Source organism: Micromys minutus (genome assembly GCF_963924665.1).
Source record: "Micromys minutus genome assembly, chromosome: 32".
Classification (NCBI taxonomy): Eukaryota; Metazoa; Chordata; class Mammalia; order Rodentia; family Muridae; genus Micromys; species Micromys minutus.
In genome coordinates this window covers 13,080,313-13,152,401 of record NC_137967.1, presented here as the reverse complement: position 1 = coordinate 13,152,401, position 72,089 = coordinate 13,080,313, and the positions used below count along the sequence as shown (strand labels likewise).

Genomic DNA, 72,089 nt, shown 5'->3' with positions numbered 1-72,089 from the left:
ATAAAATAGGGAGCTAGAGAGATGGCTCTGTGGTTAAGAGCACTGACTGTTCTTCCAGAGGTCCTGAGTTCAATTCCCAGCAACCACATGGTGGCTCACAACCATCTGTAATGGGAGCTGAGGCCCCCTTCTGGTGACAAAAGACATTAAATAATTAATTTTTTAAAGAAAATAATAGAAAGATCTCACAAAGTAGTAAAAAGACAGCTATACCCTATAGATTATAAATCTCAAACTTGGTTAAAAGTATAAAGTTCAAAGACTTAGATTCATGCAGTTTCTTAACTGTAATCCTTTGTAAAATAAAGATTTTAAAAAAAGCAAATCACATATGCCTAACATATAATGACACAAGATATATATTATCCAAAGACCATAGAGAGGAAAAACTGAGCCAAAGCAAAACAGGTAAGCCACTGAAAAAACATCAAACTCTTTGTTCTGATGTTAAAGTATCTTCAGATCTCCAGCTCCTTTCTGCTTTGCTGACTGCAACACAACTCTTTTTTTCTGAGCTGTTGACTCCCAGTTAGCAGCTCTCATTAACTTGCTTCCCACAGCTCTAACATCAACATCTTGGGGTCTCCAAGGCAACCCCAGGCTTCACATTTACAGCTTCATGCAAAGGCCTCTCTTGGCCTCCGAGCAAGGCCACTGCTGACACACAACTGGCCTTGGAGGCTTTCTTTAGTTGAAGAGGGTGATTCCATAACCCTTTTCTTGACCCTAAAGCCAGAACCACATGGCTGAAGCAGCGAAGGTCTTCTGCGTGTGGGGGCCAGAACATGAACCTTTCCTGCAATCACATCTTCACCAGCTTTTTGTTTTCCATAGCATCCTTTGCTGTCTAAGCTTGGCTGTCCCGGAACTTGTTCCATAGACCAGGCTGGCCTTGAACTCAGAGATCTTCCCTCCTGTCTTTAAGGGTTTATGCCGTAATTCTCCGTCCGAAGCTTTTCTTTCATACCTTTTCACAAGTTGGAATCCTAACTTGTCACAAGTGGTGACCTCTGAGGTCACCACTCCCTTTATTCCATTTAACATCAGACTTTCCTTTAATCTGTTTCACTCTCTGAACACAGGATTCAGCTCTATCCCACTTCCAGTTGACTCCCACCCCCCGCATACTGTACACTTTGTAATTTTCCTTTAGTAGCTTTCGTCTTCTTATTTTAAAGTTTTTATAAGAGTAGACACAAATCACCACACAACAGAGACAATTCTGGGCTGTTTTGAGACCCCCTTTGCCAACAGAGTTAATACAAAACCCTTCACTTCACGCTAAGCTTATTTTTTGGACCAGGGTTGAAAACAGCCTGATTCGTCAACAAGCTATCACGATAACTATCTCTAGGCCACATAGTAACATTCTTCTCTGACACCCCTTATCACAGGCCCCTCCTTTCAAATCACCCTAATAGGATAGCCAGTAAGCCCCAATTAAATTGTTCAACTACTTCGCTGATCCAAAATTCCAAAATCTACATTCCTCCAAATAAAAGTTTGCTCAGGCCTATCACAGCAGTACTCCCAGTCCTTGGAAAAACTTCTGTCTTAGTTAGGATTTTATTGCTGTGAAGACACACCATGAGCAAGGCAAAGCTTAGAGCTTTAGGATTGAGCCCATTATCATAATGGTGGGAAGCATGGCAGGGTGCAGGCAGACACGATGCTGGAGAAGGAGGTAAGAGGTCTGTCTTCATGTACAGGCTGCAGAGAGACTGGGTATGACAGGGGCACAACTTGAGCACATATATGATGCCAAAGCCTGCCTCCACAGTGACACATTTTCTCCAGTAAGACCACACCTACTCCAACAAGTCCAAACCTACTAAGAGTGCCACTCACTATGGGTCAAGCATTCAAACACATGTGTCTTTGGAGCCATTCCTATTTAAACCACCACAAACCCCCATTGCCCCCATTGCCCCCACTTTTAGGACAATTCAATCTACATGCACATCTATAGGACAGACAGAGCAGAGGAAGTGAAGGACTGTGGTGTGACTGAAGCCAGTGAAGAGACATCACCTTCAGCCAATGTCAGGGTGACAAGAAAGCAAGTGTCAAGAATGAGTGTGACACTTTTTTTTCCAGTGCCTACTTTTAATGATGGCTCTTAAACGCTTCAGCCTCCCTTCTACCCAACTCAACCAGGAGTAGCGGAAAAGGAAGAATAAAGGGGAAGTGGATCTGTTTTAAAAAATGGTTCTTTGGAGCAAATCTCAGCCCTGTTGTCAGGAAATAAGCAGTGCATTTCCCAGGCCAGCAGAAGCAACTCAGTCCACCAGCAAACACTTCCCGGATATTCCATCAGTCTGGTTCAGAAATCTTGGTTTACCAACAGCAATGGTACAACCTAGCAGTAAATAAAACCTAGGCCTCGGCCAAATCCGCATGAGTCATCAGGATAGCCCAGGGCAACAGAAGTTCACAGCTGTGCCTCCCTCATCAAACTGAAGATCAGCAACTGCTGGAGACCAAGGAGTGTTTAGTAGTGTAAGCAAGCCGAGCTCCTCCCAAAGTCTGGTGGATCCTATTCTTACATCCTGCAAATTTCACAAATCCACCATGGGTCTTGCCTTGCCAGAAGTCCTGCCTCGGCTTCTGAGTCTGACTTAGCTGATGTTACTCTGCCACCGGCCCCAAGTCTTAGGAGGCAGCAAGAAACACCAGCACACCACTTTTCTCTCTGTGGACTCCCAATGAATCAAACTCAACAATATGCAGCGTATGGTGGATGATTACGTGTGTGTCGTTTGCAAACAAACCTCCATCAAGTGTCTTTTCTCATGCTTGCTTTAGTAGAACCCCCTCTCTCCTGTACCTGCTTCAGCGAAGTGTTTTCCATGTGTTTTACCCAGCACAACACCATTTTGTACAACTAACTTTCCAAAGAACCTTGAAGTTTCTACTTCAAATGGGGCTTGAAGGTGCAAAATGTATTTTTGGCCCCAACTATTTTTTGGCATGGAAACGCTGAAGAGGCACTGGGAGGGTTTCTGGAAGCATCACAACACATTCAACTCCTCTTCACTCCAAACACACAGAAGGCAGGGCCTCTGCAAGCCTGTCTTGTGGTTCTCACATCATATCTACTCTTGATCCACTGGCTGTCTACAGAACTCAGGAAGATACATCCATATTCCTAAGGGGTCACAAGGACAAGGGAAGGCGAGTGAGAGCTTGGGGCAAGCCCCATTGATAGAGCAAGGAAAAGGAACTGTGGAATTGTAGACCTTGTTCGGTGGGAAATGGGGCTGGTTCCCAAGTCTCATGACCTCAGTTGGATCCAAAGATGCACAATGTGGCAGTGGAGAAGCTTCTGACTCCAAAGCTTATGCTAGCTCTACTCCAACCCATATACTCTCTCTCTCTCTCTCTCTCTCTCTCTCTCTCTCTCTCTCTCTCTCTATCTATCTATCTATCTATCTGTCAAATCACCAAAAGTTGATTTTAAAAAGTTTTTCATTCTCTGGATTGTATCCTGGGCATTCTGTGCTTTTCTAGCTAATCCACTTATTGGTGAGTACAAACATGCCTTTTTGGGTCTGAGATACCTCACTTAGGATATTTTCTAGTTCCATTCATTTGCCTACAAAACTTATAATGCCTTCACACTTAATAGCTGAAGAGTATCCCATTGTGTAAATGAGCCATATTTTTCTGTATTCATTCTTCAATTGGGGGACACCTAACTCACATCCCTGTGATCTCTCAGACACTGAGCTACCAACCAGACAGCATACCATAGCTGGTCTGAGGCCCTCAACACATACACAGCAGAGGCCTGCCTTGTCCAGCCTTAAGGCAGTAAGACACACCTAACCCCTGAGAGACTAGAAGCCTCAGGGAATACAGAGGTCTGGCAGGGTGTGAAGGTGTGCAGGTATGGAGACATCATCTTGGAGGTAGGTGAAGGAGGAATGGGATTAGGAACCGTTGGAAGGCAGAACAGAGGAATAATGACTGCATTGTAAAAAATATTAAAAATATTTTTTTTAATTTTTAAATCACAGAGATACATATACCAGCTATGAGTATTCTCCAGAGATACTGGACCCATCAGGCTTGAAAAAATTTAAGGAGCAGGAACAAGGGGATTCATCACACCCTAACACCCACAGTGGTTTGAATATGCTTAGCCCATGGAAATTGTTGGGAGGTATGACTTTATTGGAGGAGGTGTGGCCTTGTTGGAGGAAATGTGTCACTGTCTAGGTAGGCTCGGCAGCCTCCAAGTGCTCAAGCTCCACCCAGGGCCAAAGGGACCTGCCTCCTGGACGTGTGGAGTAGCCAAGTCTTCTCCTGGATGCCTTAAGACCAAGAAGTAGCTCCTTCTCCAGCACCATGTCTGCCTGCACACTGCCTTCCTTCCTGCCATGATAACGGACTCAGGCTCTGAAACAGGAACCCAGCCCCAATGAAATGTTTGCCTTCATTAGACTTGCCATGGTCATTGGTGTCTTTTTCCAGCTATAAAACCTTAAGACACACAGCAGGAATAACCCTTGATAACCAGCCCTCAGGAGACAGAGGCAGGTAGATTTCAGAGTTGAAGGCCAGACTAACCCATAGCATTTTAGGACAGCCAGGGCTACCCAGAGAAGCCCTGTCCTGAAAAACCAAAATGAGAAAAAATAAGGAAAAAAAAAAGAAAAAAAGAAAAAGTACCCACCATAGGTCAGGGAGAAATAAAGGATTCTCTGAGGCCACAACAGCAAAGTTCTCAAGAATCATGTCACAGTGCAGAAGTCTCCTTGTCTCATCCAGAAACTCCTAGTATGTCTGGCACAAGTCCAGAGCCACACTGTCAGTGGTCACATCCCCCACCATGAAAAGGAAAGCACTGTCCCTTTCAGCCTGTCCACTGTCCACTTCTACACAATAACTACCATCTCCTACCTCACATCACTAAGGATGGAAGGCCAATTTCACCTAGCTAGTACACACTCCTGCTCCAACTGAAGCCGATGCTACCCACAAACAAAGTCTGTACACAAACAAATGTCATCTCAACTCTGGGCATACTAGGAAGGGCCCTCACACACTCTCTACCTCTTGTGTATACCCACCTGGGCATCTTTTGTTCTTAAGATCTCAGAGTTGGTCAAGTTGCTGGGAACACTTGGGTCACATGCTCACCATAGCCAAAATCTTCACCCTTCCAAATGTTACCTGAGGGCTCCTTCCTCTCAGCTGAATTGAGAAGCAACATTTGAATATTATCCCCAAGGCAATTAGAGTTGCTAGATCTTCGCTCTAGTTTGAAATATGCATGGCTCTCAATTCCCTCCCAATAAAGGCTCAGTTCTCCATTAGCATTTTGGGCCTCAATCTTGAATCCTAGCTCTCTAGTCCCATTAAACATAGAAGGCAACTCATTCTTCCCTCTAAGCACTTGTGTACGCACAGTATTTTTAACACCTTCAACAGGACATTTTATCAATGGGGTGAATCCACACAACCTATCGTCTGAATTCCAGACCGGAAATTCTATAGACCCAGTGGTCCACAGTACGAGGAGTGAAGCCTCATCACACAATTTAGTCATCAGAAGAATTGAACATAGAGTTGAGGAGTGCCATCATCACCCATTGCTCATCAATGCATGGTTCTTCCATGGTTCTGTAGCCATGGAGACCTGTGGAAATCATGTTACTTTAAATAGAGAACATCATGGATACCCGAACTTATGTAACCCTATAACTGCCCTGGAACAAAGTAGCTCTCACATGACTAATTTCTAGGTGTGAAGATTAGGTGTCAGACAGAAGGACACCAGGACACCTGTCTACTAGGCAGGATTCCAGTTACTCACTGGGGAGTCTTGCCTCGATTGTATTTAAATTTTCTTTAATTTTTATGTATTTGTATGTTTTGCCTTCATGTATGTCTGTGAATCGGGTGTGTGCAGGGCTCTTGGAGACCAGAAGAGAGATTTTGATTTCCTTCAGTTGTGAACAGGCATGTGCACGCCTGGAATTGAACCCTTCTCCTCTGGAAAAGCAGTTACTTTTCTTAACCACTGAGCCATCTTTCCAGTCCTGCCACCGGGTTTCATTTTATTTTATTTTATTTTTGAATTTTTTGATTTTTCTTTACAAACTAACTGGACCACTTTCTATGGATGTTGGTCCTGTCCAATGTGTACTCAGATGTTGAGTCCTGTGCCCAATATTGGCATTGCAATGACCAATGTGCTATAAAGACTGCTCCCCGAAATTCTCTGTTTGGGTAACAAAAGGCAAGAGCCCATCCGAGAGAGGAAGGCAGAACTTGAGATCGAGTAGGGCAGTCTCAGGTAGGAACCACAATGAGAGGGAGAAGTAGAAGGTCGCCAGGAGGCAGGATATACAATGATCACGTGGAAGGAACACAGCAAGCCCGAGGACGCGTAAACAGTCATTAACTCTGAAACTATGGTTGTGGTGCAGGTTAGATTAGCTCAGGACCTGCCCAGTGTAGGCTGACAACGTGGTAGTAAAAATATGAGGTTTCTGTGTCTTTGATTTTAGAAATATACTGTCTAATACAGGGCAGAAAACCCTTATAAAAATATTTCTATAACTTGTGATTAAGCAAACTATAGAAAGTTAGTAGCTGCCACAAATGGACACCAGGGGGCGGTATGCGTCAATTTTCCAGAGTCCTGCTTTGCTGGGTGTTTGAATACCTTGCTCAAGGTCTTTGCTCACAGGTGGCTTTCCCAATAAGTCTTTGGAAACACTTCATCATTCTAACAGAAATATAACAGAATTACTTTTCAGGTAGGTCAGCCCAGAGTGGGTGCTCAGGAGTGGTTCACTAGTGCTATGAGGGACTGGATTACTTGATCAGTCTCGGTGGCTGGCCTCCAGGTTTCAGCACTAATTAGTGGAAGACAGACCTGCTTCTTCTTGTCAAGGTTTGTGTCTTAGGGTTTCACTGCTGTGAAGAGATGCCATGACCAAGACAACTCTTATAAAGGCAAATATTAAACTGGGGCTGGCTTATATTTTCAGAGGTTCACCCCATTATCTTCATAGTGAGAAATATGGCTGTGTACAAGCAAACACGATACTGGAGGAGCCAGAGTTCTACAGCTTGACCTGAAGGCAAACAAGGAGACTGTCATCCACACTAGGTAGAGCTTGAGCATAGAAGAACTCAAAGCCCACCCCCACAGTGACACACTTCCTCTAAGAAGGTCACACTTACAGGAACAAGGACACACTTCCTACTAGTGTCACTCTATGTGGGCCAAGCATTCAAATGCAAGGGGCTATGGTGGTCAAACCTACTCATACTACCACAGTTAGGGTGGTTGAGCTCTGTTTTAAATGTGGTCTTGGGTGTGTTAGATGGATACTCTGCTGGAGAGTGTCACGATTCTGAAGCCAGGAACAACAAGCCCTTGCAAATTTGACAAGTGTACTTCACTCTCCTCCAGCTATGGAAGTTTCTCACCCCATTTTTGCAGATCTCTTTAAAATTCTTCCTGAGCCACCTGCTGGCTGCTTTCTTAGATGTGGTCCTGCCACTGGATCTTATAGAGCCAGTTCATTCTGTTTCCTTAGCTCTGGTTGCAAGTCTGGGAGCTAATCAAAAGTTACGATTTTGCCTGATACAGGCTGAGAAAAATATTTTTCTAATAGTCAAGAACAGAATTAGATTGGTAAAAGCAGAGAGCAGCCAAAAGCATTGAACTCCAATAACCTTCATATTAATACTAGTGCAGATTAAAACTATCTCCTAAGTGTTCACATGGAACAGTCCAAATAGGAGTTAGAGAGGTGGTTCGGGGGGGTTGTGGTGATCTAAAAGTCAGTCCACAAACCACATGAACACGAATCTCAGCCAAACAGAAAGGATATATTAAACTTACACCCTAATACTGGTGAGACCAGGAACATAGTTCCCAATTTTCTGAACTATGACCATGGACATCTTTTTCTAGTGGCTTTTAATGGGGAAACAAAAACACAGTAAGTTCATACCCAGGTGCAGGAAGTACTTCCTGGTGGTCAGCTACAACTCAAGACATTTTAGACAGAACAGTTCATATTGACCTTTGATTCGGTGGGTCCTAGATAAAGTTTGGTGGAATTTCTTAAGATTAACAAACCTCAGAACATTCAGAACCTAACAGGGCATGTGGTCAGCATGATCCTGCTATGAGTCAAGTCCCTCTCTCTGTCAGTGACTGCCAGGCATGTTACAGCAACCACAGAAATAGCTCACAGGCATGGAAGAGAATGGATACAGCTGTGCTGGGGATCAGGGAATCAGATCACAACAGGTTATGAATGCAGAGGACCAGGGTTCTGCTCCCAACACCATATCAATCAGATTATCAGCCCCTCCAACTCCAGGATCTTCCTAATTTTAGCAGACAATTTCACACACGTGGTACATACCCACACAGACATGAAAACACACCATGTGATTGACTGAAATTTTGGGATGGTGTTTCTCTGTGACATGGCTGTCCTGGAACTTGCTCTGTAGACTAGAGTGGTTTCGAACTCAAAGATCTGCCTGCCTATGCCTCGCTGGGTATAAAGGATTGTACCACCATAGCCGGGGCAAACATAAAATTTTCAAAAAAACAGTCTTTTGAAAAGCCATAATGAAAATATGCCAGGCAGGCAAAATCATTAACCCAAGCTACAGTCCCCAAGTGAGTGTGCCAGGATCTGTGTCCTGTGTACAATGTCATCATGACCTCGACGTTAAAAAGATTCAGGCAGGGAGTGCTGGTGAACACCCTTAGTCCCAGTGCCAGCAAAGAGAGGCAGGCATATCTCTGTGAGTTTGAGGCCACCAAGATATCTGTCGAGAGTTCCAGGAGAGCCTGGAGTACATAAGGAAACCCTGGTTCGATATAGAAAAAAAGGAATGAAGAAGATGCAGATGCAGTCTGCACCGCAGCTGTTTCTAGACATGGCTGAACAAAGGAGATCATGGTGACTCGGAATTAATTTCTACCTAAGGATGTCTTCAGGACTTAATTTTAGATCGGTTTCCTCCTTAATTTTCAAAAACGCTAGGGACAAGCTCCGTCGTGTAACAAAACACATTTCTTTCTTGGTTGGGTTTAGGTTGTTCAGTCGGCTAAGAGCTTCTCCAGAGAACTCTCGGAGGGCACGGATTTTGAGTTTTCTACTCAAACGAAAGAGACAAACAGCGGGAAGTAACTGAAACAAAACTAAAACTTTTCCTCCTTGCTTCTGTACCTTCTTCTCCCCATGGTCCTCTGCCAACCCCAAGCTGGGAAACCGAAACCCCAGCAGTGTCTCTTCTGCCCAGCTATTGGCTGTTAGCATCTTTATTTACCAATCAGAAATAGCTTCCGGGAAGAACCACGTGTCCATGTGCAGACTCCAGGTTTTGGAAACACGCACTTAGCATTACAACAGACAGCAGAGCCAGAATTCAACAATTCCCCTTTTCTCTTAGATGTAAATTGAATTATGACAATTATGACATAAATTATAAGGTATGAATTACACTTACAAAGTCCAGCCCGTTTTGTTTGGCAATTTAGATAGATTATATTATCGTCTGTGCTACATTAATGAGTTTACAAGTCGCACCTCAATTATCTCCAGTTGTAACTTGTATTATCATCTGAGAAACATCTTTTAAGATCTAGAACACCTTCTTCAGTGCTACACAACTTAGCTTTGATTGTGAGACTACAACTAGTCTTCCAGCCCATCCTAGATTAGAGGAGGAATAATTATTTGAATATGCAGAAAGTGCAGAAATATGCCCCCAAGATTTAAACAATTTGAAGAGAAAGCTGTCTGCCTGGACAGTCCTCAACACTACTTATAACGCTGGAGCATCTGTCTTCAGCCTTCTGGCCCAGAGCACCTGGCCGAACATAAGTAGAGCAGGAATTATAAAGGACTATCTTGGATCAGCTTAGGGGTTGACAGTCTTGTGTCCATTTGTCCTTTCTGAACAACATTCTGTCTTCGGTTCAAATTAGAGCATGTCTTGCCCAGTGGCTAGCATGCCGCAGTCGAAGCAACTGCACATGGATGTGCTGATGCTCATCACCTTCTTTCAAGTGGGATGGGGGTTCTTCAGGAGCAGACGTGTTTCATAGTCAGAAGACTTTTAAATAAGTAAATGACATTAAATGCCATATTCTGTGGATCTCTGATGCTTTTAAAGACCATCAATCTAATCTAGCAGGACTGAGTTCACAACAGTTAATTACTTTTAGCTATTTATTATTTGGGATTTTTAAAGATGTTCTTATTTATTATATATAAGTATATGGTCGCTGTTTTCATACACACCAGAAGAGGGCGTCAGATCTAATTACAGATGGTTGTGAGCCACCATGTGGTTGCTGGGATTTGAACACAGGACCTCTGAAAGAGGAGTCAGTGCTCTTAAACACTGAGCCATCTCTCCAGCCCTCTCTTTACTATTTAAATAAACTCAAAAACATTTTATCATAATTAAATTAATTAGTATCTGTCTATGAGTTTGACTGACTTCTGTCTTGCACTACTTAATTATTTCAAACAGTCTTTAATATCAGCTATTAAAGAACTTCTTCTAAGCCTTCTGTTCTTAAGCATAGGCATAAATCCTATCAAAGTGTAACAGAATTAATTTTAAATGTTGTATTAATGTACAAAGGTTTATACCAATTAAAACCTTAACCCTGTATCAATATCCAAAATTTTGTATCAGTGTAAGAAAATATATTTTCAATCTGGACCAAAATATAAATTCCTCTACAGATAAAAGATTATGGCTATAAAATGCTTTTGTTTACGAGTAGATTTAATAATCTGTTAAGCTTTTGGGACCACATCTAGGAAAGTGGCATTTGTCACTGGGCTCAGACAAGGAAGTAGTCTCAGATCAGAATATTAGAAACAGTGATGATGGAGCTTTGTTTACTGCTTTACTTATTATTTTCTGTGATCCTTTTGCTTACTACTTTGTTTAATTATAACCTTTTTATAAAGATTGATTGATTTATTATATATAAGTACACTGTAGCTGTCTTCAGGCACACCAGCAGAAGAGGGCATCAGATCCCATTACAGAAGTTTGTGAGCCACCATGTGGTTGCTGGGATTTGAACTCAGGACCTTTAGAAGAGCAGTCAGTGCTCTTAACCACTAAGCCATCTCTCCAGCCCCATTTAATTACAATCTTCCATGTTTCCCTTGTTTACTACTTTGCTTGACTACTTTGTCTTTGATCTAAGAACTGACCATGTGTTTTGGATGTACCTAGAATGATATAAAAGCAGCAGACTAGGGAAAAATAAAGCTGCTTCAGCCTCAGTAAAGGCCGGATTCATATTATACTTTTGTCTAATTGTTTCTTTTCTTTTTCAATCCTCACTTTCTCCCCTGAGACCCTGCTGACTGACTGAGCTGGCTTGGTCTGGTGGTGTCTCAATGTAGGAGCTCAAGTAAAGGGGATACAGTGAAGATCACCTCCAGGAGAAGAGTGCTCATAAAGGAAAATGAAAGGTACAGGAAAACAAGAGACTTAGGTCAGCAGTGAATAAACATTTCAATGGTAGAGTGTAAATGAGAGATAAAAAAATAAAGTAGATGTTGAGTAAACCTTGTAATAATGGGGCAAGTTAAGGGTAGAATGCATAGAGAGTATGTGTTTAGGGATATGCTAAAGTCTAAAGAAGCAAAGATGGGCCAAAAACAGCTTACCCAGTTTCTGACTTTTATACAAGAAATCGAGTTCTTGATTTATACAAGTCTTGGTTCCCTGAGGAGAGTACAGTAAGTCTACAGAGGTGGGAAGTAGTGGGAGTAAGGACAAATGAATACTATATAACACATAGTCCTGGAAAAAGATCCCCATAGTTGCTTTTAGCCTCTGGATCTTGGTTATGGATACTTTAGATTCTAAGCATGAAAGTAAAGACAGAATTGTTCCATCCACATCTCCTATTCAGGTTTCAGACAAGACAGGAGAGAATGCTGGGTCTCCTTTTCTATACTCTCTTGAGGGATTCTTGTTTTATTTTGTTTCATTTTGTTTCTCTTTGTTTGTTTGTTTGTTTTTGCAATTGAATAGGCATGAATCTCCCAGAGCAAAAAAAGAAAATGAAACATGAATAATTATCTCAGCTTCTTGAAAGACCTGGGGGCCCTCCTTGTCTCCATCTACACACAGACCTGGGGCAATCCCATGGCCCTCTGGACCCGAAACCTGTGCAAAAAGAGCTGGTCTCACAGAAGCACTCTCTCTCCTTAGCACACTGGTGAGACTCCACTTTCTCTCCACTGACTGTCCAAAGAGAAGACCTGCCAGGAACACACAGGGCACAGGAACTGTGGGGCTGCCTGAGTCTGAGCATTTCTGCTCTCCATCTGTGTACCAAGGCTGTTCCACAACGATCCAGACCCAAAACCTTCCCAGAGAGAGATAGTCTCCCAGTAGCACTCTCACTACTAAGATCACAGGTGCACAGGCCCTCGGGAGGGACAAGCTCCAGTGAGAGACAGCAAGACCAACTAACATCACAGATAACAAGATGGCAAGAGGCAAGGACAAGAACCTAAGTAACAGAAACCAAAACAATGTAGCATCAGCAGAACTCAGTTCTCATACCACAGCAAGTACTGAATATCCCAACACACCAGGAAAGAAAGATTTGGATTTAAATATCATCTCATGGTGATTATAGAGGACTTTAAAAAGAACATGGATAACTCCCTTAAAGAAATACAGGAGAACACAGGTAAACAAATAGAAACACTTAAAGAGGAAACACAAAAATCCCTTAAAGAGTTACAGGAAAAAAACAAACACACAGGTTTTAGGAATTGAACAAAATTATCCTGGATCTAAAAATGAAAATAAAAACAATAAAGAAACCACAAAGAGAGACAACCCTGGAAATGGAAAAGAAATTAAGAATCATAAATGCAAGCATCATTAACAAAATACAAGAGGCTGAAGAGAGAATCTCAAGGGCAGAAGATACCCTAGAAAACATTGACACAATAGTCAAAGAAAATGAAGAAACCCAAAATGTCCTCACCCAAAACATCCAGAATATTTATGACACAATGAGAAGACCAAACTTTAGGATAATAGGCATAGAAGACAGTGAAGATTCCCAAATTAACGTGCCAGTAAATACCTTCAAAGAATTAGAGAAGAAAACTTTCCTAACCTAAAGAAAGAGATGCCCATAAACATACAGTAAGCCTACATAACTCCAAATACTTTGGACCAGCAAAGAAATTTCTCCTGTCACATAATAGTCAAAACACCAAATGCACAAAACAAAGAAAAAATATTAAAAGCAGTAAGGGGAAACGGTCAAATGACAAATAAAGGCTGACCTGTCAGAATTACACCAGACTTACCAACAGAGACTATGAAAGCTAGAAGATCCTGGAAAGATGTCATACAGAACCTAAGAGAACAGAAATGCCAGGCTACTCTCCAGGAAAACTCTCAATTACCACAGATGGAAAAACCAAAATATTCCATGATAAAAACAATTTACACAATATCTTTCCACAAACCCAGCCCTACAAATAATAACAGATGGAAAACTCCAATGCAAGAAAGGATACTACACCCTAGGAAAAGTAAGAAAGTAATCTTCTTCCAATAAAACCAGAAGAAGACAGCAACACAAACAAACTTTTACATCTAACCAAAAAAAAAGAAAAAAAAAAAACAAGAAACACTAATCACTACTCTTTAATATCTCTTAACATCAATGGACTCATTTCCCCAGTAAAAAGATATAGACTAACAGACTAGATAGGTAAATAGGACCCAGTATTTTGCTGCATAGAGTAAACTCATCTTAGTGACAAAAACAGACGCCACCTCTGAGTAAAAGGCTGAAAATTTTCTTCCAAGCAAATGGCCCCAAGAAACAAGCTAATATTCAATAAAATTGACTTTCAAACAAAAGTTATCAAAGAAGATAAGGAAGGCCACTTCATACTCATCAAAGAAAAAATCTACTAAGGTGAACTCTCAATACTGAACATTTATACTCCAAATGCAAGTTTACCCACATTCATAAAAGAAACTTTACTAAAGCTTAAAGCATACATTGCACCTCAACAATGATAGTGGGAGACTTCAACAGCCCACTGTCAGCAATGGACAGACAGATCACAGAAACAGAAACTAGACAGAGACACAAGGAAACTAACAAAAATAGTGAACAAAATTGATTTACCTGATATCTATACAACATTTCATCCTAAAACAAAAGAATACACCTTCTTCTCAGCACCTCATGGCATCATCTCCAAAATTGACCATGTAATTGGTCACAAAACAGGCCTCAACAGATACGAGAAGACTAAAATAATCCCATGCATCCTATCAGATCACCATAGACTAAGGCTAGTCTTCAATAACAACAAAAGCAAGAGAAAGCCCACATACACATGGAAGCTGAACAATGCTCAACTCAATGACAACTTGAGCAAAGAATAATTAAAGAAAGAAATTAAAGACATTTTAGAATTTAATAAAAATTCAGATACAACAACCCAAAATAATAAGATGCAATGAAAGCAGTGCTAAAAGGAAAACTCATAGCTCTAAGCACCTCCAAAAAGAAACTGGAGAGAGCACATACTAACAGTCTGACAACACATCTGAAAGCTCTAGAACAAAAAAGAAGAAGATACACCCAAGAGGGGTAGATGGCAGGAAATAATCAAACTCAGAGCTAAACTCAAACAAATAGAAACAAAAAGAACTATACAACAAATCAACAAAACGAGGACCTGGTTCTTTGAGAAAAATCAACAAGATAAATAAACCCTTAGTCAGAAAAACCAGGGGGCACAGAAACAATATCCAAATTAACAAAATCAGAAAGGAAAAGGGAGACATAGCAACAGAAACTGGGAAAAATAAAAAAGTCATCAGATCCTACTACAAAAGTCTATACTCAACAAAACTGGAAAATCTGGAAGAAATGGACAATTTTCTAGACAGGTACCAGGTACCAAAGTTAAATAGGGATCAGATAAGAAATCTAAACAGTCCAACAATCTCTAAAGAAATAGAAGCAGTCATTTTAAAAAGCCCAGGACCAGATGGATTTAGTGCAGAATTCTATGAGACCTTCAAGGAAGACCTAATACCAATACTCTTCAAACTATTTCACAAAATAGAAACAGAAGGAACAATACCCAAATCATTCTATGAAGGCATAATTATGCTTATATCACTTATACATAAACCACAAAATAGTCCACAAAAAACAATTTTCCTCATTAATATGGATGCAAGATACTCAAAAAACTTCTCACAAATAAAATCCAAGAACACATCAAAACGATCATTTGCCAGGATCAAGTAGGTTTCATGTCAGGGATGCAGTGATGGTTTAATATATGGTAATCCATCTATCTAATCTACTATATAAAAAGATTCAAAGGAAAAAAAAAACACATGATTATCTCATTAGATGCTGAGAAAGAATTTGACAAAAGTCTATACCCATTCATTATGAATGTCTAGGAGATAAGAAATTGAAGGCCTATACCTAAACAGCTAAAAACAATATACAGCAAGCACGTAGCCAACATCAAGAGAAACTTAAAGAAATCCCACTAAGATCAGGGACTAGACAAGGCTACCCACTCTCTCCCTTCCTATTCAGTATAGTACTAGAATTCCTAACCAGAGCAACTAGACAACAAAAGAAAAGTCAAAGGAATACAAATTGGAAAGGAAGAAGTCAAAATATCACTATTTGCAAGTGATATGATAGTATTCTTAAGTGACCCAAATAATTCCATCAGAGAACTCCTAAACCTGAAAAAGAAAAAAAAAAAAAAAACTTCAGCAAAGAAATCAGGTAAACTTTCTCTAGTCAAAGGATAAGAAACTGAGAATGAAATTAAAGAAATGACATCCCTCACAATAATCACAAATAATACAAAATACTTTGGTGTGACCCTAACTAAGCAAGTGAAAGATCTGTATGACAAGAAATTCAAGTCTTTGAAGAAAGAAATTGAATAAGACCTCAGAATATGGAAGGAACCACCATACTCATGGATTAGCAGGATTAATATAGTAAAAATGGCCATCATACAGAAAGCAATATCTACAGGTTGAATGCAATCCCCATCAAAATTCTAACTCAATCCTTTATAGAGTTAGAAAGAGCAATTTGCAAATTCATGTAGACTAACAAAACCCAGGATAGCAAAAATTATTCTCAACAATAAAAGAACTTCTGGGGGAATCATCCCTGACCTCAACCTGTATTACAAATCAGTCATGATAAAAGTGCATGGTAATGGTACAGACACAAGCAGGTAGATCAATGGAATAAAATTGAAGGCCCAGAAATGAACCCACACACCTATGCTAACTTGATCTTTGACTAAGGAGCTAAAACCATCCAGTGAGGAAAAAAGCATTTTCAACAAATGGTGCTGCTTCAACTGGCAGTCAGCATGTAGAAGAATAGAAATCTACCCACTTTTATCTCCTTATACATAGCTCAAGTCCAAGTGAATCAAGGACCTCTGCACAAAACCATATACTCTGAATCTAATAGATGAGAAAGTGGGGAAGAGCCTCAAATACTTGGATACAGGGGAAAACGTCCTTAACCGAAGGGCAATGGCTTATGATTTAAGACCAACAATTGACAAATGGGACCTCATAAAACTGAAAAGCTTCTGTAAGGCAAAGGACACTGTCAATAGAGCTCTACTCATCTGTTCAAAACAATGGCTTCATGAAATTCTTAGGCAAATGGATGGAACTAGAAAATAACATCCTGAGTGAGGTAACCCAATCACAAAAGACCACTCATGGTATGCATTCACTGATAAGTGGATATTAACCCAAAAGCTTGGAATACCCAAGACAATTCATAGACTACATGAAGCTCAAGAAGGAAGATCAAAGTGTAGATGCTTCAGTACTCCTTAGAAGGAGGAAGAAAATACTCATGAGGGGAAATACAGAGATAAAGTGTGGAGTAGAGACTGAAGGGAAGGCCGTCCACAGACTGCCCCACCTGGGGATCAATTCCATATAAAGTCACCAAACCCAGACATTATATCAGATACCAAGAAGGGCATGCTAACAGGGGCCTGATAGAACTGTTTTCTGAGAGGCTCTGCCAGATCCTGAAAAATACAGAGGTGAATGCTCACTGACAACCATTTGACTGAGAACAGGGTCCCCAATGGAGAAATTAGAGAAAGGACTGAAGCAGCTGAAGGGGTTTTCAACCCCATAGGAAGAACAACAATATCAACCAACCAGACACCCCTCCCACAGAGCTCCCAGGGACTAAATCACCAACCAAAGGTTACACATGGAGTGAGCCATGACTCTTTATACACCAAAGAGCTCACAATGAAGGAGAATTTAAGACACTCCCTTTCCCTCCTTTGATATGAGAAGATTCACTTTGGAATAAGACCTTGGAGTTCATGGAGCACACGAGCTGTTCAGACAGTTTTATGTGTGACAGCAGAAATGGCTGCCAAAGAGGCCTTTGTGTTACAGCCATCACCCATAAGTTGACTTACACCTGGACAAGAGCATGGAGATGTGAGCTATGGATAACAGGTATGTGAGAGGCAGTAGTAGCCCCAGTGCTCTTGTAATCTACATAAATGCCTTTCCAAAGTTTTATCACAATTAGTCCTTGTGGCTATGTGTAGCCCTGGCTGTCCTAGAAGGTTCTCTGTTGACCAGGCTGGTCTTCTGCCTCCCAAGTGTTGCAATTAAAGGCCTGTTCCAACACTGCCCGGCATGGTTAGTGTTATTTAATATTTAGACCCAAGAAATCACTGTACTCATGATACTGTCTTCTCTGCTCCTAACATACCACCCCCCTTTATAGTCACCCCTTTTCTAACTGCCCATCCTGGTGTTTGGTGATTTGATTTTCCCCTTTCAGAAGTTCATGTAAAATATGTGTCTCTGATTCCTCTACGACCATGAAAATTCTTCCATTAAAATACAAGTGTGAGATTTATGTTATAAGGCAGTTTCTTCCGTATCACTATTCCAAGGACTTTTAGCTGCCTTCCAGTTGGGAAATTTGATAATGAAGAAACACAGAACTTAAGTGACCCAAGAAAAGGCACACATGCCATGCCACACTGACCTATATGAGAGAAACCAGTGTCGATCAGGAGACAGAAAAACAGGAGGAAGTCTCAAGCCCTTTGCTTGGGGATTTCATGGGCACAGCAAACGGTTCTAGGATTTACTGGTTTGGATAATCCCAACAGGTTTCAGATTCAGGACCATGCCTGGTCGTGAGATGGGGTTTTGGAATAATACCGGCTTGGATGTTAAAAGGTGGAGATGGGCTGTTTGCTCAGGGTCATTGGTTTACCTGTGAGAGCTGTGTCCCTGGGGAGGCCACTTGGTCTTCCTCAGGACCAGCCGGCCTTCCTTAGGAAGCCCTAGTGTTGTAATGTCACATCAGGAAACAGATGGACAGAATAAAGCCTCCATGTATGTCAGTGTTACACACTGAGCAATGTGTCCTGTTTGTGTGACCTTCTGTCCCTCTGCCTGCTCACCTGCACTTGCTCTGTTCAACTCGTCTTCAACATATAATGTCTGTCCTTTATAGCTAATGGGGCTCATCATTTTCTCCACACTGCCTGCCATTGCTCTCTCTTAGCTGCTTGGCTGCTGTTTTGCATTTGAGTGGATGAGGGAGAGCGGGTGTGCACATACCACAGTGTGCATGGAGATCAGAGGACATCCCTCACCCATTGTTTAGGACAGGACTCTGTCTGCCTGACATCGTGGAATGCCAGAGTGGCTGCCCTACAAACATCTCGGAATTCACCTGTCTCTTCCCACCTCTTAAAGAAAGAACTAGCTCTATGGACACGTGCTACCAAGTCTGGCTTTACACAGGCTCTGGGAGTTGAACTTGGGTCTCCAATAAGGCATGGGAGCATTATACACACTGAATCTACTTTAAAGCCCTTCTCTCTTTCTCCTTTAATTGGGCATTGACAGCTATATCTTTCCCCTGGTAAAGTGTCTTGTTTCTTTTTAAGTTTTATTGGGTTTCTTTTAAAGGTTTATTTTATGAATATGAGTACACTGTTGCTGTCCTCAGAAACACCAGAAGAGGGCATCTCAGATAGTCTAGAGCCACCATACAGTTGATGGGGACTGGACTCAGAACCTTTAGAAGAACAACCATCACTTAACTGATGAGCCATCTCCAGTCCCTTGGTTTTGTTTATGAGGCAGGGTCTCTCTAGGTAAACCTGGCTGTCCAGAACTTGCTAGGTTGACCAGGGTGTGACACATGGTGACTCTCACTAGCAGACCAAGAGAATCTGAGAAGCACACAAATGTCATCCCCTGAGTTCCTCCACTGTTATAAGTGCACATAAGAAACTCACAGTCCTGTGATAAAGTCCGGAGGCAGCAGATGAGGTGAGTGTCCGTGCCCCTCCTTTCTGTCCTGCCAGCCTGGTGAAGTTTGTGGCTGCATACATGCTACTTGCTCTCAGACAACCCCAGGCTCAACAGTCTCACACAGCTGCAGTAAACTGAGTGTGGGGGCTCACACCTATAATCCCAGCACTTGGGAAGAAGAGACTCACCAATCTCTGTGAGTTCCAGGCCAACCTGGTTACATAGCAACAAAAAAGGAAGGCTACAATGGCTCTCCCATGACCAATGATCACCTGGCTTGTCAAGGGAAGTCACCCTACTCTGAGTGACCACACAAGTCATTTCTCTCACTGTCTCCAGGATCCTCTGAACACACAACACACACAGGACACAGAACGGAGCTGCAGGCATTTATTAAAATTAGCCTAAGAGATTGAAGGATGAGGGCACAGGTGTCAGGAATCCAACTTCAGGAGAGAAAGAGGACAGGTCAGGAAGATGGCACTCAGATCAGACATGATGCAAAGATGGGTTGTCCAAAAATCCATTCACCTCTACTGCTTTGGTAAAGTGCCAAATAGACCCTCAATTTTCTTCAAGGTGTCGATGGGATAGTATGTCCTGCATTCCCGGCTGAAGATCAAGGATGCCTGGACAACACAGAGACAGACAGGGACAGAGGTGGGTACAGGCAAGGTGCAGGACCTCAGCAGGGCTCCCTAGGCACCCATGATGTGAACACTTCTCATCCACAGGAAAGAAACTCCCCAGCAGTGATTCAGGTCTCCAGCAAGAGACTCTGCCTAAAGGGAACTGGAGCCCACCCACAACATCCAGGAGGAAGCCTGAGACCTGCCATAGCCAGACAAGGAAGAAGGCGAGAAAGTTCTGGAAGGTATCGTGGGGGCTGTGTCTAAACAGGGACAAGGTAGCTAAGTATGAGTTTTGGTGATGCTTCCCATACCTAAGGACATCTCCAGGCACATTGGCTGTATGGTCATGTTAAAAATACACTCCCCACTTGGGCTTGTTAGAAGAATTTTTTTTTTTTTTTTGGTTCTGGAGGACATAACACTCAAAATAAAAGCACTTTAGGAAACGGGTAGAAATGTTCAACAGCTACATCTCTGCCTTCCAGTTATGCTTGAAAGAAGAGACATCAGGAGGCAGCTGTATTGAACAGCTGCACGTAGTCCCTGGGGGTTGGGGTGGCATTTCAGACATGGAGGGAGGTTCAGGCTGTAGTTCAGATGATACTCGTGGAAGAGGAACTCCATCTGAGGCAGGGGAGTAGAGTCAAGGGAGGTTCCAAAGAAGATACTGGCCAGTAGACAAAAGTTTCAAGCATCTTAGAGTAGAGCTGGGGGTGTCATACCTGTGCAGAGGCCAGACCTGAGTTCTCACCCAGTTCCTACTATGGGTGAGAACCTAGTGTTTACCCAGCATGTGGGAGTGAACTGCAGGACTGTGCGAGGAACAGGCTGGATGTATACCTAGCGTGCTGCATTGGTTTGCACTAGTGTGGGTAAGGGTTTGAGTTCTCAGTTGCTGGTCCCCTGACACGTGTTAATGTTTGCATTGATCGTTTGTACATGGCCTTCTGCTATTGGCTGCATGGTAGTCAGGGTAGGGAGGATGTTACCATAATTTTGGGATCCAGGAATTTGGCTTTTAATCCTTCTTCATTATAGCAGTCCTGTAGTTTTTCAAAGGCCACCCTCTCCTCGACGGTAGCATCAAACCTCGAAAGGAATAAATGCATTAATGTCCTTTTTCCAAGTAATGTCCTGATATAGCCATCGATGAAGGGATAGCACGCTTCCGCTGCAAACACAGACAGAAAACATCGTTAAAAGACCACCGGCTGGCAGAATCAGGGACTCGAGGTTTCTAGCTGCACCTACAAATGCCTTAACTGACCTCTCTCATAGTCCTGCCCTCCCAAAGGCTGCATCCTCCCAGCTCCAACATGGTTTCCATTAGACACACTTCACATGAGTGGCCAGGCCTGCAAATCTGACCTGCACATAAGCCCCACACTTGACAGCTTCAACCCCACATCTACAGACCCTTCCTCAGCAGTATCGTCACCCGTACACCTCCATCTCCCCGTCCCACCCATTCCAACTGTTGCAACCCAGAGTAGAAAGAATCGAGTGTCTTCTGCAGGACTCATTCCAATGGCTTCCCGAGGACCCATTGATCTGTTTCAGGGCCCCACTTAGCGATCTTCATGGGACTGAGATGGGGTGAGTGAGGGTCCCAATCTTACTTGTCTGGAAGCCCAGCTCTCCAATCACCAGCAAGGCCAGAAGAAGTGTCCCCTTCATGGTGGAGAGTGCTAAGTGCTCTTCTCACAGCAGATCCTCTTCCTTATAAACCATTATCACCCTGAGCCCAGGCACGCCCACCCTCACACTGCCTCCCAGGAGTTGCAAATACCTAGTATCTGTGAGTTCCCTTCCCACTTGCATGGAGAGCCCCTCCTATTCCGAAGGACAGCCTGAGCCAGCCTGCTGTCATCAGTTTCTTGAGAGAAGTGTTTGTACATTTGCCAAAGAGGGGTGAGAGCTCACCTTTGTAAGCAGCCTGAGTACTGAGCCAAATGCCCTGTGGTCCTATTCCACTTGTCAGTTCTGCTTCCTGGTCACACTCCTCACCTCTCTTGGCTCTAAGCATGTCCTCTTCAAGTTTGGACAGGAAGTCACAGGGGCCAAGAGAGTTTTCTGTCACTGTAGGTAGCCAACAGCCCAAAACACTACTTGTGCCTGAGGTCAAGACCCGAGCGGAAGTATACAATACATGTCTGGGCCATTGTGAGGCCCTTTGAACATCTTAGCTGATGAGGCCTTGGGATTGGAACCCTGAGGACATGGAGGCACCATCTACCTCTCCGTGACTCCCAGCCAGGGTAGTCCCCAGCTGATTGGCCGTGTGGGCATACTCGGGGCCTACTGATGGTTCCCTACCACAAATTCTGCTTCACTCTATGGTAACTCGTTCCTGTGGTCCTGCTCACCTTGTCCCCTCTCAGCTCTGTCAGTAACCATGTCTCAAAGAGGTTTGAACAGTAGAGTCCATGTGGTGAGAGCAGTGAGCGTGACAGTGAGGAGTTCACCATGACCTCTCAGGTGTCCACAACCCCACAGGCTACTGTGGACTGTCTGGCTGTAAACTACCCTGCTCCATGGGCCACAGGCAGTGCTGTGGGTGTAGATGGTCAACCTACTGACCCTAAGGAAGACATATTCATCACACAGGAGTGTCATCTGGGTGTTGTACAAGTCATTTCTCGAGACAGGAAGCTCTTCAATTCAAGCTCACCCTGCTGGCCATGTGTGATGGTTAGTCTTGGTGATCATCCTGACAGGGTTGAGAGTTGCAATGGCAACAGGGCTGTGTGAGGAAGTTTTCAGGCTGGGTGAATTGATGTGGGTAGCCTGCCATTCTGGTATCAGGATGGACTCTCCTCATAGATGGGATAGAAAGAGGAAAACAAGCTGAGCACAAGTATTCATGCCTCTCTCCTTCCTGAGTGAAGATGGGATCCACCACCTCACTGTCCCTAGCTCACTGCAATGGACTGTGTCACTTCAAACTGTGAGTGGACACTGTGCTTCTTACCTGACATCTTATTAGTTCTCTACTTTAGTAGCAGATTTTAGGATTTTTAGCAAAGCCCTGGGTTATTCCACAGCACCACACACATGCACAAGGGCAGCCCAAGAGAAGGATAACTGTGCCAAATGCTTATTATGCAAACATAAAGGCCTGGGCTCAGAACCCCAGGACCCATTTATAGAGGTGAATGTAACAGCATGTACCTCTAATCCCATGTGAGGAAGCTTCACAGTCAAAAAGAGATCTTCTCTTTAAAAAAAGATGGGAGGCTGCTGTGATAGCTCAGTGATTAAAGGTAAAGACATGAGTTCAAATCCCAAACTCACCTGGTACACAAAGAGAGCTTACTACTGCTAATAATAGTCTTACCTTCACATGAGCACGCGCGCGCACACACACACACACCTTGGCACCTTGGCCCATACACAGAAACAAACACACACACAAGCACACAAACACATGAACAGACTCCTACAAATGTCTGTGGAAACTTGCAATGAGGAAGCCCATACAAGCTCCTAATGGACAAACATCAAAAACTTTCACAGCAAACTAAATAGCATTTTACTGAAGATTGTATGTGTGTCTGTGTGTGTGTGTGTATGTGTGTGTGTGTGATATTTTATATATATATATATATATATATATATATATATATATATATATATATATAGAGAGAGAGAGAGAGAGAGAGAGAGAGAGAAATTATATGTATATAATGTACAAACCCTTTGCTGCCATGAATGGATACATGGCACATAAATGTGTATGGATGAAAACAGTGTTCTTACATCTCAGAAGAATTCCGCAGATCTGTAGATGCTCCTCCTGGGAGCTGACCTCCCTTCAGTCCTTCAGTGTGAGTTCAATTACAAATTCTAATGTTCTACACAATGGACCAGACAGTGAAGAGCTTGCGGCACATTCTTAAACCCTTGAGTTTTAGCCTGAGAACCTGTGAGGACAGCCTGGCACAAAATGCATCCCCAGGCTCACTGGGCAGCCCATGTAGCCAAATAGCAAGCTACAAGCTCAGTAAGAGGCTTTGTCTCAAAATATATAAGGTCCTCTCAGCTGTAAAGAGGACCCAGATCCACTTTCCAGCACACACATGGTAGCTGACAACCAGCTGTAACTGCAGTTCCAAAGGATCCGGTGCTCTCCTGTGCCCTCCCCTGGGAAAGCAAAGACCACATAAGACACTCATGCAGGCACTATTCCCATAAACACAAAATAAAACTAAGTAAAATTTCAAAACATAGCAAGTATACAGGCATGTATATGTATGTATATACACACATATGCATGTACACACACACATAATGTATATACACACATGTATATGGCAGAGAGCAATGGAAGGCAACTCAAGGTCTTTCCTTGCCACCTTGTGCATACACATACTATGCCATGTGTCTTAGTTAAGAGTACTGTTGCCCTAATAAGACACCATGACCAAAAGCAGAGTGCTGCAGGGTCACCTGGCAGTGGACATATGTCCTTGTCTCCGTTCCCAACCCTGTACAGAAGAGAAAAGTGGGCACTTTCTACAGGCCTCTGCAGCCCTCAGGACCTGCAAATTCATAAAAACAGAGACTGGTGGACCCACAGACAGCTCACAAGTAGAACAGTGTACTTGGCACCTAATTGCCAAAACTGTTACCGGATGTAAATCCTGTTTGGCTCAGCTAACCAGTCAAAGTTAAAAGCTTAGGCCTCTCTAAGTCTTCAGCAAACTTCACTGTGTCACCAGCTGATGTAGAGAAAATGACAGTCAAGTGCCCTTTACGACAAACTACTTTATTCTGACTTATCAAAACACTCACAGTCTTTACTTTTAAAATTAAATAACAGCCAACTTACATAAGCACAAAGCCTTATATAACATAGGCATGGGGGGGGGTAGTTCGAGGCCGAGCCTGAGTTCTGTGGGAAGATAGTGCTGCATGTTTTAAGAAGGGCCAGCTTTACACACTTGAGGGGCATGAGATAGCCCTTCAGTCAGTCTAGCCAGCATCTGTGAAGACCTCTTGGTGTTGACCCTGGGAGACAGGAAGGCCTTGCTCTCCTGAGCCTTCAGACATGTAAAGAACTCCAAAAGGCAGCCCATGCAAGAGGAGCTAGGGAAGAGGAGGTGGGGTTTAGAGCCTTCGCTATGGAGGAGGTCAGGTGTGTTCTTACACACAAGGGATCCATGTGCACCGCAGCCTTGTAATCTTTCTTGTGATGCTACAAAAGACACATAACCAGGTGATGTATATGGAAAGAAATTAATGTGCTTCATGGTCTGGAAACTTGAAAGTTCAATATAGAGCAACCGCAGGTAGCCACGGCCTTGTGCAGTCTGAACACAGGGTGCCCCACAGAAGGGCAACAGGGAAGACAGAGAGCAGAGGCCCCACCCTGCTTCTCAAGCACCCACCATACTCTGCTCAGCCCTGCCACACCGGGAACCAAGGCTCAACGTGGGTGTTTGGTGTGTGAGCTAGACTTGTGGAGACTGTGGCTGCCTCTCCCTTGATGCAGTCTGTGGATTTAGATGACAAGTCTCCAGGCAGGTGAAGAAAAAACATTTCAGGCATTGCGGCCAGAGCAGATGAAAGCCCTGGTTCTCACTAGGGTCATACTGATGGAGAAATGGTGTCATACTTAGTACAGAGACACTGCAAAAGACAAACATGATAGGTAAATGGTAAGTTCCATGTTCGGGCTGGAGAGATGGCTCAGTGGTTAAGAGCACTAGCTGCTCTTCCAGAGGTCCTGAGTTCAAATTCCAGCAACCACATGGTGGCTCACAACCATATGTAATGGGATCATATGCCCTCTTCTGGTGTGTCTGAAGACAGTTACCAAGTACTTACATAAAATAAATAAAATAATTATTTAAAAAAATAAAATAAAATTTCAGGTTCGGATGCTCACAGAGCAATCAGGTGACTGCCAAAGTCCAAAGAAATGAGGTAAAGACACAGTGCTTTTCACCCCTGATCCCCACTTGTGGGAGACTGAGGCAGATGTGCCCCAGTTAGTCTGTGATTCTTTTAACTTTAATTTGTTTCAAACATTACTTTTAACGATGGTTCTTGAAAGCTATAACCTCCCTTTTAACCCACCACCCACCAGAGGTAGTGGAAAAGAAAGGGGATGGGGGAAGCAGACCTGTTTCGAAATTGTTCTTTGGAGCAGTGCCTGTCTGTGTTGTCCGGAAATCAGCAGTTCAGTTCCAGATCAGCAGCGGGCAGCTCGATCCACTCGCAAACGGTTCACGGCTACAACAGCCATCCGGTTCGGTAGAGCTGGGACAACAAACAGGAATCAGCAATGGTGGTACAACCTAGCAGAGACAGCCAGGCTTCCGCTGCGACTTGAGTCAGCAGGAGGGACCAGAGAAGAATCCCAGGAGAAGTCTCTCAGAGAAGAGATCAGCAAAGATCCAACACCGAAAAGCTTTGCACAGCTACCTGTACCAGCAAGCCAAGCTCAGCCTCCCTCCCTGTCTGTCGAGTCCACTTTATACTCCAAGCGTCACGTGTCCTCCATGGGTCCTGCGTCAGATGTGAGTCTGTCTCAGCTGACATCACTCTGCCAATCTGCCCGAGTCCACAGACACGGAAAGAAACTGCAACTCACCACCAGAAGTTTTTTTTTTTTTTTTTTTTTTTTTTTTTTTTTTTTTTTTTTGGTACCTTTCTCTCCATGGGGTTCTGACGAATGGAGCTCTACTGCACAATGTAAGTCGGACCAATGCACGTGTCTCTTAATCAAAGAATCCATCTCGTGTCCTTTCACACGCTTGCTGTAGCAGAAATTAGTTTCACCTGTGTCTGCTTCAGCCAAACCTTCCTTCGGGAGTCTGCCTTAGCCTGTCACCTCTGGCTACTTCAGGAAAATATTTCTTCACATCTTTTTTTTTTTCCAACTAGGCAAATAATTTTATTGACCTTTTCCAAACTTCATTCCCAGGCTTCTTCAGCTTGATTTGCCTCAAAGAATGAATTAGTTATAAGCAAAAACCGAAAAGAGCACAGTGTAGGGAGGGAGGGGACGGTGCTTGGGCTTAAAAATGTTAGAGATCTAGATTGTTATCAGCTCTATAATAAACAAAAAAATTTTTAAAGCAGTCATGATATGAAATAGCAGCTCCTGTGACTTCTGCAAGTATCAGTTTCAGCAGAAGCTGCTTCAATTCAGTTCACCTCATTCTCAGAAGCTTCATCTAAATTCTGCACCAGATCTGCAACTTCATCCTCCTCCTCCGCAGTCGCAGGTGGGTCTTTTCCATCCACAGATTGTTCGATCAGAGCTTCAGCGAGTCTCCTTAAACTAGACAGACTGTCTGCACCGATCTGGTTTATAATGGATGCTGGGAAGCATTTCTGTCAGCTGCTTGGTCTCAGCGTGGCCTGTAATGGTGAGGGTGTTTGCTGCCAGAGACACCTGTACTTTCCGGTTGTTAAAATGTATCTCTGTCTTGGTTTGTAAACACATTCACCTCTTCAGTACCAGAGACGTTGCTTACCCCTAACTTCTATAAGGAGAACAGCAGTTTTTATTGTCTGCTGTGGCTGTTCCTTGAACCTCCTTCTTTCTGCGAACAGTTCCTTTCCCACCAATGCTCACTGTGCCTGCAGTTTGGTGAGGTTTTTCCTGGTTCATGATCATTTCTTTCATCTTGTGGAGTGGGAATGGGGCCGTGTGCGGAACTAAGGTTCACACTCAGGGCGTCTGGGCAGACCAGTTGAAATAAGACACACACACTCGTGGACGAAAGATGGCCCGTTCTGTCACCTCTTTGCCCCCAGCAAAACACCATCCAACACAACTGACTCTACAACAAACCCTTAAGTTTCTGCTTCAAACCTCCTTATTCACAAAGACAGATATTGTGCCAAGGTATGGGAAGGCTCTCCAGGGATGGCTTTGGCCTTTCTTTGTCCTTCATGTGTGGCAACTGTGAGCAGAGGCTGGCTGTTAATGAAGTGCATATTCTAGCTATCCTCTATAAATGACACAAAGGCATGGAATTTCACTTGAAGATCTGTAAGCCTAGATTGGGCAGGTTCTGAGCTGTGCTAACTTACATCCAATCCATAGGCCCCATTTTACTTGCTGTGTAAGTCTTGCCCAGGGTTATTTCTACTTCATCATCCTGACCTCATGGTCCACTTCTCCAGGTCACAAGCTCATGGGCTATCAGGCCTCATGGGGGCCTCCTTCTTTCTCCATCTTCTTTCTCCTGCTCTTTCCTCTACTCTCTCCTATTTGTTGCTACCTGTGATGCCCCCCCAAGTCCAGTGACTTGTGACCCTCCAACCCAGTGACAGAAGCCCACCCTACATCCCTTCTCCCTAGTGACTGGCTGTCAACCACATTTATTTAACCATTAAGAGAATGAGATGAGCAAAGTTGACAAAGCAACATTTGGTGTGGTGAGAATCTCCTTAACAGGAGGGTGAGGGGACATCTGGATCTTGGGGTTCAGTACTTAGCATTTGAATTCACAGCAGCAGGAGACCAACCCCATCAGCTGGCAGTGGGTAGAGGAAGCAGTGGTACCTCTGGTGAGCAGTCCTCACACCAGCATGGACCCAGAAGCCTACCTAGAATGCAGATTCCTCCACATCATGGACAAAAAGCTGAGCCTCCCTGGCACTCAGCAGAGAAGCTTATCTAGACCCTGTCTCCAAAGGCTCCACAGCTCTCTAGACTTGTAGGGCAAACCTAAAGTTTCTGTCCTCTGGATCCCCTTTATCCTTCCTCTGAGTCTGCCTCTTCCCTGCCCTGCCCCCTGTCAAATGCTTCAGCTACCACAAGGCGGCCACCTCCAGGTGCTTGGCCTGCTGTCATTCCCCTGCCTCAGCCTTTGCTCTGCTGTATGCTGCCTCCTCCGTTGCAGTCCAATCAACCCACACTCCTGATAGCCAAACAAGTAAAGGACTGCTCAACAGAAGCCTTTCATGAGGTTATAACAGTAATACCAGGGGAGTCGTGCGTGTATCTGCAGGCTGAGTGAATGGTCCCAAGCAGTCTGCTTCCACGGGTGGGAGGGGCACTGGAGCCTGCCACAGCCTTGCCTCTTAGCATTCCTCACAACAACCCCTTTTCCAGACATGCTCCTGCTCTGGCCCAGGTAGAGACCATTGAAGAATCACTTGTAATTCTATGGTAGCAAAACTCAGCTAGACATATTAGACACACTGGCACAGATGGGCTGATGCTGAGCCTTCAGGAGCTGGGGTGACAAGCTGTGATTGGACTCTAGTTTACCCAGGGTAGCTCTTGAATATTCAGAATGGCCATCATGTTGCCTTTTTGACCAGGTAGTCAAAGAAACTAGAGCAGCAGTACATAGTATGGCAGTGGCCAATTAGAGGTCAGGTCATCCAAACAAAAATACCTTTGCATAGTTATGAGACAAAGAACACAGGGCACTTGCAGTGTGAACTTAATTAACACACTAATAATGATTAGTAACTTGGTCTTTCTGTGTAATTCTGGATGACCTGGAACACTCTGTGTAAACCAGGTTGACATCTAACTCACAGAGATAGGCCTGCCTCTCTGCCTACTAAGAGCTGGGACCAAAAGTGTGAGCCACCACACCTGACCATTACTAACATATTTCAACAGTGCTTGCCACCAGTCCCAAGGAGAGCTGTATGCACCACACACACACACACACACACACACACACACAGACACAGACACACAGACATACACACCTTTCTCAGGAGAGTTATGAGCTCAAGACTATACTGGGCTAGATTCTGTCTCCAATAAAAGAGAAGGAGGGGAAGAAGGAGGAAAGGAGGGAAAAGGAGGGAGAGAGGAAGGGAGAGAGACAGAGAGAGAGAGAGAGAGAGAGAAAGAGATGGAGGGAAAGAGAGAGAGAAAGGGAAGGAGGGAGAGAAAGAGGTAAGAGGGAGAATGAGAGGGAAGGAGGGAGAGAGAGGGAGGGAGGGAGAGAGGGAGAGAGAGAGATAAAGAAAGAAAGAAAGAAAGAAAGAAAGAAAGAAAGAAAGAAAGAAAAGAGAGAGGAGAAATGGAGGGAGGGAGGAAGGGAGGAAGAAAGAAAGAAAAAAAGAAAAGAACACCCCCCTAAAAAAAGCCATAAACCTCAATAAGGGTTAACAGGGTCAAGTTTAGGCAGATATGACAGTATATGCCTTTAATTCCAGCACTCTGGAGACAGACAGGCACAAAGACCTCTCTCTGTAAGTTCAAGGCTAACCTGATCTATTATATTTCCAGGATAGCCAGAGCTATGTACATATACCCCACTTCAAAAAAAAAAAAATGACAACAAAATATTCAAGGATGCCTACAACAGCAGGAGAACCTTGAGCCGAAAAGACTGTTTCAAGAGAAGCCACAAAACAATAAACGATAGGGGCAGGGCTCCCTTTGCTTCTAAATGAGGCTTTGGGTGGTGTCACCTACAATGCTAATCCAATGAAGTTTGAGGGTCAGGATTTTGTGCCAGGTCAGTGAGCCCCCAAACCAGACAGGAGCAGATCTTAAGTAACTCACAACAGGGTCTTGATTTTTTTCCCAATATCTGGACAGTGTACTATTTCTCAGCAGACAAAACATTTTTCTAAAGAACTTTAACCAGTGCAGGGTCTATGTTAGCTCAGCACTTTGTCATCCTGTGTTTTATGCACCAGCAGCAGTGAGGAAAGCCAGTGGACATGTCCTGACCCCCTAGGACAGCTGTGGAGTCAAAAGCACATCCGGGACCCAGATCATAATAGAGACAAACAACAACTGTACACTCAGAAACACTCAGACACACTCAGACACAAACTACGAAATTACCTTGTACCTCAACAAGGGTCTCAGAGTCATGGGTGGATGTGGAATCCCGGACGAGCCCCCAAATGAACCCCCGCCCCAAATTGGGTGTTCTTTTGAAAAATTGTATGATTCCTAATCTAAATTCCAGATATTTCACTTATGAGCCTTGATCCCCCAAAATGTCTCATTGTACCACAAACACACTTCCTCAACAATCTTCTTAGCAAATTTGTTTCTATGAGGAATTGAAAAAGAACTAGATGTTGCTCAGAGGAAAAATAAAAAAGGAAAAGTTTGTACATCTACACAATAGACTGATATTCAACGATTAATCAATGATATCAAGAATTTTGAAAGCCAAATGATTCAAGTATAAAACATAAGGGTGAGTGATTAAATTTAATATATGAACAAGTGTGGCCTTGTGTTTGCACTTCAACCTGCCCACTGAGTGGTCCAATTGGGATGCCTATAATGCTGCTCCACACTGAACAGTCAAAACAAAAATAAAGGAAGACAAATAAGTTAATTCAATAACTAAATCAGAAGTTAGGGGTAGCTACACCATTTACACTGTCACCCTTAGAAATAGTCATACTACCCTTTGAGATAACAGAGAATTGTGAATAGGTCTTCTATTCCAGATGCTGGAGAAAATGCCAACAAAACTAAGGGGTTAGTCCTAAACACAAGCAAACAATTTGAAACCCACACACACACATCCTCTTTCCAGTCTCAATGGCTGAGATCCTATAGCAAATGCAAATATGCACATAATATTGTCCTGTCTTAACAAAATATTACTATGATACTGCTGACACTGGCCACATGAAACCTTTCTGAGGAATGAAGCCATGAAATCATGGACATCTTCATAGAACTGTTTCTCTAAGGACTATTTCTTCCTCCATTATCAATCAATAATAATGAAAGAAATGGGATATTATCATCATTATTATTTAGATTTATTTCATTTTATGTGCCTTTTTTCTCTGTGTATGTATTTGTGTGTGTGTTTTTTGTGTGTGTCCTGAAGAGCATTGTTCCTCTGGAAGAACATTTAGCCAGATGATTGATAGGAACTGAAACTGGGTTCATACAGGAGCAGTAAGTGCTATTAAACTCCAAGCAATTTCTCAGCCCTATCTATATTAAAGGAAAGTAGGATTTTTAAGGTTTGTCTTGTCTTTCTGTGTGTGTCCTTTCTCTTTTAACCTTGTTACTAGTAACTTGAATAATTAGGCTATGCATAAAGTTTATTTACCTAATATGCCATTTGCTTGGATCTGTACTTAAGACAGGTTTGCATGAACCCAGACTGGCCTCTCACTGAGAAATCTAGCTATTCTTAATCTTCCATTCTTCTATCTTTCCTATCCAAGAGTTGCAGTGCAGGCAAGTGCCACCATATCTGGTTGATTTAGGTTCGGTTTATTTTATATTTTGGGGTTTCTTTTGGATTTGTTTTGTTTTTCTTCTCCTTTTTGGTAAACAGACTAAATCCTTTCCTAGGCTTAATTCTTCCCTGAGGCCTAAGGATTGGCCACTCCAGAGAAGTGTCAGGATTTGTGGCCTGAATTCCCACCTTTTTGAAATTCACTTGAAATTTATTCTTGAATTTTCTGTTTCCCTTTAAGTTTTCTAATACAAGGCGAACCAAAACTCCTGACCAAGTATTATGGGTGGAGAGTCAAATGTTTACTTAGCTAGTAGCAATTTCTGTTGAGAGTTCCAGCTGTGATGGGGATGCTGACTAGTCAAGTTTTAAAGCTTCAGTGGAGTCAGAGAAGAAACTGTCTGCATGCTTGAAGTCATACGTGACCTGACTTGCAAAGGAACCTCTGTGTTCAATCTGATGAGTACCTCTCCTCCATTGAGACCTTTCTGCTCCCTTTGCTACTAAATGAGGCTTTGGTTGGTACCACCTACAATGCTAATCCAATGGGGTTGGAGGGTCAGGATTTTGTGCCAGGTAAATGTCAGTGATCCCCCAAAACAGACCAGAGCAGATCTGATATAACTCACAATGGGGTCTTGATTTATTCCAGATAGCTCTTGCTCTGCCCATGAACCTATTTGACAAGGGACAGTTTTGTGGTGGTCAGCTCAGAATGTCTATCTGAGAAAGACTTTATTGTGAGGATCAAGCCTAGTGGATGTGTGCAAGCATCAAATAGGAAAGTTGCTGTAACATTCACAAAATTAGCTGATCCTAGAAGTCAGATCATAAACTAAAACCTGTTCTCCTCTGCATTGTTAGTCTTTGCAATGGGGATGAGCTTGTAACATGAGGGTGAAGGTTTGTTGAGGAAATTACCTGGAAACATTGTTCTTATTGAAGGTGTATCATTGTAACCATCGTTTTCTTGTCTAGAGACTGAAGGTATGGTAAGGATTTGTTGGGGGGAGGGGGGAGACTAGGAAACTAATGCTTCTTACCAGTCTGTTTTTTAACATAAGTTCAAACTGAGGTCAGTTTTACTAAAATGGGTCTGATAAAAAAGGTTTGGCATCTCCTCTCTTACTTCTTTCACCTGCAATTAGTAGTCCTCTAGCTCATGAACACAGTCAGTAACATGGCTATTTTTGTGGTGTCCCTGTGGCATTATTAGGGGCACATCACTGGGAGACAGGAGTTAATCTTGAGGCTCACTCCTATTTTTCAAGGATAGGGTCATGTTCAAGTGCAAATCGGTATTTTGATGATACATGCTGTAACTCTATACTAAAGGTACCCCTTTAGTGAATATCTAGTGACTAGCACCAAATTTCTGCTTCAAGATTGGTGAAGTCATAGAGGTAGACATGTTTTTTGAAAAGCAAAATGTTTCTCAAATGGATGTTTGCTGTTCAACACCCTCAAAATTCTTTAATAATTAGGGGTCATCTGTTTTCCTTATGACTTCTATCAAGAGGTATAGAGAGTTGGGTATAGGGTGAAGGGGAGTAGAGTTACCATGTCATGACAAGTTTCTAAAGTCAAATAAATTAAAATCTTTTTTAGGGATCTGTTTTTCTTCTGTACCTATCCTGAAATCTGATGTCTTTATTAAAGTGAAGTTTTTTTCTGTTTTTAAGCAGCAGATGTAATTTCATTCAGTACTAGAAAGTACAGATTTGTGACAATTATAAATAAATTTTTCTTACAAGAAAGCGATACTCTGAATTAAGTGCATATAACAAAATATGCATTTATGCACAAGCTGAAATGCATGTACTTAGTTAAGAGAACAATTTGGATTCATGGTTTACATTTATATTGATGACTGTCACAATCACGTATAGAGGCACTTAGTTAATTCTATGTTCCATCTGCTCAGATATGCTCTGAGACGCATAGCCTGTAATGTCAGTACTTGGAAGCTGGTGCAGGTTTCTACTCTGAAGCCAAACTGGGCTACATAGAATCAGATTCAAATACAGACAGACACAGATGCAGGTAGACAGACTAAACAGATATACACAGACACAAAGTCTAGGAGGTATAATTAATCACTCTAAAGTTTTTGTGTGAATGTAAGCAACCTGTTCCCCATAAATGTCATAGTCCTCCTATATAAAATACAGGCTCTACAAGTTCCCAGTTTTAATTTCTAAAGGACCGCTTTGTACAGTAACCTTGAGATGGTACTTCACATCTGTAACAATTCTTATAAAAAATTAAGTACGTTGGGTACTTTGGTTTTAGGTGTCTGCCCTTTGGGCATATCCAGAAGGTTGCTGAAGCCTGCACTAATTCACTTGCCCTAGCGATCAACTGTAATGTGTCTATCTGAGTCCTGATTTTCAGGGAAAACTTTCTTAAAATGTTCCATGGAGCCACAGAGTTTACAGCTGCACCATCAGCATAGACTCCTTTGAATCTGGACAGGTGTCTTATTTGTAAAGAGACAACACATTTTTCTAAAGGACATTCACCAGCGCAGTGTTTACATTGGCTCAGCACTTCATCATCCTGTGTTCCATGCCCCTGCAGCAGTGAGGGATGTCATGCACATGTCCTGACTCTCTAGGACAGCTTCGAAGTCAGCAATTCCAAGGCTAGGTTGGTGGCAGTGGAAACACACCATTGCTATCAGCTGTCCATTGTGAAGCACCTGAGACCTCTGTTTCAGGCATTCCATATAAGTCTATTTGGTAGAACACTCAGAAGACAGGTGGTCAGGCAAAACTGTAGATTCCAGAATTCCAGACCTTGGATTGGCGGCGCTTCTGGGTCTTTTGGTTGCTGTTACCTTGACATGTCCTGGAATATTGAACTCTGGTTAGGAACCAGTACTAACTCAGAATGCTTTCTTCTGCTGCTGTTAAGCAATCTGAGCCATCCCAGTAATATAAGTTTGTGCTTGATGTCAGTATTGTTTTTCTAAGTCCCTCTCCTTCACTTGCAGATCATTTCCCATCACCACAGTCTGTCTCCCATGATGCAGTATGGGCAAGGAGAGCACAAGAGACACCACGGGTTATGGATCAAGTCTACCTAATAGTTGAATTACATGGAAAGCTGCAGGGGGGGGGCAGTACATAATGAGTTTACCTAGCTCAGAGCTTATGGTGTGTTCCATCCAGGACAGCCACAGTTACCCAGAAAAACCCTGTTTCAAACACACCAAAAACCTTTCACAACTCTGAGTTACTATGACAAGTCAATATGGTAAGATTGCAGAGATAATGTTGAGGAGAAATATATTGGAGGCATGAGACCTTGAACAAAACCTCTGATCATAAACATTCCCCCATACAAATCTCATTCAATCATCTTAAAGATGTGTCAAAATAATATTAAGTGGGGAGAGATTTCATCATCCAATCATGTGACAGCTTGTTGCTGAGAGGAGGGGCTAAAAAGAAAATTTGTATATAAGGTTGCGTATGGCTGCACAGGACACTCTGTGTCTTTGAACCTGGAGAGACTGAAATCATTGCAAGGGATAAAAACCATGAAAGCAGTGTACTGATCAAGCCATTTAATCACCCAATCAGGATGTTCCATCTTACCAAGCCTACCCAATCTCTCGTCTTTCTTATTCTGATTCTTTGGTTCTTGTTGTATTTTGTTTGTTTCCTTGTTTGCTGTGACTGTTTCTGAAGCAGGGAATTGTTCACCCACGTTTTGCCCTTCCTGTGGATTTATGGGCAACTTAAGCCCAGAACACTAGACTGTATTTGCTCTGCCCTGCCCCTGTGAACTAGACTGGGGACAACCACTGACACGATAGTCAATGTGTGGGGAAATGCAGTGTACTATGTGTAAGCCTGAAGCTCAGGTTCTCAGTTTTCCAGTTGTCTCTGGGAACTGCATGAAGTCAGGAAATAAGGGTTGGGTGTCCACGGGTTTCTATGAGGATCCCAGGGCTAGAGGCTCCCCAACAGGTGGCCATTAAGAAGCCAGTGGATCTAGAGACATGGGAACTGAGTGGTCTCTTGGGATGAACTAGCTTGTGATGAGCCACAGTGAGTGTGAGTGTGTGTGTGTATCCAAAGAACTCAAGAAGCTAGACACCAGAGAATCAAACAACTCTATTAAAAATAGGGTACAGAGCTAAACAAAATGTTCGCAGTTGAGGAATATCGAATGGCTGAGCAGCATCTTAGGAATTGATTGACATCCTTAGCCATCAGGGAAATGAAAGTCAAAACAACCCTGAAATTCCACCTCACAACAGTCAGATTGGTCAAGGTCAAAAAATTCAGATGACTGCAGATGCTGGCAAGGATGTGGAGAAAGAGGAACACTTCTCCACTGTTGGTGGGGTTGTAAACTGGCACCAGCACCCTGGAAATCAGTCTGGTGATTCTTCAGAAAATTGGACATAGTACTACCTGAAGACCCAATTATTCCACTTCTGGGCATAAAGGATAGAGAAGATTCAACACAAAACAAAGACACATGCACCATATGTTCATAGCAGCTCTATTTACAATAGCCAGAGTTGGAAAGGAACCAAATGTCGTTCAGTAGATGAATGGATAAAAAACTTGTGGTACATTTACACAATGGAGTACTACTCAGCCATCAGAAACAATGACTTTATGAAATTCTTAAGAAAATCGATGCATCTAGAGAATATCATCTTGAAGGAGATAACACGGTCACAGAAACAGACATAATATGCATTCACTTATAATTGAATACTAACCCCATAAAACTCTGAACACCCCCAGAAACACCTCACAGACTGTGTGAAGTTCAAGAAAAGAAAAAATAAAATAAACTAAAAAACCATTATGCTTATTCCCTACACACCAAGAAAACATTGATTAATTCCAGGATACATCCTGATTTACATGTACTTTATGCTCATTGTAACTAGTAACATCTTAACGCACACTATCAAACCTTTAAAAAGAAAGCTAAGCAATGGCAAAAGTGTATTCATATACTTTTATGCAAATGCTTAAATTTGTTCATTTACCTTTGTTTATTAAAATAAAGTTTTTCAGTAAAAAAAAGAGAGAGTGAATGTATTGAGATCAGGGCAGATTGCTTTTGAAGGTTTTTTTTTTTTTTTTTTCATTCTTTCCAGAACATTTTCTTCCTCTTTCAACATATATGGTGAGACTGAACCATACAGACCACTTTTTATACCCTACCATTCTCCCTGCTCTTTGAGTCCTGGCAAGCATTCCAATCTACTAGAGGGCCCTGTTTCAACTATCTACATGCAACCTCCTTCATTCATCAGCAGGTCCATGGATCACTACAAGCTTCTAAAAGAATAGAAAATACACAGCAAAAATAACACAGTCAAATAATGTGAACACCTGGTCCTCTCAGAGACGGAGGGATCATCAAAAGAACATGGAACAAGAAGACCTAGAGCTCCCACACACATGGATCCTTGATGCAGCTTAATTTCACATAGGCCCAAACAAATGCAGAACGGGTCTATAAAAAAGCAGTTGCCTATTGGTGGGAGAAATTTTCTGCCTTTTAGGACTACAGTAGAGGAAGAAATACCTCATCCTTCAGGCTTTATGTACCAGAGTGGAAAGATACACAGGATGGCATACCCACTCAAAACAAAAGGCAATAGGAGTGGGGGGAAAGCCTTTGAAATGATGTAAAGTGTGGGATAATTAGCAGTTGTTAGTAAATAAATAAAACAAATCAAACAGTAAAACAGGAAATTGAAGTCACTGATTATCAGATTTAAGTGCTTTTGAACTCATACCCAAGTTTACTCCCTATACAATTTTCTGACTTGTCATTCTATGAGCCGATATTCACTTTGAATTAAAATTTTAAGGTAGATTAGAGTATGTAAGAATAAGTCAATTTCTTTGGTGTGCCTGAATCCTTGAATATTTCCTTCTTAGCCCACTGAAAACCAGCAGGGCAAGGCTGCGTCAGAAATAAGGATGTAGAGGCTGAGCATTCAGTGTCTCATGACACGTGACTACCTATGGATTTCTGGCTAACTTGGGCTAAATGAGGTTTCCTGCTTCAAAATAACCAGGTTAAGAAGTCAAGCAAGGAAGCAAGCAAAGAAACAACGAAACAACCACGTACACAAATAAACACTAAGATTGAATGGATGCTGTCCAGCAAATGATGGGTATAAATGATTCCCTGGTTTGGACACTGCTCTCAGAAATTTTGTTCTCAGCATTCCAGTCACTCTCTTGAAACTCCAAGTCTCTGACTGTCTGTTATAGCCATTCCTGTCCTTTTATACTCTTATACCATTACACCTTCTCTTCCTAGCCACACCTCTCAGGACAATAAGCTGCCTGTTAGGAAGATGAAGTCTCCACACATTTAATCCTATTTTGACTTCCCTGGAGTCAAACAGATCCTCAAGTGCAATGTATAAAGTATGGGATTATGGTCATGATTGAAACCCATTCAGGATATTCCTCAAATCTGAGAACTGAAACGGTTTATTCTTCCATATTTTTGTAGCCTATTTATCAGATTTGTCTGGAATGATTACATAGCCTGACCTCACAGTTCTTAGGAATATAACTGAGTGTGGTTGTATGAAATACAATGTGTCTACTATGATTCAATCACTTACTTTATGCTTGTGGTATAAAGTTTCACTGCATACCATCAAACTTAAATAAAAATGTAGTGACAAAAATATAATTATATAGTTTAAAAAAATCTCCAGGCATGGAAAGGAGGATGAATAAATATATTATTTTTTATTCAATAAAGATTTTAACAGACCATACTGAATCCTTTAGCCTCAGGCTGTTCCTCCTACCACAGTTTATCTACTCCCCCTCCCACATCTCCAGAGGATTTTCAAACCCCTGTAAAACAACAAGACCTTTTCAAAGTCTTAGTTCCAATGTCTCTCAAGTGTTATCTCAGCTGCTCTGTTAGGAGTCCTCTGTTGAGGTGCTCAGGTCCATTGTTGCATGCTGCCTAATAGTTTCTCAGTGTGTGACAGATCCTAGGGATCTAGGTTAGATGAGGTTTCTGGTTTTCTTATAGTGTAGACCTTCTTCTCAGTCTTCCAGCCTTTTCATAATTCAATCACAGGGATCACTAGACTTTGACCTTTGGTGGTTGAAAATATTCATGTCTGACTCTTTCAGCTGATTATTGGGCCTTTCACAGGGCAGTCAGGATAGGCCTTCATTTGTAAACACACCCTAGCATCAGTAATAGTGTCAGGCCTTGGAGTCTCCTCCTAACCCCAGAGGCAACTGTTCTAAACATGCAATATCCAGGTGGTATTGATTTATATTTATATTAAGTACCACAGTAAGAGAGAAGCTCACCAAAAGACTAAGACTTTATTTATGGAGGAGTAGAGGGGTATAGTCTCTCAGAGAAAACTGACACCTAGCTAGCTCTATCTATTTTATTCAAAACTCATACAAGGTTAATTGGGGATGGAAAAGTTTCAAGCTAGCAAGATGATCTTGTCCTTGGTCCTTATGAAGGCAAACAACACAAACAAACCTCAATAGCTTTGGGCCTTAGCTAACCACAATCAAGAGAATGATGTCCAGGTTAGCCAGCATGTTCTTAGGACCAGGAAGAGGATAGCTTCAAGGTCTCACGTAGCACAAAGTTTAGACATTTAAAGAGACAACACTTCTTCAAGGTTCAAACTGTCTCATAGAAATTTCTCCACGTCTACTTAATGGTGTATGTATTTTCAGTGGTTATTCAGAGTTGAGGAAAGGCCTGAGGAATTAAAAAAAGAAACAACTTGGGCCATTCCTGGTAGGAGAATGCAGTAGGTTCTCTGAATTCATCTCAATATAGATGGTACAAAGCAGCAGGATCAATCACAACTCTCTTAATATCTATAGTACAAAGCAACACCAAAAGTCCTCAGCTGCTCAATGGAAGAGGACCCCAGGTTCTTCCAAACCACTCTACAATAAGTCAACAGGGGATCAAATATCTTACATCTATCCCAGAACTTCAATAAAAATCAGATTAGATAAATCAGCCTGCACATTTATCAATCTGATTAGTTCTCCAACAACCAGTTCACATGCCCAGCAAGTACTGAATGTACACTAGTACTGATCATTGCAAATTTTGAAAAATGTGAAAATATTTTTCTATCTAGAGAAGTTCAAAATTTTGATACAGCATTAAAAAAACTAAATTAAAGACTAACTTCTTATGTTCAAAGAATAGACTTTTGTAAAGATATATAAAATATTACAGACAATAATATTTCATAATTTTGTTAAAATTCAAGGCACCTCAGTTTTGGAAGTAATTAGTGAACATTAACTTCATTATTTTTTTTGCTATAACTAGGCTAATAAACATAAGAATCATCCAAACTAAAGCAAAGCAAGCAGATTGAAATGTCCTGAGCACTTGACATGGTGGAGAAGTACAACTAAAACTGCTGAAGTGTACCTCCATACACATTCTTTTACAACTCTGCAGCTTCTCCTCATAGTTTGGTTATCTGTAGGTAAAAAATCCATTTTACTCAAGTCAGCATCTCTGTTAAAACTTCACTTTAATACTCTGAGCAGCGTAATGATTTCTGCTTATTTATTGAGTTCTATGACAACCCAAAAGACTGGTCACTCTTCCATTTCCAGACAAGGAAATCAAATATTTTCATCTATCCATTTCATTACCTCAAGTAGTTTTTCTTCATGGCCTTCAAATGTTTGTTGAGAGTGATCTTTGTATCTTTCATACTGTGCCTCTTCTAAAGTGAGAATTTCACATAGACTTATCCTCTTTATTCACAATCCTACACACAATTTTTTCTTCTTTATACTTACAGTAGAAATGTATTCTTGACAACCTGACCTTCTTATGTCCACTTCACAAATACATTTGTGTTCATAGGAGAATGTAAATTATTGGTGCTAGCATGTGTATGTGTGATTAAATTTTAGTGGTGTGGAATCATTCATTTTTATTTTCATGTGTGTAGTTAACAGCCTTGTACTGAACTTTCCCATCTGTTGCATTGAGCCAGGTTTGCTTTTAGACTTTTTTTCACTATGTAAAATCTAACAGCATAGCTTAGATCTATCTGCAACTCACCCTGTAGCCTATGCAAACCTGTATGTTTCAGTAATTTTTTTGCCTTAAGACAGTGTTATATAATACTCTGCTCACTTTGTTTAGATCTCCATAAAGACAATAAAATGAAATGAGACCTGGTAGGAAGCCACTGACAATCTCACTGCAGAGATCTTGAGCCAGAGACCTTGAGGCATCGAGGCTAAGAAACTTAGGAAACTAAGGCAAGGGGATCACTGAGCTGAAGGTCATCTGGGACAAGCAAATCCCAGATCCAGGTGTGGTAGCACACACCTTTAATCTGGGACACACCTTCAGTTGGGGACCTATATAAGGACTTTGGAATAAGGAAGGCTCACTCTCAGTCAGCCTGCCAGCCTGCCTACAGGGACTATTCCTGCCTGCCTGGTGGAGCTCTGCCTACTTGCCCTGTGGGATTGAGCATCTGCTATATCTTTGACTTTGCAGCTGCTGCCGGACATTTTCAGGGATTGCACTACAGACTGTAAGTCACCCAAAAGTACCATCTTCCTACATAGAGATTATTCATAAATTCTGTGACTCTAGAGAACCCTGACTAATACAAAGGGCTACACTATAAAAAAACCAGAAACCTCACCTAACCTGGAACCCTGGGATCTGTCAAACACTGAGTATCTATTAGGCAGCGTGCACAAAGGAAATGAGCTCCCAAACAAAGGACTCCTCAACAAAAAAGTTGAAGCTAACATTTGAGAGAATTTTGGAATAAGAATGTCGGAAAGTCTTGTGGGTTAGAGGGATGATAAAATCCTATTAGAGATTTAGGAGCGGCAGTGGATGAGATGTGGGGGGTAGGTTAAACAGGGGGAGCAGGGTTAAGTATGGTCTGGTAAAAGCTTTAAGAATAAAAAAAGAAAACATTTATGAATACTCATTTTCCTGCCAGGAGATTAAATCATACTAAACACACCCTATCTCATTCAAGCACACTCAGTTAATGCCCAAGACCTAACTGTCAGCTCAGGTTCTCTAATTTTACCAGAGGAATCTGATAAATAGGCTGAAAAGTAATACGGAAGAATAAAACCTTGCCAGGACTCAGAGTTTGAGAAATATCATGGATGCGTTTCAATCATGACCATAATGCCATGGTTTATACATTTGCAATTGAGGATCGGATTGACTACAGGGAAGTCTAAACAGGATAAAATGGGGAAAGAATTCATTTTCCTATGAGGTAGCTTATTGGCCTGAGAGGTGTGGCTAGGAAGAGAATGTGTAATAGTGAAAGAGTATAAAAGAAAGGGATTGGCTATAACAGACAGTCTGAGACTTGGAGTTTCAAGAGAGTGAATAGAATGCTGAGAACAAAACTTCTGAGAGCAGTGTCCAAAACAGGGAAGTCATTTATTCTCATCCTTTGCTGGACAGCATCCATTTAATCTTCATTTGTTTTTGTATGTGGGTGTTTCTTTGCTTGCTTCCTTGCTTGATTTCTTAACCTGGTTATTTTGAAGCAGGAAACTTCATTTAGCCCAAGTTAGCCAGAAATCCATAGGTGCTCAGGTGTCCTGAGACACTGAATGTTCAGTCTCTACCTCCTTAGTTCTGAAGCAGCCTTTCCCTGCTGGTTTACAGTGGGCTATGAAGGAAATATTCAAGGACTCGGGCACACTGAAGAACTTGATTTATTCTTATATACTCTAATCTACCTTAAAATTTTAATTGAAAGTGAATATAGAATTATAAAATGACAAGTAAGAAAATTGTATGTAGAGGACTCTTGGGTATGAGTTCAAGGAAACTTCAAACAATCAGAGCATTCAGATTTCTGTTTTATTTGTTGATTGGTTATTTATTTACTAACACCTGCTCAATTCTCCTCCCATTTACCATATTCCAAAGGCCTTCTCCCACTCCTTTGGCCTTTTTGTTTTTAGAATGGGTGTGCCATCTGTGTATCTCCCCATTCTGGTACATAAAGTCTGAATGATTAGGTGTTTCCTTCCCTACTGTAATCCTACAAGGCAGAAGACTTGTCCCACACACAGGCTATGGCTTTTGGATAGACACTTTCTCTGTTTGTTTTGGCCCATGTGCAACCAAGCTGCATCAAGGGTACATTGTGTGGGGGAGCCCTGGGTCTACTCATTCCATCTTCTTTTGATGATGGTTCAGTCTCTGAGATATCCATTGCTTATATTACTTGACTGTGATGTTTTTCCTGTGTAGCTTCTATTCTTTTTGGGAGCTTGTAGTGATCTACAGACCTGCTGAGGGGTGAAGAAGATTGCATTTAGAAAGGGGATACAAGGCCCATGGGGCACATTGGTATGCCTGGCAGGACTAAATGAACCAGGAAAACTGTAGGGAATAAAAGGTGGTCTGTATGGTTCAGGCTCAGCAGATATGAGGAAGGTGGATAGAAAGATTCTAGAAAGAATAAAAAAAATCCTTCAATAACAAGCTGCTCAGGCCTACTATATTCACTCTCTTAAAGAACAGAATTCAACATTGCTCCTACTTCTAAACCTTAAAGAATTAAAATTTGTATCTATTTCATGAAATACGTTGCTCCATTGATGGTAGAATATGCTTAATGTTTTCGCACAAATTGGTCTGAATTATATCTGAAGCTCTTCTTTGTGAGAAGAGTAGAAATCACAGGGTAAATTGGATCAGATTGAGCAAAGTAATAGGGAAGGTCTGTTGAAACGGGCCCTTTTCTAATTGCAGGAGGAACTTGAATAAACTATGGAAATGAGAGAGACAGATACCATGTCACCAGATATCAAAATATTTCAATGTCACCAGACCAGTAATTGAGACCCTGTCTGGTGTATGTGATTAGTGCGGTTTGGCAGCTTGAAGAGATGGGCTAAAATAAACTTAAATGGATTATTTCCATTTTTTAGATATTCCTAGAGCATCTGCATCTCTAAAAGCCATGATGAACTTGAAAAACCCACCCACACTCCAGCTACTGGCAAGAAGAAGCCTGCTGAAAGATGAAGCCTTGACCATCTCTGCTCTGCCACACCTGCCCAAGCAAAATTTTCCACCACTGTTCACAGATGCATTCAATAGCAAACAACTTAACCTCCTTAGGCACATGGTGGCAGCATGGCCCTTCCCATGCCTTCCTCTGGGAGGTCTGGGACAATCTCTTAGCCTTAAAGTCCTGAAAGCTGTGCTAAATGGCCTTGACTTGCTGATGACAAAGAAGGATAGACCTAGGTAAGTTAGACCAAGATAGCCTGGAGGAATGTATGTGGATGGACTGGTGAATCGAGGAACCACAGTGGTTTCAAGGTTAATTGGAGGCTTTTGATTTTATGGCTCAGTGTCTTCAAGAATAAAAAAAAAATCAGTCCAGTATTGTGTCTAGCATTGCTTAGAGCAGAAAGGGTACATATACATTGAGTCAGTCCATGCTTTTTTGCCTGTCACTAAAATTGGAAGAATTGTCCAAGGAATAGACTAAAGGGAAGATGAATTGTGGGGTCATGCAGATTACATATTGTATCTCCTCATCTAGATGTCCTTCTGTTTTACCCACAGGAGTTGGAAGCTACAAGAGCTTGATTTAAGAGATGTCTACCATGACTTCTGGAATGGCTGTGCTGGAATGCAGCATGTTGTCTGCTCTCCGGATGTCATCTGCATGAGCAAGCCAGCGCAAAATTGCCCCATTCCTGAGGAGAAAGGTGCCCTGACTATATTGTTAAACCTTTCCATCTTGTCCCACAGGCCCTCCAAATACCTAAGGTATTTTTATCATTGGGCCAAGCAGCGAAAAGATGTGATCCGTGTGATCTCTCCAAAGTTGACTTTTCATGCTGTTCCTGCATATGACCCCCTGTATTTGTTGGAGGTTTTTGATCCAAGCTCAATCCAGGAACTGGAAATCAAAACATGCTGGGATATGCCTACCCTTATAAGGCTAGCCCCAGGCCTGGGCCAGATGAAAAGCCTCGAGAAACTCATTTTCAAAGAAATCTCTCTACCTTTGGTATGGCGTTGGACCAAAGAGATTATAGCCTGGTCTCATTCAAAGATTCTTCCCCACTTCTCCAAACTGCATAAGCTCCAGCATCTCTATTTGAATGAAGTCTGCTTCGTGGAGGACAGCCTAGAACAAGTGCTGGGGTAAGAAAGGACAGAGATCTTTATCCATTAGTGAGAAAAGAACCTTTTGGTTGTTGTTGTTGTTGTTGTTGTTGTTGTTGTTTTTGTTCTGGTTTGCATTAAGTATTAATGTATACAGTGATTTCCCAGCCCTTTTAAATGTTACATAGATGTGAGCATAGATTGATTACTAGAGAAATTCATGCTGAGGTAACACCATGAATAGTCACCTTAGTAAATTTAGACTGTCAAATGTTTACATGATTTACAGTAGGTGTCTTGAGAAACCCAGATGAAGGGAAAATAAATGTACAGAGTGTGTGAGACCTTACAGGACCTATAATCTCATGTCAACACTTACCTCAACTATGGAAGCAGGTTCCATCTGCCTCTGTCTTTCCGTGGTTCAAAGGAAATATAGGCACATGAAGGGGTTTAATAGATGACATATGAGTGGATGCTTGTGGTCAAAATGATGTCTCATGTTCAAAAGAGTGGATATGTGTGGAAGCTGGAACCTGTTGAATTAAATGTTGGCAGACCTGGGAATGTTCCTAAGTGGTTCGCAGTTTTCCTGTTGGGTTTCCCTCCATACAGTATGTGTCCCCCCATATGTTTTCTGCTTACTAGTTCAGAGGGCACTGTAGAGCTTAGGCAGTAGCAGCCATAGGTATTGTTAGGTCTCCCATAGGGAGCACCAAAGGCTTGACCAAAATAATAACTTGAAAATGACCTTGGGCCAGTGTTCGCTCTGCTACTTTGAAGTTACAGACTTTCTCTTCAAATAAATATTGAAGTTGACTAAAGTAACTTTCTCTCTCATTTCTCTCTCTAGGTGCTTGGAGAGTCCATTAGAGACCCTTGCTATAACACACTGCCTTTTGTCACTCTCAGATATGGAGTATTTGTCCCAGTGTCCATGCATCCATCAGCTCAAACACCTGGACCTGAGTAGTGTCACATTTAATAATTTAGGTCATCCGTTTCTAGGAAGCCTACTAGAAAGACTGAAAGCTACCCTACAGACATTAAAATTGAAGCGTTGTGATATCATGGACTTCCAAATCAGTGCTTTCCTCCCTGGGCTCAGCCAGTGTTCTCAGCTCACTGAAGTCAATTTTCTGAAGAACTTCTTATCCATGGGCAGCCTGAAGAAGCTGTTGCAGCATACAGCCAACCTCACACAGCTGACCCTGGAGAAGTACCCTGCCCCTGACGAGGTCTATGATGACATTGGTGATGTTATTCCACAGAGATTTGTCCAACTTTGTTCTGAGCTTATGGACACACTGAAGGAAATAAGGCAGCCAAAACAGGTCTACTTTGTGAGTAAGAGATGTTTAGATTGTCGTAAATACTTTATCTATGATTTGAAGGCCAGACTGTGTGACTGTTGGGAAGAAATATGAAGAGAACATTGCTGGCCTCTTATAATGGAAGGTAGGCCTCATGTGATTCATTAGAGGCATCTACCATGTGCATTCAGGACTTTTTGGATGTATATGGGTAGAGGATTATTTTTTTCTATTTGATCTCCAATCAACTTCTTCTGACTTAATGGAGACCTCTTGATACTGAGTACTATGAACTTAATTTCATCCTAATGTGTATACCACACACACCCTAGGACAGCAATGATATTTGACAATTTGACAGCCTGCATCCCACCAACTACACGTATGAGAGACCATAGGGAATGTGAAGGAAGGAAAGGGACACGACATCACAAAGAGGATAAAGGACTGGTTTAGGAGGGCTCTGTGTCATTTGTCCTCTGGATGACATCCACTGTTGGCTGCCCCTCAAATACTGTTCTGTACAGTATACATATAATTGTTTTTGAAGTAGAAGATTGGCTGAAAACATAAGTACTGTATGAGACTCCTATCCCTGTTATTTTGTATCTATCTGTTAATTGGAAGGCTCTGAAGCCTTATATTATCATCTGTAATCACGTAGCATTATACTTTCTCATAGGTTCCAATAAATCACTTTTGAATGAGAACATGCTTTGTTTCTTCTTTGCTGAATACTCTTATGTGAAACTTGTCCATTGAACATATCCTAAACCTATAGAATTGGGTACCCTTGTCTCTTCCCCCTCCTCCTCCTAGAGTTTTCAGAGTCCTTTAAACCTTACCATGTTATTTCCTTGCAGAAACTTTATAATCTTATGCTTCAAGAGACCCTATTAAATGCTGTATGCATTCCATTAGTGACATGAACCAGTGTTTAAGAATGGTTGCTACTCACCTTGAGGAGAGCTGTTGTATTGCCAGTGCACATGTTGATTGTGTAGTGGCTATTTCTGTTTGTCCAGTTGACTATATCTGGAATAAACCACAATCCATATTTGGGAGACCCATCTTTGATCCTGATCTTGACACATAGAGGCTATGAATCTTAGGACACTAAGGCGAGGAGATCACTGAGCTCAAGCTCATTTGGGACAAAGCAAGTCTAAGATCCAAGTGTGGTGCTAAACACCTTTAATCTGGGACAAACCTTCAGGTGGAGACCTACTTGAGGACATCAGAAGAAGGAGGGCTGGCTCTCTTTGCCTTTTTGCCTTCTCATACCAAGATTCTGCTATATCTGGAAAATGTTTTTATAGATTTTAGGATGTTCTCCATAAGGAAATAATACTTTTTGGGGTTTTAGAATGCAGAATTAAAGGTTTTATTCTTGAGAAATGGCAGCTCATTCTCAGAACTCTCTTCCCAGTTCCTGCCATCTGGAGTGTCTGGGGAGACAAAGCTTCCAGGGCAGGTTTTCTTCTAACTTTCTGTTTCTCTGTCTTTCTCTCTCTATCACTTAGGCTTTATCCTTCTCCCAGCTCCTTTCCCTCTTTCTTCTGCTTCTCTTCCTCCTCTCAACTATTCAACTCCCTCACTGTGTTCGTGTGTCTGTGTGCACTCACCGGTTAGTGTGAGTGTTAGGGATGTTTCTCTGGCTGTTTGGAGTCACTGTGGTGAGAAGTTTAGATTCCAAGTCATAATATCCACAAGCAATATGAGCATAAGGATTAAAGGTATACACTAATACATTTTGCAGAATAGATGTTGCCTAGGCCAATTCAATTCCTGGGTGCTGGATCACAACTATGAAACAGGAAAGTAAAGAAAGAATGTGTAAAAGTCCTCAAGGTGGAAGCCAATGTTTTCTTTGGGAATGTCAATGAGTAGGTATGTTTGAAGCTTATCAACATTCTGAGACATAATTGGGTTAGAGACTAATTACTTTTGAAAAAAATTTAAAAATTGGATGATTTCTATGCTAAGTGCCAGATATTTCACTTCTGAGCCTTGTCCCCAGAAATGTCTCATTACACCACAAGCACACATCCTAACAATATTCTGAGCATGTTTATTTCTATTAGGAATCGAAAACAACCTAGATTTTCTTCAGGTAAAATGGATAAGCAAAATTTTGGACATCCATAAAATAGACTAATATCCAGCAAATAGTCATTGATGCCAGGAATTTTGAAAGTAAAAGTATTCAAGTGTAAAGCATGATAGTGAGTGAGGTAAGCCAGACACTGAGTGGCATCACTATGTAGGCAGGTTGGAATTTATTATATAAACTACATAATAGGGTGGCCTTGAATTTACACATCAACCAACCCCCTGATTGGTCCAATTTTAATGCCTATGATGCCGCTCTACACTGAACAGTTGAAACAAAAAGAAATAAAGACAAAGTCAGAAAATGCAATAACTGCATCAGATGTTAGGGATAGCTACACCATTTACACTGTCACCTAAGAAATAGTCATACTACACTATGAGATAACAGAGAATTGGAAATAGCTCTTCTGTTCCAGGTGCCAGCCAATATGCCTGCAAAACTAATAGGTGAGTCCTAAAGAAAAGCCAACACCTTTGAGATCCACACACAAACATTCTCTTCCCAGTCACAGTTGCTGAGGTCCAACCGCAAATGCAAGTCTGCATATAATATTGTCCTGTCTGAACAAAATAAAACCATGATACAGCTGACACTGGCTACTGGACACCTTTCTGAGGAGTGAAGCCATGAAGTCATGGCCCTCTTCATAGAACTGTTCCTCTATGGAGTATTTTTTCCTATTTTATCAAACAATAATATTGAAAAATGGAGTATTATTATCATTGTTATTTAGATTTATTTCATTTTCTATGTATTTTTCCGTGTGTAGGGATTTGTGTGTGTGTTTTGTGTGTATCTACAGAAGAGAGCATTGTTCCTGTTGAACTAGAGGTAGCTATGTGAGTAGTAGGATTTGTAACTGGGTCTTATACACGAGCAGTAAGTTCTATTAAACTCCAAGAAATTTCTCAACCCTATTTATATTAAAGGCAAGTAAGTTTTTTTCATTTGTTTTGTGTTTGTCTCTCTGTGTCTTTCCTCTTTTTAACCATGTGACTCTAACTTGAGTAATTAGGCTATGTATAAAGTTTATGAACCCAGTATGCCATCTGATTGGCTCAGTATTTGAGACAGGTTTGCCTGTTACCAAGGCTGGCCTCTTACCATGAAGCTCAGGCTCTTCTCAATCTTCTCCTCCTCTACCTTTCCCATCCCAAGTGTTGGGGTACAGGCAAGTGCCACCATATCTGGTATTTTTGATACAGAAGGGTTTATTTTGTTTATTATTTCTTGTTTTGTTTGTTTTTCTTATCATAAAGGAAAACAGACTAAACTCTTTCCCCGGCTTCATTCTTCACTATGACTTAAGAAATTGCCCACTCCCTGGGAATCGTCAGGTTTTGGGGCCTGAATTATCAAACATTTTGAAATTCACTTGAATTTTATTCTTGAATTTTCTGTTTCCCTTTCAGGTTTTTAACACAAGGCAAACAAAACCTCCTGACCAGGTTTTCTGGGTTGAGATTCAAATGTTTCCTCAGCTATACTAATTTATGTGGAGAGTTCCAGCTGTGAAGGGGAGGCTGAGTAGTAAATTGTTAAAGCTTCAGTAGAGCCAGAGAAGAAACTGTGTGCAAGCCTTAAGTCTGGCCTGGCTTGCAAAGAAACCTCTGTGTTCCATCTGATGAGTACCTCTCCTCCACTGAGACCATTCTGCTCCTTTCCCTGCTAAATGAGGCTTTGGGTGGTGCCACCCACAGTGCTAATTCAATGGTGTTGAGGGTCAGATATTTGTGCCAGTGTAATATTAGTGATCTCCCCAAAGTTTACAGCAGCAGATCATATGAAACTCACGACAGGGTCGTGATAATATTCCAGATACCTCTTTCTCTGCTCACGCACCACTTTGACAAGGGACAGTTTTTGGTGGTTGTCAGCCCTGAGTGTCTATGGAGAAAAGCATTATTGTGAGAATCAGTCAGGGTGTATGTGTGCAAGCATCTAATTGGAAAGCTGCTGGAACCTATAACACTGATGCTAGACGCCATATCATAAAGGAATTTCTGCTCTCCTCTGCATTATTGTCATTAGAAAGTGCATGGGCTTGTAACATGGGGATGAATGTTTGTTGAGAAAATAACCTGGGAACACTGTTCTTAGTGAAGTTGTAACATGGTAACCCTTGTATTCTTGCAGTTATCCTAGAGACTGGAGCTAGGCTATGGTTATGTCCATGGGCAACTTGGAAACTAATTCTACTTACCAGCCTGATGGTATACAGGATTTCAAATGTAGGACAGTTCATCTAAATGGTTCTGATCTAAAAGCTTTGGAATCTCCTCTCTTACCACCACCTCTACCTCTAATTAGAATTCCTCTAGCTTCATGAAGATGGTTAGAAACAGGGCTATGTTTTTATGATGTGACTGATGCATGATTAGGGGCCCATCATTGGGAGACAGGAGTTAATCTTGAAGCTGAATTCTACTCCTGCAGGCTATGGTCATCTTCAAGTGCAAATCGATGTGTGGTTGAACATGCTGTCACTCTATTCTACAGGGACCCCTTTAGTGAAGCTCTTGTGACTAGCACCCAATTTCTGCTTTAAGATTGGTGGAGACCTAGAGGTACACATGATTTTTGGAAAGCATAATGTTTCCCAAATTGATGTGTGAGCTGTTCGACACCCTGGAAATTCTTTAATAATTAGCAGTCATTTGCATTTGTTATCACTTCTGTCAAGAGGTATACGGATTTGGGTATAGAGTGAAGGGGAGTAGAGTTATCATGTCATCCCTAAGTTTCTGTGTTCCATTTAATTAAGTTCTTTTTTAGAGTTTGTTTTTTTTCTCTACCTGTCCTGAGCTCTGATGTTTGTTATTAAAGTGAAGTTTTTCTCTGTATTTAAACAGCTGAGGAAATTTTATTCGGTATTAAAAATTACAGATTTAGTGACAAAATACAAATAAATATTCTTTTTCTTTTTTGTTTTTTTAAACTTTATTTTAAAAAACAAAGATAAAAGAAAAAAATTTAAACATTTTTGCATAATTGTATACAAATACCGTTTTGAAATTGCATTGCTTGGCTTTTTTTTTCTTCTTTTTTTTAAGGTTTGACACTGTGCATTAAGGTCTTACTAGTCACAATGAGCAAATGTACATGTAAAACAGGATGTAACCCGGAATTAGTCAACGTTTTCTTGGTGTGCAAGATTGAGCATAATGGGGTTTTTGGTTTTTTTTGTTTGTTTGTTTTCTTTTCTTTTTCTTTTTTTTCTTGAACTTCACACAGTCTGTGAGTTGTTTCTGGGGCAGTCCGAGCCTCTGGGGTTAGCATCCCACTGTCAGTGACTGCATATTTTGTCTGTGCTTTTGTGATTGTGTTATCTCACTCAGGATGATATTCTCTAGCTGCAACCATTTTCATAAGAATTTGGTTAAGTCATTGTTTCTGATAGCTGAGTAGTACTCTACTGTGTAAATGTACCACAAGTTTTGTTCCATTCATCTACTGAAGGACATCTGGGTTCTTTCCAGCTTCTGGCTATTATAAATAGAGCTGCTATGAACATTGTGGTACATGTATCTTTGTTGTATATTGGAGTGTCTCTGGGTTATATGCCCAGAAGTGGAATAGCTGGATCTTCAGGTAGTACTATGTCCAATTTTCTGAGGAATGGCCAGACTGATTTCCAGAGTGGTTGTATCAGTTTACAACCCCACCAAGAGTAGAGAAGTGTTCCTCTTTCTCCACAACCGTGACAACATCTGCTGTCATCTTTTTTTCTTCTTTATTGTTACAGTAGGAATGTATTCTTAACATCCTGACCCTCTCAAGTCCACTTCAGAAATACATTTGTGTTCACAGGAGAATGTACATTGTTGGTGCTAGCATGTGTATGTGTGATTAAATTTTAGTGGTGTGGAATCATTCATTTTTATTTTCATGTGTGTAGTTAACAGCCTTGTACTGAACTTTCCCATCTGCTGCATTGAGCCAGGTTTGCTTTTAGACTTTTTTTCACTATGTAAAATCTAACAGCATACATTAGATCTATCTGCAACTCACCCTGTAGCCTATGCAAACCTGTATGTTTCAGTAATTTTTCTGCCTTAAGACAGTGTTATATAATACTCTGCTCACTTTGTTTATATCTCCATGAAGACAATCAAATGAAATGACACCTGGTAGGAAGCCACTTTCAATCTCACTGCAGAGATCTTGAGCCAGAGATCTTGAGGCATAGAGGCCAAGAAACTTAGGAAACTAAGGCAAGGGGATCACTGAGCTGAAGGTCATCTGGGACAAGCAAATCCCAGATCCAGGTGTGGTAGCACACACCTTTAATCTGGGACACACCTTCAGTTGGAGACCTATATAAGGACTTTGGAATAAGGAAGGCTCACTCTCAGCCTGCCTGCCTGCCTGCCTACTGGGAGTATTCCTGCCTGCCTGCCTACAGGGACTATTCCTGCCTGCCTAGTGGAGCTCTGACTACTTGCCCTGTGGGATTGAGCATCTGCTATATCTTTGACTTCGCAGCTGCTGCCGGACATTTTCAGGGATTGCACTACAGACTGTAAGTCTCCCATAAGTACCTCCTTGCTACATAGAGACTATTCATAAATTCTGTGACTCTAGAGAACCCTGACTAATACAAAGTGCTACACTATAAGAAAACCAGAAACCTCACCTAACCTGGACTCCTGGGATCTGTCAGACACTGAGTATCTATTAGGCAGCATGCACAAAGGAAATGAGCTCCCAAACAAAGGACTCCACAACAGAACAGCTGAAGCTAATATTTGAGAGAATTTTTGAATAAGAATGTCGGAAAGTCTTGTGGGTTAGAGGGATGATAAAATCCTATTAGAGAAATAGGAGCGGCAGAGGATGAGATGTGGGAGGTAGGTTAAACAGGGGGAGCAGTCTGGTAAAAGCTTTAAGAATAAAAAAAATTATGAATACTCATTTTCCTGCCAGGAGATTAAATCATACTAGACACACCCTATCTCATTCAAGCACACTCAGCTAATGCCCAAGACCTAACTGTCAGCTCAGGTTCTCTAATTTTACCAGAGGAATCTGATAAATAGGCTGAAAAGTAATACGGAAGAATAAAACCATGCCAGGACTCAGAGTTTGAGAAATATCATGGATGCGTTTCAATCATGACCATAATCCCATGGTTTATACATTTGCAATTGAGGATCGGATTGACTACAGGGAAGTCTAAACAGGATAAAATGGGGAAAGAATTCATTTTCCTATGAGGTAGCTTATTGGCCTGAGAGGTGTGGCTAGGAAGAGAATGTGTAATGGTGAAAGAGTATTAAAGGAAGGGATTGGCTATAACAGACAGTCTGAGACTTGGAGTTTCAAGAGAGTAACTAGAATGCTGAGAATAAAACTTCTGAGAGCAGTGTCCAAAACAGGGAAGTCATTTATTCTCATCCTTTGCTGGACAGCATCCGTTTAATCTTAATTTGTTTTTGTATGTGGGTGTTTCTTTGCTTGCTTCCTTGCTTGATTTCTTAACCTGGTTATTTTGAAGCAGGAAACTTCATTTAGCCCAAGTTAGCCAGAAATCCATAGGTGGTCAAGTGTCATGAGACACTGAATATTCAGTCTCTACCTCCTTAGTTCTGAAGCAGCCTTTCCCTGCTGGTTTACAGTGGGCTATGAAGGAAATATTCAAGGACTCGGGCACACTGAAGAACTTGATTTATTCTTATATACTCTAATCTACCTTAAAATTTTAATTCAAAGTGAATATAGAATCATAAAATGACAAGTAAGAAAATTGTATGTAGAGGACTCTTGGGTATGAGTTCAAGGAAACTTCAAACAATCAGAGCATTCAGATTTCTGTTTTATTTGTTGATTGGTTTTTTATTTACTAACACCTGCTCAATTCTCCTCCCATTTACCATATTCCAAAGGCTTTCTTCCACTCCTTTTGCCTTTTTGTTTTTAGAATGGGTGTGCCATCTGTGTATCTCCCCATTCTGGTACATAAAGTCTGAATGATTAGGTGTTTCCTTCCCTACTGTAATCCTACAAGGCAGAAGACTTGTCCCACACACAGGCTAGGGCTTTTGGATAGACACTTTCTCTGTTTGTTTTGGCCCATGTGCAACCAAGCTGCATCAAGGGTACATTGTGTGGGGGAGCCCTGGGTCTACTCATTCCATCTTCTTTTGATGATGGTTCAGTCTCTGAGATATCCATTGCTTATATTACTTGACTGTGATGTTTTTCCTGTGTAGCTTCTATTCTTTTTGGGAGCTTGTAGTGATCTACAGACCTGCTGAGGGGTGAAGAAGATTGCATTTAGAAAGGGGATACAAGGCCCACGGGGCACATTGGTATGCCTGGCAGGACTAAATGAACCAGGAAAACTGTAGGGAATAAAAGGTGGTCTGTATGGTTCAGGCTCAGCAGATATGAGGAAGGTGGATAGAAAGATTCTGGAAAGAATAAAAAAAATCCTTCAATAACAAGCTGCTCAGGCCTAATATATTCACTCTCTTAAAGAACAGAATTCAACATTGCTCCTACTTCTAAACCTTAAAGAAGTAAAATTTGTATCTATTTCATGAAATACGTTGCTCCATTGATGGTAGAATATGCTTAATGTTTTCACACAAATTGGTCTGAATTATATCTGAGGCTCTTCTTTGTGAGAAGAGTAGAAATCACAGGTTAAATTGGATCAGATTGGGCAAAGTAATAGGGAAGGTCTGTTGAAATGGGCCCTCTTCTAATTGCAGGAGGAACTTGAATAAACTATGGAAATGAGAGAGACAGAAACCATGTCACCAGATATAAAAATATTTCAATGTCACCAGACCAGTAATTGAGACCCTGTCTGGTGTATGTGATTAGTGCGGTTTGGCAGCTTGAAGAGATGGGCTAAAATAAACTTAAATGGATTATTTCCATTTTTTAGATATTCCTAGAGCATCTGCATCTCTAAAAGCCATGATGAACTTGAAAAACCCACCAACACTCCAGCTACTGGCAAGAAGAAGCCTGCTGAAAGATGAAGCCTTGACCATCTCTGCTCTGCCACACCTGCCCAAGCAAAATTTTCCACCACTGTTCAAAGATGCATTCAATAGCAAACAACTTAACCTCCTTAGGCACATGGTGGCAGCATGGCCCTTCCCATGCCTTCCTCTGGGAGGTCTGGGACAATCTCTTAGCCTTAAAGTCCTGAAAGCTGTGCTAAATGGCCTTGACATGCTGATGACAAAGAAGAATAGACCTAGGTAAGTTAGACCAAGATAGCCTGGAGGAATGTATGTGGATGGACTGGTGAATCGAGTAACCACAGTGGTTTCAAGGTTAATTGGAGGCTTTTGATTTTATGGCTCAGTGTCTTCAAGAATAAAAAAAAATCAGTCCAGTATTGTGTCTAGCATTGCTTAGAGCAGAAAGGGTACATATACATTGAGTCAGTCCATGCTTTTTTGCCTGTCACTAAAATTGGAAGATTTGTCCAAGGAATAGACTGAAGGGAAGATGAATTGTGAGGTCATGCAGATTACAAATTGTATCTCCTCATCTAGATGTCCTTCTGTTTTACCCACAGGAGTTGGAAGCTACAAGAGCTTGATTTAAGAGATGTCTACCATGACTTCTGGAATGGCTGTGCTGGAATGCAGCATGTTGTCTGCTCTCTGGATGTCATCTGCATGAGCAAGCCAGCTCAGAATTGCCCCATTCCTGAGGAGAAAGGTGCCCTGACTATATTGTTAAACCTTTCCATCTTGTCCCACAGGCCCTCCAAATACCTAAGGTATTTTTATCATTGGGCCAAGCAGCGAAAAGATGTGATCCGTGTGATCTCTCCAAAGTTGACTTTTCATGCCGTTCCTGCATATGACCCCCTGTATTTGTTGGAGGTTTTTGATCCAAGCTCAATCCAGGAACTGGAAATCAAAACATGCTGGGATATGCCTACCCTTATAAGGCTAGCCCCAGGCCTGGGCCAGATGAAAAGCCTCGAGAAACTCATTTTCAAAGAAATCTCTGTACCTTTGGTATGGCGTTGGACCAAAGAGATTATAGCCTGGTCTCATTCAAAGATTCTTCCCCACTTCTCCAAACTGCATAAGCTCCAGCATCTCTATTTGAATGGAGTCTGCTTCGTGGAGGACAGCCTAGAACAAGTGCTGGGGTAAGAAAGGACAGAGATCTTTATCCATTAGTGAGAAAAGAACCTTTTGTTTGTTGTTGTTGTTGTTGTTGTTGTTCTGGTTTGCATTAAGTATTAGTGTATACAGTGATTTCCAGCCATTTTTAATGTTACATAGATGTGAGCATAGATTGATTACTAGAGAAATTCATGCTGCTGTGACACCATGACTAGTCACCTTAGTAAATTTAGACTGTCATATGTTTACATGATTTACAGTAGGTGTCTTGAGAAACCCAGATGAAGGGAAAATAAATGTACAGAGTGTGTGAGACCTTACAGGACCTATAATCTCATGTCAACACTTACCTCAACTATGGAAGCAGGTTCCATCTGCCTCTGTCTTTCCGTGGTTCAAAGGAAATATAGGCACATGAAGGGGTTTAATAGATGACATATGAGTGGATGCTTGTGGTCAAAATGATGTCTCATGTTCAAAAGAGTGGATATGTGTGGAAGCTGGAACCTGTTGAATTAAATGTTGGCAGACCTGGGAATGTTCCTAAGTGGTTCGCAGTTTTCCTGTTGGGTTTCCCTCCATACAGTATGTGTCCCCCCATATGTTTTCTGCTTACTAGTTCAGAGGGCACTGTAGAGCTTAGGCAGTAGCAGCCATAGGTATTGTTAGGTCTCCCATAGGGAGCACCAAAGGCTTGACCAAAATAATAACTTGAAAATGACCTTGGGCCAGTGTTCGCTCTGCTACTTTGAAGTTACAGACTTTCTCTTCAAATAAATATTGAAGTTGACTAAAGTAACTTTCTCTCTCATTTCTCTCTCTAGGTGCTTGGAGAGTCCATTAGAGACCCTTGCTATAACAGACTGCCTTTTGTCACTCTCAGATATGGAGTATTTGTCCCAGTGTCCATGCATCCATCAGCTCAAACACCTGGACCTGAGTAGTGTCACATTTAATAATTTAGGTCATCCGTTTCTAGGAAGCCTACTAGAAAGACTGAAAGCTACCCTACAGACATTAAAATTGAAGCGTTGTGATATCATGGACTTCCAAATCAGTGCTTTCCTCCCTGGGCTCAGCCAGTGTTCTCAGCTCACTGAAGTCAATTTTCTGAAGAACTTCTTATCCATGGGCAGCCTGAAGAAGCTGTTGCAGCATACAGCCAACCTCACACAGCTGACCCTGGAGAAGTACCCTGCCCCTGACGAGGTCTATGATGACATTGGTGATGTTATTCCACAGAGATTTGTCCAACTTTGTTCTGAGCTTATGGACACACTGAAGGAAATAAGGCAGCCAAAACAGGTCTACTTTGTGAGTAAGAGATGTTTAGATTGTCGTAAATACTTTATCTATGATTTGAAGGCCAGACTGTGTGACTGTTGGGAAGAAATATGAAGAGAGCATTTCTGGCCTCTTATTAATGGAAGGTAGGCCTCATGTGATTCATTAGAGGCATCCACCATGTGCATTCAGGACTTTTTGGATGTATAAGGGTAGAGGATTATTTCTTTCTATTTGATCTCCAATCAACTTCTTCTGACTTAATGGAGACCTCTTAATACTGAGTACTATGAACTTAATTTCATCCTATTGTGTATAGCACACACACCCTAGGACAGCAGTGATATTTGACAATTTGACAGCCTGCATCCCACCAACTTCACGTATGAGAGACCAGAGGGAATGTGAAGGAAGGAAAGGGACACGACATCACGAAGAGGATAATGGACTGGTTTAGGAGGGCTCTGTGTCATTTGTCCTCTGGATGACATCCACATTTGGCTGCCCCTCACATACTGTTCTGTACAGTATACATATAATTGTTTTTGAAGTAGAAGATTGGCTGAAAACATAAGTACTGTATGAGACTCCTATCCCTGTTATTTTGTATCTATCTGTTAATTGGAAGGCTCTGAAGCCTTATATTATCATCTGTAATCACGTAGCATTATACTTTCTCATAGGTTCCAATAAATAACTTTTGAATGAGAACATGCTTTGTTTTTTCTTTGCTGAATACTCTTATGTGAAACTTGTTCATTGAACATATCCTAAACCGATAGAATTGGGTACCCTTGTCTCTTCCCCCTCCTCCTCCTAGAGTTTTCAGAGTCCTTTAAACCTTACCATGTTATTTCCTTGCAGAAACTTTATAATATTATGCTTCAAGAGACCCTATTAAAATGCTGTATGGATTCCATTAGTGACATGAACCAGTGTTTAAGAATGGTTGCTACTCACCTCGAGGAGAGCTGTTGTATTGCCAGTGCACATGTTGAATTGTGTAGTGACTATTTCTGTTTGTCCAGTTGACTATATCTGGAATAAACCACAATCCATATTTGGGAGACCCATCTTTGATCCTGATCTTGACACATAGAGGCTATGAATCTTAGGACACTAAGGCGAGGAGATCACTGAGCTCAAGCTCGTTTGGGACAAAGCAAGTCTAAGATCCAAGTGTGGTGCTAAACACCTTTAATCTGGGACAAACATTCAGGTGGAGACCTACTTGAGGACATCAGAAGAAGGAGGGCTGGCTCTCTTTGCCTTTTTGCCTTCTCATACCAAGATTCTGCTATATCTGGAAAATGTTTTTGTGGATTTTAGGATGTTCTCCATAAGGAAAGAATACTTTTGGGGGTTTTAGAATGCAGAATTCAAGGTTTTACTCTTGAGAAATGGCAGCTCATTCTCAGAACTCTCTTCCCAGTTCCTGCCATCTGGAGTGTCTGGGGAGACAAAGCTTCCAGGGCAGGTTTTCTTCTTACTTTCTGTTTCTCTGTCTTTCTCTCTCTATCACTTAGGTTTTTTCCTTCTCCCAGCTCCTTTCCCTCTTTCTTCTTCTTCTCTTCCTCCTCTCAACTATTCAACTCCCTCACTGTGTTCATGTGTCTGTGTGCACTCGCCGGTTTGTGTGAGTGTTAGGGATGTATCTCTGGCTGTTTGGAGTCACTGTGGTGCGAAGTTTAGCTTCCAAGTCATAAGATCCACAAGCAATATGAGCATGGGGATTAAAGGTATACACTAATACATATTGCAGAATAGATGTTGCCTAGGCCACTTTAATTCCTGGGTGCTGGATCAGAACTATGAAACAGGAAAGTAAAGAAAGAATGTGTAAAAGTCCCCAAGGTGGAAGCCAACGTTTTTTGGGGGATGTCAATGAGTAGGTATGTTTGAAGCTTATCAACATTCTGAGACATAATTGGGTTAGAAACTACTTACTTTTGAAAAAAATTGAAAAATTGGATGATTTCTATGCTAAGTGCAGATATTTCACTTCTGAGCCTTGTTCCCAGAAATGTCTCATTACACCACAAGCACGCATCCTAACAATATTCTGAGCATTTTTATTTCTATTAGTAATTGAAAACAACCTAGATTTTCCTCAGGTAAAATGGATAAGCAAAATTTTGTACATCCATTAAATAGACTAATATCCAGCAAATAGTCATTGATACCAGGAATTTTGAAAGTAAAAGTATTCAAGTGTAAAGCATGATAGTGAGTGAGGTAAGCCAGACACTGAATGGCATCACTATGTAGGCAGGTTGGAATTTATTATATAAACTACATAACTAGGGTGGCCTTGAATTCACACATCAACCAACCCCCTGATTGGTCCAATTGGAATGCCTATGATGCTGCTCTACACTGAACAGTTGAAACAAAAAGAAATAAAGACAAAGTCAGAAAATGCAATAACTGCATCAGATGTTAGGGATAGCTACACCATTTACACTGTCACCTAAGAAATAGTCATACTACACTATGAGATAACAGAGAATTGGAAATAGCTCTTCTGTTCCAGGTGCCAGCCAATATGCCTGCAAAACTAATAGGTTAGTCCTAAAGAAAAGCCAACACCTTTGAGATCCACACACAAACATTCTCATCCCAGTCACAGTTTCTTAGGTCCAACCGCAAATGCAAGTCTGCATATAATATTGTCCTTTCTGAACAAAATAAAACCATGATACAGCTGACACTGGCTACTGGACACCTTTTTGAGGAGTGAAGCCATGAAGTCATAGCCCTCTTCATAGAACTGTTCCTCTATGGAGTATTTTTTTCCTATTTTATCAAACAATAATATTGAAAAATGGAGTGTTATTATCATTGTTATTTAGATTTATTTTATTTTGTATGTCTTTTTTCGTGTGTATGGATGTGTGAGTGTGTTTTGTGTGTGTCTACAGAAGAGAGCATTGTTCCTGTGGAACTAGAGGTAGCCAGATGAGTAGTAGGATTTGTAACTGGGTCTTATACATGAGCAGTAAGTTCTATTAAACTCCAAGAAATTTCTCAACCCTATTGATATTAAAGGCAAGTAAGTTTTTTTTCATTTGTTTTGTGTTTGTCTCTCTGTGTGTGTCTTTTCTCTTTTTAACCATGTGACTCTAACTTGAGTAATTAGGCTATGCATAGAGTTTATGTACCCAGTATGCCATCTGATTGGATCAGTATTTGAGACAGCTTTGCATTTACCAAGGCTGGCCTCTTACCATGAAGCTCAGGCACTTCTCAATCTTCTCCTCCTCTACCTTTCCCATCCCAAGTGTTGGGGTACAGGCAAGTGCCACCATATCTGGTATTTCTGATACAGTAGGGTTTATTTTGTTTATTGTTTTTTGTTTTGTTTGTTTTTCTTCTCAGAAAGGAAAACAGACTAAATCCTTTCCCTGGCTTCATCCTTCCTTAGGAGTTAAGGAATTGCCCACTCCCTGAGAAGCGTCAGGTTTGGGGGCCTGAATTATCAAACATTTTGAAATTAACTTGAATTTTATTCTTGAATATTTTGTTTCCCTTTTAGTTTTTTAACACAAGGCAAACAAAACCTCCTGACCAGGTTTTCCTGGTTGAGATTCAAATGTTTCCTCAGCTATAGCAATTTATGTGGAGAGTTCCAGCTGTGAAGGGGAGGCTGAGTAGTAAATTGTTAAAGCTTCAGTAGAGCCAGAGAAGAAACTGTCTGCAAGCCTGAAGTCAGAGTTGTCCTGGCTTGCAAAGAATCTGTGTTCCATCTGATGAGTACCTCTCCTTCATTGATACCATTCTGCTCCTTTCCCTACTAAATGAGGCTTTGGGTGGTGCCACGCACAAGGCTAATCCAATGGTGTTTTGGGTCAGATATTTGTGCCAGCATAATGTTAGTGATCTCCCCAAAACGGACAGGAGCAAATCAGATGTAACTCACCACAGTGTTGTGAATTTATTTTAGATACCTCTTTCTCTGCTCATGCACCACTTTGACAAGGGACAGTTCTGGGTGGTTGTCAGCCCTGAGTGTCTATGGAGAAAAGCACTATTGTGAGAATCAGTCAGGGTGTATGTGTGCAAGCATCTAATTGGAAAGCTGCTGGAACCTATAACACAATGAGCTAATGTTAGACACCATATCATAAAGGAATTTCTGCTCTCCTCTGCATTATGGTCATTAGAAAGTGCATGGGCTTGTAACATGGGGATGAATGTTTGTTGAGAAAATAACCTGGGAACACTGTTCTTGTTGAAGGTGTAACATGGTAACCCTTGTATTCTTGCAGTTATCCTAGAGACTGGAGCTAGGCTATGGTTATGTTGGTGGGCAACTTGGAAACTAATGCTACTTACCAGCCTGTTGGTATACAGGTTTTCAAATGTAGGACAGTTCATCTAAAATGGATCTGATCTAAAAGCTTTGGAATCTCCTCTCTTACCACCACCTCTTCCACCTCTAATTAGAATTCCTCTAGCTTCATGAACATGGGTAGAAACAGGGCTATGTTTTATGATGTGACTGATGCATGATTAGGGGCCCATCATTGGGAAACAGGAGTTAATCTTGAAGCTGAATTCTACTCCTACAGGCTATGGTCATCTTCAAGTGCAAATCGATGTGTGGTTGAACATGCTGTCACTCTATTCTACAGGGACCCCTTTAGTGAAGCCCTTGTGACTAGCACCCAATTTCTGCTTTAAGGTTGGTGGAGACCTAGAGGTAGACATGATTTTTGGAAAGCATAATGTTTCCCAAATCGATGTGTGAGCTGTTCGACACCCTCAAAATTCTTTAATAATTAGCAGTCATCTGCGTTTGTTATAACTTCTGTCAAGAGGTATACGGATTTGGGTATAGAGTGAAGGGGAGTAGAGTTATCATGTCATCCATAAGTTTCTGTGTTCCATTTAATTAAGTTCTTTTTTAGAGTTTGTTTTTTTTTTCTCTACCTGTCCTGAGCTCTGATGTTTGTTATTAAAGTGAAGTTTTTCTCTGTATTTAAACAGCTGAGGAAATTTTATTCGGTATTAAAAATTACAGATTTAGTGACAACATATAAATAAATATTCTTTTTCTTTTTTGTTTTTTTAAACTTTATTTTAAAAAACAAAGATAAAAGAAAAAAATTTAAACATTTTTGCATAATTGTATACAAATACCTTTTTGAAATTGCATTGCTTGGCTTTTTTTTTTCTTTTTTTTAAGTTTGACACTGTGCATTAAGGTCTTACTAGTTACAATGAGCAAATGTACATGTATAACAGGATGTAACCCGGAATTAGTCAACGTTTTCTTGGTGTGTTAGGATTGAGAATAATGGGGTTTTTGTTTTTTTTTTTTTTGTTTGTTTGTTTGTTTTCTTTTCTTTTTTTTTTTTTTTTTTCTTGAACTTCACACAGTCTGTGAGTTGTTTCTGGGGCAGTCCGAGCCTCTGGGGTTAGCATCCCACTGTCAGTGACTGCATATTTTGTCTGTGCTTTTGTGATTGTGTTATCTCACTCAGGATGATATTCTCTAGCTGCAACCATTTTCATAAGAATTTGGTTAAGTCATTGTTTCTGATAGCTGAGTAGTACTCTACTGTGTAAATGTACCACAAGTTTTGTTCCATTCATCTACTGAAGGACATCTGGGTTCTTTCCAGCTTCTGGCTATTATAAATAGAGCTGCTATGAACATTGTGGTACATGTATCTTTGTTGTATATTGGAGTGTCTCTGGGTTATATGCCCAGAAGTGGAATAGCTGGATCTTCAGGTAGTACTATGTCCAATTTTCTGAGGAATGGCCAGACTGATTTCCAGAGTGGTTGTATCAGTTTACAACCCCACCAAGAGTAGAGAAGTGTTCCTCTTTCTCCACAACCGTGACAACATCTGCTGTCATCTTTTTTTCTTCTTTATTGTTACAGTAGGAATGTATTCTTAACATCCTGACCCTCTCAAGTCCACTTCAGAAATACATTTGTGTTCACAGGAGAATGTACATTGTTGGTGCTAGCATGTGTATGTGTGATTAAATTTTAGTGGTGTGGAATCATTCATTTTTATTTTCATGTGTGTAGTTAACAGCCTTGTACTGAACTTTCCCATCTGCTGCATTGAGCCAGGTTTGCTTTTAGACTTTTTTTCACTATGTAAAATCTAACAGCATACATTAGATCTATCTGCAACTCACCCTGTAGCCTATGCAAACCTGTATGTTTCAGTAATTTTTCTGCCTTAAGACAGTGTTATATAATACTCTGCTCACTTTGTTTAGATCTCCATGAAGACAATAAAATGAAATGACACCTGGTAGGAAGCCACTGACAATCTCACTGCAGAGATCTTGAGCCAGAGATCTTGAGGCATAGAGGCCAAGAAACTTAGGAAACTAAGGCAAGGGGATCACTGAGCTGAAGGTCATCTGGGACAAGCAAATCCCAGATCCAGGTGTGGTAGCACACACCTTTAATCTGGGACACACCTTCAGTTGGAGACCTATATAAGGACTTTGGAATAAGGAAGGCTCACTCTCAGCCTGCCTGCCTGCCTGCCTGCCTACAGGGAGTATTCCTGCCTGCCTGCCTACAGGGACTATTCCTGCCTGCCTAGTGGAGCTCTGACTACTTGCCCTGTGGGATTGAGCATCTGCTATATCTTTGACTTCGCAGCTGCTGCCGGACATTTTCAGGGATTGCACTACAGACTGTAAGTCTCCCATAAGTACCTCCTTGCTACATAGAGACTATTCATAAATTCTGTGACTCTAGAGAACCCTGACTAATACAAAGTGCTACACTATAAGAAAACCAGAAACCTCACCTAACCTGGACTCCTGGGATCTGTCAGACACTGAGTATCTATTAGGCAGCATGCACAAAGGAAATGAGCTCCCAAACAAAGGACTCCACAACAGAACAGCTGAAGCTAATATTTGAGAGAATTTTTGAATAAGAATGTCGGAAAGTCTTGTGGGTTAGAGGGATGATAAAATCCTATTAGAGATATAGGAGCGGCAGAGGATGAGATGTGGGAGGTAGGTTAAACAGGGGGAGCAGGGTTGAGTATGGTCTGGTTAAAGCTTTAAGAATAAAAAAAATTATGAATACTCATTTTCCTGCCAGGAGATTAAATCATACTAGACACACCCTATCTCATTCAAGCACACTCAGTTAATGCCCAAGACCTAACTGTCAGCTCAGGTTCTCTAATTTTACCAGAGGAATCTGATAAATAGGCTGAAAAGTAATACGGAAGAATAAAACCATGCCAGGACTCAGAGTTTGAGAAATATCATGGATGCGTTTCAATCATGACCATAATCCCATGGTTTATACATTTGCAATTGAGGATCGGATTGACTACAGGGAAGTCTAAACAGGATAAAATGGGGAAAGAATTCATGTTCCTATGAGGTAGCTTATTGGCCTGAGAGGTGTGGCTAGGAAGAGAATGTGTAATGGTGAAAGAGTATTAAAGGAAGGGATTGGCTATAACAGACAGTCTGAGACTTGGAGTTTCAAGAGAGTAACTAGAATGCTGAGAATAAAACTTCTGAGAGCAGTGTCCAAAACAGGGAAGTCATTTATTCTCATCCTTTGCTGGACAGCATCCGTTTAATCTTAATTTGTTTTTGTATGTGGGTGTTTCTTTGCTTGCTTCCTTGCTTGATTTCTTAACCTGGTTATTTTGAAGCAGGAAACTTCATTTAGCCCAAGTTAGCCAGAAATCCATAGGTGGTCAAGTGTCATGAGACACTGAATATTCAGTCTCTACCTCCTTAGTTCTGAAGCAGCCTTTCCCTGCTGGTTTACAGTGGGCTATGAAGGAAATATTCAAGGACTCGGGCACACTGAAGAACTTGATTTATTCTTATATACTCTAATCTACCTTAAAATTTTAATTCAAAGTGAATATAGAATTATAAAATGACAAGTAAGAAAATTGTATGTAGAGGACTCTTGGGTATGAGTTCAAGGAAACTTCAAACAATCAGAGCATTCAGATTTCTGTTTTATTTGTTGATTGGTTTTTTATTTACTAACACCTGCTCAATTCTCCTCCCATTTACCATATTCCAAAGGCTTTCTTCCACTCCTTTTGCCTTTTTGTTTTTAGAATGGGTGTGCCATCTGTGTATCTCCCCATTCTGGTACATAAAGTCTGAATGATTAGGTGTTTCCTTCCCTACTGTAATCCTACAAGGCAGAAGACTTGTCCCACACACAGGCTATGGCTTTTGGATAGACACTTTCTCTGTTTGTTTTGGCCCATGTGCAACCAAGCTGCATCAAGGGTACATTGTGTGGGGGAGCCCTGGGTCTACTCATTCCATCTTCTTTTGATGATGGTTCAGTCTCTGAGATATCCATTGCTTATATTACTTGACTGTGATGTTTTTCCTGTGTAGCTTCTATTCTTTTTGGGAGCTTGTAGTGATCTACAGACCTGCTGAGGGGTGAAGAAGATTGCATTTAGAAAGGGGATACAAGGCCCACGGGGCACATTGGTATGCCTGGCAGGACTAAATGAACCAGGAAAACTGTAGGGAATAAAAGGTGGTCTGTATGGTTCAGGCTCAGCAGATATGAGGAAGGTGGATAGAAAGATTCTGGAAAGAATAAAAAAAAATCCTTCAATAACAAGCTGCTCAGGCCTAATATATTCACTCTCTTAAAGAACAGAATTCAACATTGCTCCTACTTCTAAACCTTAAAGAAGTAAAATTTGTATCTATTTCATGAAATACGTTGCTCCATTGATGGTAGAATATGCTTAATGTTTTCACACAAATTGGTCTGAATTATATCTGAAGCTCTTCTTTGTGAGAAGAGTAGAAATCACAGGTTAAATTGGATCAGATTGGGCAAAGTAATAGGGGAGGTCTGTTGAAATGGGCCCTCTTCTAATTGCAGGAGGAACTTGAATAAACTATGGAAATGAGAGAGACAGAAACCATGTCACCAGATATCAAAATATTTCAATGTCACCAGACCAGTAATTGAGACCCTGTCTGGTGTATGTGATTAGTGCGGTTTGGCAGCTTGAAGAGATGGGCTAAAATAAACTTAAATGGATTATTTCCATTTTTTAGATATTCCTAGAGCATCTGCATCTCTAAAAGCCATGATGAACTTGGAAAACCCACCCACACTCCAGCTACTGGCAAGAAGAAGCCTGCTGAAAGATGAAGCCTTGACCATCTCTGCTCTGCCACACCTGCCCAAGCAAAATTTTCCACCACTGTTCAAAGATGCATTCAATAGCAAACAACTTAACCTCCTTAGGCACATGGTGGCAGCATGGCCCTTCCCATGCCTTCCTCTGGGAGGTCTGGGACAATCTCTTAGCCTTAAAGTCCTGAAAGCTGTGCTAAATGGCCTTGACATGCTGATGACAAAGAAGAATAGACCTAGGTAAGTTAGACCAAGATAGCCTGGAGGAATGTATGTGGATGGACTGGTGAATCGAGTAACCACAGTGGTTTCAAGGTTAATTGGAGGCTTTTGATTTTGTGGCTCAGTGTCTTCAAGAATAAAAAAAAAAATCAGTCCAGTATTGTGTCTAGCATTGCTTAGAGCAGAAAGGGTACATATACATTGAGTCAGTCCATGCTTTTTTGCCTGTCACTAAAATTGGAAGATTTGTCCAAGGAATAGACTGAAGGGAAGATGAATTGTGAGGTCATGCAGATTACAAATTGTATCTCCTCATCTAGATGTCCTTCTGTTTTACCCACAGGAGTTGGAAGCTACAAGAGCTTGATTTAAGAGATGTCTACCATGACTTCTGGAATGGCTGTGCTGGAATGCAGCATGTTGTCTGCTCTCCGGATGTCATCTGCATGAGCAAGCCATCGGAGAATTGCCCCATTCCTGAGGAGAAAGGTGCCCTGACTATATTGTTAAACCTTTCCATCTTGTCCCACAGGCCCTCCAAATACCTAAGGTATTTTTATAATTGGGCCAAGCAGCGAAAAGATGTGATCCGTGTGATCTCTCCAAAGTTGACTTTTCATGCCGTTCCTGCATATGACCCCCTGTATTTGTTGGAGGTTTTTGATCCAAGCTCAATCCAGGAACTGGAAATCAAAACATGCTGGGATATGCCTACCCTTATAAGGCTAGCCCCAGGCCTGGGCCAGATGAAAAGCCTCGAGAAACTCATTTTCAAAGAAATCTCTGTACCTTTGGTATGGCGTTGGACCAAAGAGATTATAGCCTGGTCTCATTCAAAGATTCTTCCCCACTTCTCCAAACTGCATAAGCTCCAGCATCTCTATTTGAATGGAGTCTGCTTCGTGGAGGACAGCCTAGAACAAGTGCTGGGGTAAGAAAGGACAGAGATCTTTATCCATTAGTGAGAAAAGAACCTTTTGTTTGTTGTTGTTGTTGTTGTTGTTGTTGTTGTAGTTTTTGTTCTGGTTTGCATTAAGTATTAGTGTATACAGTGATTTCCCAGCCATTTTTAATGTTACATAGATGTGAGCATAGATTGATTACTAGAGAAATTCATGCTGCTGTGACACCATGACTAGTCACCTTAGTAAATTTAGACTGTCATATGTTTACATGATTTACAGTAGGTGTCTTGAGAAACCCAGATGAAGGGAAAATAAATGTACAGAGTGTGTGAGACCTTACAGGACCTATAATCTCATGTCAACACTTACCTCAACTATGGAAGCAGGTTCCATCTGCCTCTGTCTTTCCGTGGTTCAAAGGAAATATAGGCACATGAAGGGGTTTAATAGATGACATATGAGTGGATGCTTGTGGTCAAAATGATGTCTCATGTTCAAAAGAGTGGATATGTGTGGAAGCTGGAACCTGTTGAATTAAATGTTGGCAGACCTGGGAATGTTCCTAAGTGGTTCGCAGTGTTCCTGTTGGGTTTCCCTCCATACAGTATGTGTCCCCCCATATGTTTTCTGCTTACTAGTTCAGAGGGCACTGTAGAGCTTAGGCAGTAGCAGCCATAGGTATTGTTAGGTCTCCCATAGGGAGCACCAAAGGCTTGACCAAAATAATAACTTGAAAATGACCTTGGGCCAGTGTTCGCTCTGCTACTTTGAAGTTACAGACTTTCTCTTCAAATAAATATTGAAGTTGACTAAAGTAACTTTCTCTCTCATTTCTCTCTCTAGGTGCTTGGAGAGTCCATTAGAGACCCTTGCTATAACAGACTGCCTTTTGTCACTCTCAGATATGGAGTATTTGTCCCAGTGTCCATGCATCCATCAGCTCAAACACCTGGACCTGAGTAGTGTCACATTTAATAATTTATGTCATCCGTTTCTAGGAAGCCTACTAGAAAGACTGAAAGCTACCCTACAGACATTAAAATTGAAGCGTTGTGATATCATGGACTTCCAAATCAGTGCTTTCCTCCCTGGGCTCAGCCAGTGTTCTCAGCTCACTGAAGTCAATTTTCTGAAGAACTTCTTATCCATGGGCAGCCTGAAGAAGCTGTTGCAGCATACAGCCAACCTCACACAGCTGACCCTGGAGAAGTACCCTGCCCCTGACGAGGTCTATGATGACATTGGTGATGTTATTCCACAGAGATTTGTCCAACTTTGTTCTGAGCTTATGGACACACTGAAGGAAATAAGGCAGCCAAAACAGGTCTACTTTGTGAGTAAGAGATGTTTAGATTGTCGTAAATACTTTATCTATGATTTGAAGGCCAGACTGTGTGACTGTTGGGAAGAAATATGAAGAGAGCATTTCTGGCCTCTTATTAATGGAAGGTAGGCCTCATGTGATTCATTAGAGGCATCCACCATGTGCATTCAGGACTTTTTGGATGTATATGGGTAGAGGATTATTTCTTTCTATTTGATCTCCAATCAACTTCTTCTGACTTAATGGAGACCTCTTGATACTGAGTACTATGAACTTAATTTCATCCTATTGTGTATAGCACACACACCCTAGGACAGCAATGATATTTGACAATTTGACAGCCTGCATCCCACCAACTTCACGTATGAGAGACCATAGGGAATGTGAAGGAAGGAAAGGGACACGACATCACGAAGAGGATAATGGACTGGTTTAGGAGGGCTCTGTGTCATTTGTCCTCTGGATGACATCCACTTTTGGCTGCCCCTCACATACTGTTCTGTACAGTATACATATAATTGTTTTTGAAGTAGAAGATTGGCTGAAAACATAAGTACTGTATGAGGCTCCTATCCCTGTTATTTTGTATCTATCTGTTAATTGGAAGGCTCTGAAGCCTTATATTATCATCTGTAATCACGTAGCATTATACTTTCTCATAGGTTCCAATAAATCACTTTTGAATGAGAACATGCTTTGTTTTTCCTTTGCTGAATACTCTTATGTGAAACTTGTCCATTGAACATATCCTAAACCGATAGAATTGGGTACCCTTGTCTCTTCCCCCTCCTCCTCCTAGAGTTTTCAGAGTCCTTTAAACCTTACCATGTTATTTCCTTGCAGAAACTTTATAATCTTATGCTTCAAGAGACCCTATTAAAATGCTGTATGGATTCCATTAGTGACATGAACCAGTGTTTAAGAATGGTTGCTACTCACCTTGAGGAGAGCTGTTGTATTGCCAGTGCACATGTTGAATTGTGTAGTGGCTATTTCTGTTTGTCCAGTTGACTATATCTGGAATAAACCACAATCCATATTTGGGAGACCCATCTTTGATCCTGATCTTGACACATAGTGGCTATGAATCTTAGGACACTAAGGGGAGGAGATCACTGAGCTCAAGCTCATTTGGGACAAAGCAAGTCTAAGATCCAAGTGTGGTGCTAAACACCTTTAATCTGGGACAAACCTTCAGGTGGAGACCTACTTGAGGACATCAGAAGAAGGAGGGCTGGCTCTCTTTGCCTTTTTGCCTTCTCATACCAAGATTCTGCTATATCTGGAAAATGTTTTTGTGGATTTTAGGATGTTCTCCATAAGGAAAGAATACTTTTGGGGGTTTTAGAATGCAGAATTCAAGGTTTTACTCTTGAGAAATGGCAGCTCATTCTCAGAACTCTCTTCCCAGTTCCTGCCATCTGGAGTGTCTGGGGAGACAAAGCTTCCAGGGCAGGTTTTCTTCTTACTTTCTGTTTCTCTGTCTTTCTCTCTCTATCACTTAGGTTTTTTCCTTCTCCCAGCTCCTTTCCCTCTTTCTTCTTCTTCTCTTCCTCCTCTCAACTATTCAACTCCCTCACTGTGTTCATGTGTCTGTGTGCACTCGCCGGTTTGTGTGAGTGTTAGGGATGTATCTCTGGCTGTTTGGAGTCACTGTGGTGCGAAGTTTAGCTTCCAAGTCATAAGATCCACAAGCAATATGAGCATGGGGATTAAAGGTATACACTAATACATATTGCAGAATAGATGTTGCCTAGGCCACTTTAATTCCTGGGTGCTGGATCAGAACTATGAAACAGGAAAGTAAAGAAAGAATGTGTAAAAGTCCCCAAGGTGGAAGCCAACGTTTTTTTGGGGATGTCAATGAGTAGGTATGTTTGAAGCTTATCAACATTCTGAGACATAATTGGGTTAGAAACTAATTACTTTTGAAAAAATTGAAAAATTGGATGATTTCTATGCTAAGTGCAGATATTTCACTTCTGAGCCTTGTTCCCAGAAATGTCTCATTACACCACAAGCATGCATCCTAACAATATTCTGAGCATGTTTATTTCTATTAGTAATTGAAAACAACCTAGATTTTCCTCAGGTAAAATGGATAAGCAAAATTTTGTACATCCATAAAATAGACTAATATCCAGCAAATAGTCATTGATACCAGGAATTTTGAAAGTAAAAGTATTCAAGTGTAAAGCATGATAGTGAGTGAGGTAAGCCAGACACTGAATGGCATCACTATGTAGGCAGGTTGGAATTTATTATATAAACTACATAACTAGGGTGGCCTTGAATTCACACATCAACC

General features: G+C 41.4%; 4 protein-coding genes across 4 annotated transcripts; 3 read left to right on the top strand and 1 right to left on the bottom strand.

The window, feature by feature from the left end:
• Nucleotides 1-19,943: 19,943 nt before the first annotated feature.
• Nucleotides 19,944-21,719, bottom strand: LOC308413302 (secretoglobin family 2B member 2-like; the record flags this gene model as incomplete). Its single annotated transcript, XM_080908227.1, has 3 exons — nucleotides 19,944-20,039; nucleotides 21,032-21,213; nucleotides 21,662-21,719. The coding sequence occupies 3 exons, from the start codon at nucleotides 21,717-21,719 to the stop codon at nucleotides 19,944-19,946; spliced, it is 336 nt and encodes a 111-aa protein (XP_080764353.1).
• Nucleotides 21,720-27,781: 6,062 nt separating this feature from the next.
• On the top strand, nucleotides 27,782-46,797 carry LOC308413301 (PRAME family member 12-like; the record flags this gene model as incomplete). The annotated part of the gene is made up of 3 exons (XM_080908226.1): nucleotides 27,782-27,903; nucleotides 44,822-45,409; nucleotides 46,224-46,797. 3 exons carry the CDS (start codon nucleotides 27,782-27,784, stop codon nucleotides 46,795-46,797), a joined length of 1,284 nt encoding a protein of 427 aa, XP_080764352.1.
• Nucleotides 46,798-55,987: 9,190 nt separating this feature from the next.
• On the top strand, nucleotides 55,988-58,302 carry LOC308413300 (PRAME family member 12-like; the record flags this gene model as incomplete). Its single annotated transcript, XM_080908225.1, has 3 exons — nucleotides 55,988-56,016; nucleotides 56,340-56,927; nucleotides 57,729-58,302. The coding sequence occupies 3 exons, from the start codon at nucleotides 55,988-55,990 to the stop codon at nucleotides 58,300-58,302; spliced, it is 1,191 nt and encodes a 396-aa protein (XP_080764351.1).
• An 8,981-nt stretch (nucleotides 58,303-67,283) lies between these two features.
• On the top strand, nucleotides 67,284-69,874 carry LOC308413299 (PRAME family member 12-like; the record flags this gene model as incomplete). The annotated part of the gene is made up of 3 exons (XM_080908224.1): nucleotides 67,284-67,570; nucleotides 67,896-68,483; nucleotides 69,301-69,874. 3 exons carry the CDS (start codon nucleotides 67,284-67,286, stop codon nucleotides 69,872-69,874), a joined length of 1,449 nt encoding a protein of 482 aa, XP_080764350.1.
• Between the last annotated feature and the right edge of the window lie 2,215 nt (nucleotides 69,875-72,089).